The sequence below is a fragment of the Oncorhynchus mykiss genome, chromosome 10 (genome assembly GCF_057628025.1).
Source record: "Oncorhynchus mykiss isolate SJ-2025 chromosome 10, ASM5762802v1, whole genome shotgun sequence".
NCBI lineage: Eukaryota > Metazoa > Chordata > Actinopteri > Salmoniformes > Salmonidae > Oncorhynchus > Oncorhynchus mykiss.
Window position 1 is genome coordinate 64,687,304 of NC_143031.1, and position 60,948 is coordinate 64,748,251.

General features: G+C 42.0%; 1 protein-coding gene across 9 annotated transcripts; it reads left to right on the forward strand.

Moving 5' to 3' along the window:
- Positions 1-4,118: 4,118 nt before the first annotated feature.
- On the forward strand, positions 4,119-60,508 carry LOC110534616 (uncharacterized). Of its 9 annotated transcripts, XM_090187460.1 has the most exons (8): positions 32,180-32,684; positions 33,012-33,142; positions 33,323-33,496; positions 36,353-36,392; positions 53,968-54,086; positions 54,404-54,515; positions 54,736-54,854; positions 58,408-60,508. In XM_090187460.1, the coding sequence occupies exons 1-8, from the start codon at positions 32,408-32,410 to the stop codon at positions 59,344-59,346; spliced, it is 1,911 nt and encodes a 636-aa protein (XP_090043586.1). In that variant the 5' UTR covers positions 32,180-32,407; the 3' UTR covers positions 59,347-60,508. The 9 variants fall into 9 exon arrangements, with proteins under 9 accessions (XP_090043587.1, XP_090043583.1, XP_090043582.1 ...); XM_090187461.1 differs by lacking the exons at positions 32,180-32,684; positions 33,012-33,142; positions 33,323-33,496; ... (2 more) ...; positions 54,404-54,515; positions 54,736-54,854 and adding exons at positions 4,119-4,594; positions 5,194-5,324; positions 7,084-7,248; ... (1 more) ...; positions 39,166-39,277; positions 39,474-39,601; XM_021619562.3 differs by lacking the exons at positions 53,968-54,086; positions 54,404-54,515 and adding an exon at positions 39,166-39,277 and having other exon boundaries at positions 32,173-32,684; positions 36,353-36,505.
- Positions 60,509-60,948: the final 440 nt, after the last annotated feature.

Below are 60,948 nucleotides of genomic sequence, written 5' to 3' on the forward strand. Positions count from 1 at the left end.
TTACCTGAGCATAACCTCAACTAAGGATTTATTAGCAAGCCCTACTATGTTGTTTATGATTTTGTGTCATGGAGGACTGATTGGGCTCATTGATTCGAGTTGAAAAATAAATGTTGCGCTCATGGAATGGCATGCTGTGAGCTACTGAAAATGGCTATTTACATGTGAAAAATGGATGGCATGTGCTGCATTTGCTATAGGCCTAGCGCTGTTTACCTTTTTGTTGGTGACACTTTGATATCTTGATAATATGCAGGGAAAATCCACAGATGAAACAATAACAAATTGTCGCCCGCCTCTGTAATCTGATTACAATATTTTTTGCTGGTAAAATAAAATATTACAGCTACCGTTTTTTTTGTAATCCGTTACTTCCCAACCCTGGTTATATAGCAAATGTGCCTACTCTGGTCTTGGCACATGCGCTCTTGCCAACAAACTCGGAGATACAGTGCGTGTAGGCAACCTTCATTATGAGATTATTATGGATATGACCGATATTATTTGCCAAACGGCAGCCAAGCATCGATCATCATGTCACCAGAATAAGACCCTTGATATTTATCGGAAAGGTGCATCAAGCTCATCACTTTGCACCTTCACCACCCTGTGAAATTCAACATAATGTATTTAATCTGTAACAACATAAACTGCATGCACTGAGTCGTAGTGGGAGGACCACACAACATATCATAGCATGACTCAAAAGTTTACGACGAAGTTATGGTTAATATAGATAGCAATATTTGCGCATGAATGCGTTTCCACCGCCATTTCTTGCATAATACATTTTACCGATACAGAAAGATCCAAACATGTCGAATGAATAAATTGTCTATGTCATTTATATCTATATTTTTTTAAACATCAGCCTGTGGTAACGTTTTGCCTGCGTCAGGTAATTCATCCGCATGAAATGGTTGGATGGAAACGTGGTTAGTTACGGAAATTGTTCTAAACAGGTCTGCTCTGAAGGATACTGATCGTGAGATGTTTTATGTGTAAGGTAATAAATAAACAGTACCGTTTTTCAAAGAACATCCCGCATACCCTTTTCATTTAGCCACACTATTTGAGCTGTGACGCCAACCAATTGAGCGCAATAGTAATGGCGTCTTTTTGTATGCACTAACGGAGGCTAACTCCGCCATGGCTCTTTGGCCAAAGCCTATGGGGAAATTAATGATTTTTTGTTGTTGATAATATCACCGAAAATAAGGTCTGTGGTAAACACAGTTTCAGGAGAATTTATACGTTTTGTTCTATGAGATAATCTTCATCAGCTAACCATACTTTGTGAATTTGGAAGCATTTATATAATCAAAACAACCACATAAAGGCTTCATAATTCATAAAGGTCATGTTAACTGACTGATATTATCTCATTGAACAAAATGTGAAGGATCTCCTAACGAAGAAGAGGTAGAAAATGCTAAATCGTCTGTGGTTTTTAGGACTACAAGCTCGCAAGCTCTACGCCTATAAAATCCTTTCTCTAACCTCCATTCTGCCAGTAAGAACATGCAAGAAAAAGGCTGTGACCTCGGGAATTTCCCTTCAAAATAAAAGTCCTGCAATGAAGATGGTTAAAAAATTATAATAATGGTTGAAATTCGTAACATTTTATGAGAAAATGTTAGCAGACTTAGAATTGTCTTTAATAATATCAAAAAAGGAAAAAAGTGAATCGCCATAATTGCATAAATAATGTCATAGCATTGACATTATTGTTAACAGCATTAAAGGTAATGATTACTAGATAGTTATGTTAATTGCCTGTACCACCTAAAATGTGGGGTCCATTCTACTCAGGAGCACTTCTACTTTCCAAATCCATTGAGTTTACAACACGAGGAACATCACTGCTCATTTTGCAGCCAAAGTCTGGCCTATCAGTTTAAATGCAGTAGGATTTTCATATTGAACATACATATTGCATTGTACTACACTATGAAACAAAGATAAATGACAAAGAATGATAGTAAAAAAAACTTTGGACCACCTTAAATGAAATTTCGGCAAAAAGGCAAACTCAGCTCCATCATTCATTAAATCAGATGGCTCATTCACCACAAAACCTACTGATATTGCAAACTGATTTAATTATTTTTTTTCCATTGGCAAGATTAGCAAAATTAAGCATGACATGCCAGCAAGAAATGCTGACACTACACATCCAAGTATATATGACCAAATTATGAAGGACAACCATTGTAATTTTGAATTATGTAAAGTGAGTGTGGAAGAGGTGAAAATATTATTATTGTTGTCTATCAACAATGACAAGCCACCCAGATCTGACAACTTGGATGGAAAATTACTGAGGATAAAAGCGGACAATATTACCACTCATCTTTGCCATATCTTAAATTGAAGCCTACTAGAAAGTGTGTGCCTTCAGGCCTGGAGGGAAGCTATAGTCATTCCGCTACCTAAGAATAGTAACGCCCCCTTTACTGGCTCACATAGCCGACCAATCAGCCTGTTACCAACCTTTAGTAAACTTTTAGAAAAAATTGCGTTTGACCAGATACAATGCTATTTTACAGTAAACAAATTTACAACAGACTTTCAGCATGCTTATAGGGAAGGACATTCAATAAGCACAGCACTCACAGAAATTACTGATGATTGGCTGAGAGAAAATTATGATAAAGAGATTGTGGGAGCTGTTTTGTTAGATTTCAGTATAGCTTTTTACATTATCGATCATAGTCTGCTGCTGGAAAAACATATGTGTTATGGCCCTACACCCCCTGCTATATTGTGGATAGAGTTACCTTTCTAACAGAACGCAGAGGGTGTTCTTTAATGGAAGCCTCTCAAACATAATCCAGGTAGAATTCCCCTTGGCCCCTTACTTTAAAAAAAATCTTTACTAATGACATACCACTGGCTTTGGGTAAGGCCAGTGTGTCTATGTATGTGGATGACTCAACACTATACACGTCAACTACTACAACGACTGAAATGACTGCAACACTTAACAAAGATCTACAGTTAGTTTCAGAATGGGTGGCAAGGAATAAATTAGTCCTAAATATTTCCAAAACTAAACTGCTTGGAGTAATACTGTCATGGTCAAACCATATTGATACAGCAGTAGCTAAGATGGGGAGAAGTCTGTACATAATAAAGCGCTACTCTGACTTCTTAACAACACTATCAACAAGGCAGGTCCTACAGGCTCTAGTTTTGTTGCACCTGGACTACTGTTCAGTCGTGTGATCAGGTGCCACAAAGAGGGACTCAGGAAAAATGCAATAGTCTCAGAACAGGGCAGCACGGCTGGCCCTTGGATGTACAGAGAGCTAATATTAATAATATGCATGTGTAACAGTATAGACTTTACATCCGTCCCCCTGATCTGGGCGCGAATCAGGGACGCTCTGCACACGTCAACAGTCACCCTCGTTACCCATCGCTCCCCAAAAGCCGCGGCCCTTGCAGAGCAAGGGGAACCACTACTTCAACGTCTCAGAGCAAGTGACGTCACCGATTGAAACGCCACTAGCGCGCACCACCGCTAACTAGCTAGACATTTCACATCGGCTACACATGTAAATCTCTCCTGGCCCAAAGTGGAGGAGATATTGACTTCATCACTACTTGTCTTTGTGAGAGGTTTTGACATGAATGTACTGAGCTGTCTGTTTGAACTACTTGCACACAGCTTGGACAAACATGCATACCCCGCAAGACATTCCACCAGAGGTCTCTTCACAGTCCTCAAGTTCAGAACAGACTATGGGAGGCACACAGTACTACATAGAGCCATGACTCGATGGAACTCTATCCCACATCAAACCATGTGTTTGATGTATTTGATAACATTCCACTCCAGCCGTTAACATGAGCCCGTCCTCCCCAATTAAGGTGCTTCTAACCTCCTGTGGTACAATCCAATAAATGATAGGATTACACACACAAAAAACATTGTTGACCATTTAGGCTTTAAAAAATAAAACAAATAAATTAAATAGAAATACTTTAAATTATTATTTCTATGATAACTAGTATAAAATATATAGATAATTGTGGACATTTTCCATTGTTTTGGCACAATTATTCATTCGCAAAGTGTACGGGACTCTTATTCAGAAGAATTCCAAAAATCCGTGACTCGGAAGTACTTAGTTCTTCTTGCCTGTGTCACAGTTTCTGGACCAGAGTTTTGTATTGCCTTTTGTCGGACTTTTGCCCAAACCCCAGTGTCCGATTACAATTTCCACGTTAGCGTTTTTAAATTCGCGTTGGAGATAGGACTTGGTTGATAGATGTTATTTAGGCAACGCTAGCTAGCTGCTTACAATGGCTAACTGTATGGTTTTCCACACTCAAATAGCCTCCATCATGGAGGTGCTAGCGAATGCAGCCGTGGCAGAGATATGTAAACTCGTAGACGACGACTATGCAGTGTTTCGTTTGGAAATTTCTCAAAGCCAGAAAGAAAACAGGACATTGCGGAGGAAACTACAGCTACTGGAACTGAAGATGGCACGGGAGCGCGCAGAGAGGACAATGCGAGAGCGCGTCCTCGCAAGTCGTCCAAGAAGTGTCAAGATTCTCGACCAGTACAGAGGAATAGCAAGAGGTACATTTAGCAGAAGGCCAAGACTGCCAGGCAGTGTTCCCCTCAGCGCACGTGTGGATTTACATGTGTTAATGTAACAGTACAAATTTAGACCGTCCCCTCGCCCATACCCGGGCGCGAACTAGGGACCTTCTGCACACATCAACAGTCACCCTCGAAGCATCGCTACCCATCGCGCCACAAAACCGCGGCCCTTGCAGAGCAAGGGGAACTACTACTTCAAGGTCTCAGAGCAAGTGACGTCACTGATTGAAACGCTATTTAGCGCCCACGCGCCTAACTAAGCTAGCCGTTTCACATCCGTTACACTAAGTACACGTGGTTGCCCAAAATTGGGTGTTGGTCAGTTTTTGGATTGCATGGAGTAATTCCCCTGATTCCTTTGTTCAAGATAACTAAGACACTATCATATTTTAACCAGATTCTTGATTTACAACATTTCATATTATTTACTAATTGAAAACAATATGATGCATGGAACATAATCAATCGATCTATAAATAGTATATCAAGAAGTTATGAGAAGTGTTACCTTACATACAATGTCAAAACTGTCAATAGTGTACCTAACCACCTCTATTTCCCCCAATCACTCTCAGGTGAAGGACATCTCACTGGAGGCCACAGAAGCTTTGTGAAGCCAGCTGGACACAATACATGGAGAGATGACCAACCAATCACAGTTGATGAAGGGAGTGGAACCTCAACCCAGCACATTATCATAATAGAGGTTAGTATAATAGTATTGCATAAAATGTTTTTGTTACTTTGTAAATCAAATGTGGCCTGTTTATTTCCGAAAGGCTCCTCTTCAGCTATTCACTTGCTTACAGTGGATTTGGAAAGTATTTAGACCCCGTTTCTTCTACATTTTGATACGTTGGTCTTATTCTGAAATTGATGAAATCATTTTTTCCCATCATCAATCTACACACAATACCCCATAATGGCAAAGAAAAAAACAGAATTTTAGATTCTTCTCTCAATGTCTAAAAAATAAACTGAAATATCACATTTACGTAAGTATTCAGACCCTTTACTCAGTACTTTGTTGAAGCACCTTTGGCAGCGATTACAGCTTTGAGTCTTCTTGGGTATGACGCTACAAGCTTGGCACACCTGTATTTGGGGAGTTTCTCCCATTCTTCTCTGCAGATCCTCTCAAGCTCTGTTAGGTTGGATGGGGATCGTTGCTGCACAGCTATTTTCAGGTCTCTCCAGAGATGTTCAATAGGGTTCAAGTCCAGGCTCTGGCTGGGCCACTCAAGGATATTTAGAGACTTGTCCCGAAGCCACTCCTGTGTTGTCTTGGCTGTGTGCTTAGGGTCGTTGTCCTGTTGGAAGGTGAACCTTCGCCCCAGTCTGAGGTCCTGAGCAGGTTTTCATCAATTATCTCAATGTACTTTGCTCCGTTCATCTTTCCCTCAATCCTGACTATTCTCCCAGTTCCTGCCGCTGAGAAACATCCCCACAGCATGATTCTGCCACCAACATGCTTCACCATAGGGATGGTATTAACCAGGTGATGAGCGGTGCCTGGTTTCCTCCAGATGTGATGCTTGGCATTCAGGCCAAAGAGTTCCCATCAGACCTGGGAATCTTGTTTCTCATGATCTGAGAGTCCTTTAGGTGCCTTTTGTCAAACGCCAAGCGGGCGGTCATGCGCCTTTTACTGAGGAGTGGCTTCCGTCTGGCCACTCTACCATAAAGGCCTGATTGGTGGAGTGCTACAGAGATTGTTGTCCTTCTGGAAGGTTCTCCCATCTCCACAGAGGAACTCTGGAGCTCTGTCACAGGGACCACCGGGTTCTTGGTCACCTCCCTGACCAAGGCCCTTCTCTCTCAATTGCACGGTTTGGCTGGGTGGCCAGCTCTAGGAAGAGTCTTGGTGGTTACAAACTTCTTCCATTTAAGAATGATTAAGGCCACTGTGTTCTTGGGGACCTTCAATGCTGCAAAATTGTTTTGGCATCCTTCCCCAGATACGTGCCTTGACAATCCTGTCTCAGCGCTCTACGGACAATTCCTTCAACCTCATTGCTCGGTTTTTGCTCTGGCATGCACTGTCAACTGTGGAACCTTATATAGACAGGTGAGTGCCTTTCCAAATCATGTCCAATCAATTGAATTTACCACAAGTGGACTCCAATTAAGTTGTAGAAACATCTCAAGGATGATCAGTGGAACCAGGATGCACCTGCCCTCAATTGCTTTATAGAAAAATAACATATAATATTAATCAATAATATTTCTGTTTTATTTTTAAAACATTTGCAAACATGTCTAAACCTGTTTTCACTTAGTCATTATGGGGTTTTGTGAGTAGATTGATGAGGAATTTAGAATAAGGCTCTAACAACAAAGTGAAGGTGTCTGAATACTTTTGGAATGCACTGTACCTCTACATCCTCATTTATCTCGTGAGACTTCCCTATGACATTGTTATTCAACTCATGTACCGGTAATAACCTTCTCTTTTCTTGTGTTAGTCTGCCGATGCAGAGGCTGCAAGTCCTGGGGTTAAGCAGGAGATGGCTGAAGGAGAAGAGGACCCACGGCACAGCAGAGACAGCCAGACTGCAGCGGCTGGAACGCCCCCTGTAACCACGGAGGACCCCACCACCGCCCCAGCGCAGCCCAGCAGCATCACGGAGGTCAGTGGAACGTCGAGCACCATCTTCAAGACAGAGACATGCCCCAAGACTTCAATGGTGCTGGGGCGACTGGGCTGTCCTGCTCCCCACTCAGAGTATTTACTTCACGGTAACCTGACGACGGTTCTGTCCCATCAGGACTCCGGTGACGTGTTACAGACTGTCAATGATCCGTCCTGTTCATACGCTACAGAGACACAGATGATACCTGGTGACATGCCTGTGGGCTTAGATACACAGACTAATCCAATGAGAGGGGACTGGAACCAGTACAGTAGTAGTGTATACTCTGAAGGGCGCCTAGGTAAGAAAGGGGAGGGTCTGGTCGTAGATGAGGTGACTGTGAAAGTGGAGGATGACGTTTCTCTGACATGGAATGCAGACCAGACTCACTTAGGAGAAGGACACTCGCAGGGCAACAGCAGTGATTTCTTAGACTACAGGGAAAGCTTAGAGACCAATCTAAATGTTGGGACCCACTCCCCTTTACATGCATTCAGGGATTGCGACCCAGTGTCCACGTCAATGGGGTCTTCTGATTCACACAGCCATGTCCTTTTCGATCAGGTATTGAATTCAAACGACGGGGTCAGAGCCCAGGCTCGGGGAGGGGGAGCAACATCAGGCAAAAGTAAAGAGAAACGGTTCCTCTGCATGTTCTGTAACAAAGGCTTCAGCTGCCCCCAGAAGGTGGAGATCCACCAGAGGGTCCACACAGGGGAGAAACCCTACAGCTGTACCCAATGTCACATTCGCTTCGCCCAGGCTGGTGACCTGAAGAGGCACCAGAGGGTCCACACAGGGGAGAAACCCTTCAGCTGTACCCAGTGTAACATGCGCTTTGCCCATGCTGGCAATCTGAAGAGACACCAGAGGGTCCATACAGGGGAGAAATGATACAGCTGAGCCCAGTGTGAGAAGAGATTCTCCTGCTAGCAGCAGCTGAAGATGCACCTGAAGATCCACACAGGAGAAAGGTGGTTCGCACTGCAGGAAGAGGTTCTTAGAGAGGAGCTACCTCAGGATACACCAGCAGAAAACCATTCCATTTAAAGCAACCATTCCAACTCGATTGCTTCTGACGTTTAGATCAAACCCTGCATTAAAGACAGATTAATTGGAATGTTGCTTCCAGACATTGTAAAATATACACTGAGTGTACAAAACATTAGGAACAACTGCTCTTTCCATGAATCCAGGTGAAACCTACAGTATAATCCCTTACTCATGTCATTGGTTAACTCCACTTAAATCAGTGCAGATGAAGGGCAGGAGACAGGTTAAATAATCTTTTTTGTTAAGCCTTGAGACAATTGAGACATTAATTGTGTATGTGTGCCATTCAGAGGGACAAAATATTTAAGTGCCTTTATACAGGGTATGTAAGTAAGTGCCAGGCACACCGGTTTGAGTGTGTCAAGAACTGCAACGCTGCTGTTTCCCGTGTGTATCAAAAAATGGTCCACCACCTGAAGGACATCCAGCCAACTTGACACAACTCTGGAAGCACTGGAGACCTTTGAGTCAATGCCCCAACGAATTGAGGATGTTCTGATGGCAAAAAGGGGTGTAACTCCATATTAGGAAGGTATTCCTAATGTCTTGCACACTCAGTGTATAAGGCATATATATAAGCCTAACAAAATGTATTTGAACTGTGTAGGCCAGTGGTTCCCAACTCCAGTCCTCGAGTACCCCCAACAGCACACATTTTTGTTGTAGCCCCAGACAAAAAAAACAGCTGATTCAACTCATTAACTATGTTTCCATTACATTTGTCCAGAGGTTTTTCATTGACATTTAGAAAGTGTGCGTAGAAAATAGATGTGGCAGTTGTCTATTGCGGTGCGTTTCCATTGAACTGTCTTGTGTCGATCAAAAACAGCAGACGTAATGAGTACACATCAAAAAAAGGACCTGTCCAAAGTTTGGACACACCTACTCATTCAAGGGTTTTTCTTTATTTTTACTATTTTCTACATTGTAGAATAATAGTGAAGACATAAATGGAATCATGTAGTAACCAAAAAAGTTAAACAAAACAAAATATATTTTAGGTTCTTCAAAGTAGCTACCCATGGCAGCTTTGCTCACTCTGAAATATCACATTTATATAAGTATTCAGACCCTTTACTCAGTACTTTGTTGAAGCAGCTTTGGCAGCGATTACAGCCTCGAGTCGTTTTGGGTTTGACGCTACAAGCTTGGAACACCTGTATTTGGGGAATTTCTCCCATTCTTCTCTGCAGATCCTCTCAAGCTCTGTCGGGTTGGATGGGGAGTGTCGCTGCACAGCTATTTTCAGGTCTCTCCAGAGATGTTAGATCGGGTTCAAGTCCGGGCTCTGGCTGGGCCACTCAAGGACATTCAGAGACTTGTAACGAAGCCACTCCTGCGTTGTCTTGGCTGTGTACTTAGGGTCGTTGTCCTGTTGGAAGGTGAACCTTCGCCCCAGTCTGAGGTCCTGAGCAGGTTTTCATCAAGGATCTCTCTGTACTTTGCTCTGTTCATCTTTCCCTCAATCCTGACTAGTCTCCCAGTCCCTGCCGCTGAAAACATCCCCACAGCATGATGCTGCCACCCCCATGCTTCACCGTAGGGATGGTGCCAGGTTTCCTCCAAACGTGACGCTTGGCATTCAGGCCAAAGAGTTCCATCTTTGTTTCATCAGACCAGAGAATCTTGTTTCTCATGGTCTGAGAGTCCTTTAGGTACCTTTTGGCAAACTCCAAGCGGGCTGTCATGTGCCTTTCACTGAGGAGTGGCTTCCGTCTGGACAATCTACCATAAAGGCCTGATTAGTGGAGTGGTGGAGTGCTGCAGAGATGGTTGTCCTTCTGGAAGGTTCTCCCATCTCCACAGAGGAACTCTGAAACTACTTTAGAGGCCCTTCTCCCTCGATTGCTCAGTTTGAGTCTTGGTGGTTCCAAACTTCTTCCATTTAAGAATGATGGAGCCCAATGTGTTCTTGGGGACCTTCAATGCTGCAGAAATGTTTTTGTAACCTTCTCCAGATTGTTCCTTCAACCTCATTGCTTGGTTTTTGCTCTGACATGCACTGTCAACTGTGGGACCTTATATAGACAGGTGTGTGCCTTTCCAAATCATGTCCAATCAATTGAATTTACCACAGGTGGACACCAATCAAGTTGTAGAAACATCTCAAGGATGATCAATGGAAACAGGATGCACCTGAGCCCAATTTCGAGTCTCATAGCAAAAGGTCTAAATACTTATGTAAATAGAAATAAAAATAATTTTGCAAAAATGTCTAAACCTGTTGTCGGTTTGTCATTATGGGGTATTGTGAGATCTGGTATCGTAAAAAAATATATATTTTAGAATAAGCCTGTAACGTAACGATGTGTAAAAAATAGCAACACCTCCCCCATAAGCATTTATGTCTCTTCTATGGATGTTATATCCTTGTAATTGCTACTGCTGTATCATCAGAGGAATTATCTAAGTGAGTCTCAGAAATTGCTAATATATGAATGCTATCTGATGTTAGCAAGTTATTGATTTCATTAACCTTATTTCAAAGGCTACATATATTGAGTAATTTCTTTCCTGGGTAGCCTCTCAGAGACAGACATAAAATAGAAAAGAACAAAGTAAGAGAAAAAACGAACATTCAGCAGTCCATTAATCAGTGTGTGTGTGTGTGTGTGTGTGTTTGCTGCGGGTGGACAATAAGCTTGTCATAGCGGATGTAAGGAATGTACCCACACGCTTTGGCAGCTTTCATGGCCGGGTCAAGTTATTTTCTCTTCTGGCCCACAGCTTCAAAAAATGTGAAGAATTTTGAAGAGAAAGAAAACCTCTTAGACTTACCCGAAAAGGCTCAAAACTGCCAAAGGGGATTCTAACATGTATTGACTCAGGGGGTTACATACCTATCTAATTATGATATATTAGTGTTTTATTTTTCCTACTGCTAGAATTTTTCTTCTACTTTGACAGAGTATTTTGTGGAGATCGTTGACATTTTTCTCTTCAATTTAATCAATTTTAATCCTACTTTGTAACACAACAAAATGTGGAATAAATCAAGGGGTCTGAATACTTTCTGAAGGCACTGTAAATGAGGTTCCCAAATGCTTATTTCATAACTTCCATTCAACTACTTAATTTCTTTGCCAAGACACTTTTAATGAGAAAATTCATGTAGTTTATCAAGCAGATTTGTAGTTTAGACGTGGTTTTCATATGGTGTATTTAAACTTGTTTATGTTTAATAAACACTAGACTTTCTAAGACTTTCATTGAGACTCTCTTTTGTATATTACATCTGATACCACCCTATTTTGCATATACCCGACAGCGCTTTATAACTAAATATACAGTGAGCTCCATATTGGGACAGTGGCAATTATTTTTATTTTTTTTGGCTCTGTACTTGAGCACTTTCAATTATAAATGATACAATGACTATGAGGTTAAAGTACAGACTGCCCGTTTTAAACTGAGGGTATTTTTTAATCCATATCGGGTGAACCTTTTGGAAATGACAACATTTTTTGTACATAGTCTCCCCATTTTAGGGGACCAAAAGTAATGGCACAAAAAAGTGAGAAGGTTAGAGAAGCACAAATATCATACACCCCCCAAAAATGTGTCACTGTCCCAATATATTTGGAGCTTACTGTAGCTACACATACCCACACACTAACAAACCTACTGTACACGTCAAAATAGTTTAGTCAGGTTTGTCTGATGACTTTTGACTTATCATAGCCAACTTATTTTTACCCACAACATCATATTTATGTTCACCATGATGGGTTTAACAACAATGAAGTCATTCTGTAACTACAGTATTGGACTCAAACGTAGTGGGGATGGGTAAACACTCCATGTTGAAAGTTTCTTTATTATCTGTGTGTACATACCTGAGGGAGTGTGTCTGTATAATCTGTATCACCTGTCTCTTCCAGGAGGAGGAGGGTCCAGAGGTGCTGCTGGTGAAGGAGGAGGGGTGTGAGGAGGGTCTGGGGAGCCCTGAGGGGACCATAGTCATGGAGGACAACCAGACTACACCTCCTCCTGAACCCACAGAGGAACCAGCTGAGCAGCACAGGACCACACACAGTCTCACTGAGGTGTGCCCACTGTGAACTACTGTCTGAATGGTATTAGATCAGGTGGTACCATGCCATAGAATTAGTATTAAACCATTAGTATTGTATTAAATCAGCTAACATGTTTTGAATTGTACTCATAGCAGTCCCTCATTGCCCAATCAGATTGATGCTCCATAGCAGGGTGCTCATATCAGATTTCATTATCCAACATCCTCTCACTCTGTTTCTCTTACAGTCAATAGACATGGAGGATGGGAAGCCTGATCTGCTGCTGGTCAAAGAGGAGACAATAGAAGACGGACCAGAGAGTGTTGATCTGCTGAGTGGACTAAAGATAGGGGAGCAAGGTAAGGGAGAAATACATACACCTGCTTCTATACCTGCATTGCTTGCTGTTTGGGTTTTTTGGCTGGGTTTCTGTATAGCACTTTGAGATATCAACTGATGTAAGAAGGGCTATATAAATACATTTGATTTGATATAGCCTAGATACAGTAATAGATCTTCAATGGAAATAGTGATGCACCTGTCTATAATTGATTTTGTTCATTCATAAAATGAAATCAATACAACTTATGTTTACATATAAAAACACACATTATAATGTATGAACTTGACCAGGTAATAGACTGAAAAAACTCCATATGTAGAATTCTCTGCCATGTTTGTAAAGTCTATTCTCTAACCTCTTCCTGCAGGTGGTTGGCTGGAGGCTAACAGAGGAAACTGGGCGACGATCTTGGATTCTAAGACAGGTGCAGCCAAGGGCCCGGTGGACAACATCACCGAGCAGGCCAGGACCACAGGCGACATAGTGGATGTCAGTGGAAGGGACAGCATCCTCAACTCTGGGCTGGTGAACAACACTGTTAACCACAACCAGAAACAGACAGTCGAACACAAAACAACAACCGATCATAGTCTCCATGACAACAGACTGGCTGAGACCAGGGTGAGGATTAGATTTGGTCTGCGGGGACAGGTAGGTGTCCGCATGCGGCAAGAGAGAACAGACACAGACTTGGCTAGTGATGCTCCATCCTGCTCCTATAGTTGTGATTCAGAGAGACTGATGGTGCCTCAGGTTAACCCTCCAACAGGTGCTGCCTTCAGCCTGCCTTCTATAGGATCTATCAACTGGAACATGGACCGTGCAACAACACAGACACTCCCTGGCATTCGACCTCCTCACACCCCCCTTATGTTAAACCAGACCTCAGACAATTCCAGTGCCTCAACACTAAATAGCTACACAAGCCCATTGACAAATGACATTAGTTGTGACACTATCAGCAGATCTGTTGGCAAAGAGAAGCGCTTCCCGTGTTCGTTCTGTGGGAAAGTCTTCAGTTTCCCCAAACAGGTGGAGATCCACCAGAGGATGCACACGGGGGAGAAACCTTTCGGCTGCCACCTGTGCCGGGCCAGTTTCTCCCACTCGTCCAGCCTGAAGAGGCACCAGAGGGTCCACACAGGGGAGAAACCCTACAGCTGTCCGCAGTGTGAGAAGAGGTTTTCCCACCAGCACCAGCTGAAGAGGCACCTGAAGGTCCACACGGGAGAGAGGCCATTCACCTGTACGCACTGCGGGAAGAGGTTCTCAGAGGGGAGATACCTCAGGACACACCAGCAGAAAATGCACACGGCCCATGTATAGAGTACAGTGACATGTAATGTAGTACTAGTTTGTTTGTAGTTAGTTCTGTTGGTTTTGGATGCAGTAGGGAACTATATGAAGTGAACTGAGGAAAGAATGAGTATGATGAGGCAGAGTAGATGATATGGTGATGGATGGTGTCTGTAAAAATGCTTCACTGATGAAAAGTGACAACCTTGTCCTGTTGTTTGATGCTGTTTTTTATAATGAGGAAATATTAGTGCCTTAATTCATGTTTACCTGACTAAGTACTGAACACATTTATTTTGGTTATTGAACTACAGAAGGTATAGTGGATTTACATCTGATAATGGAATTACATCTTGGGTCCCTGATCTATACTATACAGAAATGTATAATTATGGCTATGAATGTCATTCGCTTCATGGTGATGTATCCTCATTAAGTACACAAAGGTAGAGAAATATGTAATATCTGTATTTTGTGTGCCTGTCACAAATTTCCAATTGGAAATTAGTGTCTAGTTCACAATAATCTGTGATACTGGGTTGGTTTCATGAGCTGAAATAAAAGATCCCAGAAATGTTCCATATATACAAAAATCTTATTTCGCTCTAATGTTTTGCACAAAATTGTTTAAATCATAGCATTTCTCCTTTGTCAAGATAATCCACCCACCTGACAGGTGTGGCTGATTTAAACAGCATGATCATTACACAGGTGCACCTTGTGCTGGGGACAATAAAAGGCCACTCTAAAATGTGCAGTTTTGTCACACAACACAATGCCACAGATGTCTCAAGTTTTGAGGGAGCGTGCAATTGGCATGCAGACTGAAGAAATATCCACCAGAGCTGTTGCCAGAGAATTAAATGTTAATTTCTCTACCATAAGCCATCTCCAACGTTGTTTTAGAAAATTTGGTAGTACATCCAACTGGCCTCACAACCACAGACCACGTGTAACCACTCCAAACCAGGACCTCCACATCCGGCTTCTTCACCTGCGGTATCATCTGAGACCAGCCACCCGGACAGCTGATGAAACTATGGGTTTGCAAAAACAGAAGAATATCTGCACAAACTGTCAGAATCTGTTTTAGGGAAGCTCACCTGCGTGCTCGTCATCCTCGCCAGGGTCTTGACCAGACTGCAGTTTGGCATTGTAACCGATTACAGTGGGCAAATGCTCACCTTTGATGGTCACTGGCACACTGGAGAAGTGTACTCTTTATGGATTAATCCCGGTTTCAACTGTACCCAGGCAGATGGCAGACAGAGTGTATGGCGTTGTGTGGGCGAGCAGGATGCTGATGTCAACGTTGTGAACAGAGTGCCCCATGGTGGTGGTGGGAATATGGATGGAAATTTCAATGCAGAGAGATACCGTGATGAGATTCTGAGGCCCATTGTCGTGCTATTCATCCACCGCCATAACCTCCATGTTTCAGCATGATAATGCATGGCCCCATGTTGCAAGGATCTGGACACAATCTGCTCAATCTGTGCAATATAAATATAAATGTCCCAGTTCTTCCATGGCCTGCATACTCACCAGACATGTCATCAATTGAGCATGTTTGGTATGCCCTGGATCAAAGTGTACAACAGCGTTTTCCAGTAACTTCCCACAGCCATTGAAGAGGAGTGGGACAACATTCCACAGGCCACAATCAACAGCCTGATCAACTCTATGTGAAGAAGATGTCGCACTGCATGAGGCAAATTGTGGTCACACCGGATACTGGCTGTTGTTTTTATTCACTCCCCTACTTTTTTTAAGGTGTCTAACCAACAGATGCATATCTGTATTCCCAGTCATGTGAAATCCATAGATTAGGGCCTAATGCATTTATTTCAATGACGGATTTCCGTTACATATTACATTTCTATTTTTGTTCAGTGTAAATATGTGTTGACATTAGTTGGCAGGAGTTTTTCAACTTTTTACGGTTGCTGTTGTCTAAGATCAATCAAATGTATTTATAAAGCCCTTTTTACATCAGCCGATGTCACAAAGTGAGAGAGCTGATTGTTATGTTCTGTGTTAGTTTGTTGCTCAGACAGAGACTTCTTTGATGTCCGGTGTTAGTTGTTTCTCAGAGTTTTTTTTGTGAAGTAGTTTGTAGCCTGTCCTGCGGAGGTATGTTTATGTTCAAAGGACTGTTTTGATTATTGAAATTGTGTGTATTATTCTGTTTCATTTTTTCCCAGGGGGGGAGGGGAAGGCACCTAGGGAGTGCTTAGGCAAGAGGCCTGCGGATATACATAACCCATAGTATTTACTGTCTATACACACTAGGTAAGACCTGGGCGGACCACCCCCTGTATTTTGGTTAGCGCACCAGGTGGTGCTAAAAGACTAGGTAAGTAGTGGGTAGGCAGGTAAGGTAGGAGTGTCACGCCATGACCTTAGAGAGCCTTTTTTATGTCTCTATTTTGGTTTGGTCAGGGTGTGAGTTGGGGTGGGCATTCTATGTTTTGTGTTCTATGTTTTCTATTTCTGTGTGTTTGGCCGGGCGTGGTTCTCAATCAGAGGCAGCTGCCTATCGTTGTCACTGATTGAGAACCATACTTCGGTAGCCTTTTCTCACCTGTGTTTTGTGGGTAGTTGTTTTCTGTTTTTGTGTCTGCACCAGACAGAACTGTTTCGCGTTCGGTCTTTTTGTTGTTCTATTAATAAATCATGAACACTTGGTCCACTTCTTCAAACAGCCGTTACAAGGAGAGGGGGGCTCTTTAACTTTTACTTTCTTTGCTTTGGTTCTGTCCAGACCCTTTTCCCCAAATTTACAGTGTGAAGGAATAAATAAATTCACAGTAAACGGTAAATTCTCTGCCTTTGTCATCCTTACCCAGTTGGCTTTTCATAGCCGATCATTCAAAGTTAGAGACAGCAGGTGCGGTAGAGAGAGAGTCCAAAACAGCAGGTCCGGGACAAGGTAGCACATCCACTGAACAGGTCAGGGTTCCATAGCCGCAGGCAGAACAGTTAAAACCAGAGCAGCAGCATGACCAGGCGGACTGGGGAACACAAGGATTCATCAGGCCAGGTAGTCCTGAGGCATGGTCCTAGGGCTCAGGTCCTGAGAGAGAGAGAGAGAGAGAAAATACTTAAATTCATACAGGACACCGGATAAGACATGAGAAATACTCCAGATATCACAGACTGACCCTAGCTCCCCAACACATAAACTATTACAGCATAAATACTGGAGGCTGTTTTTGTGTGTATCAAATTTACCAGAGAGAATGAATAAATTAACGACTAATTGAGGAGTTTTGTTTTCATTTGAATAATAATATATTACATATTTCGTTGTAAATACATGGGTCTTATTGATAAAATGTAAATATTTAACTCGCTCCATAATAACTTCACAGAGTCACGCTCATAAACATTTTTGTGTAATAGCTTCATGAATTTAGCCAACAAGTTATTGCAAGGGTATTTTTGATTTAAGTGAATTTCTTTTACTTTATTTGATGAACAAAGTTTGTGGCGGAGTAACCAAGCGTTCTTCCATTCAATTTCAATAATTAATGCATTCCAGAAGAATTTCCTTCCCTCTAGGAGAAATCTTGTTCTTGGTGTTATTAAGTAAACTCTATTAATGTGTTATGACATTACTTATCCAGCAACCTTCTAACTTAAGATTTGCATCTATCTTGACATGTTCTCCAAAGCACAAAATGAGATGTAATTGATTAAGTCCTGAAGGTATTGCTTGGCATACAGAATTAAATGATTTATAATGTTGTCACACCCTTGATTTGGGTGGGCATTCTATGTTCTTTTTTCTGTTTTGTATTTCTTTGTTTTGGCCGGGTATGGTTCTCAATCAGGCACAGCTGACTATCGTTGTCTCTGATTGGGAACCATACTTAGGTAGCTTTTTCCCCACCTATGTTTTGTGGGTAGTTGATTAGTGTTCTTCGCCTGACGGGACTGTTTCGGTTTCGTTTGTTCACCTTGTTATTTTGTTCAATAAAAGTCATGAACACTTACCATGCTGCACTTTGGTCCGATTCCTCCTCATCCGACGACGACACCCATTACAAATGTATTGGGAAGTTCTATGTTTCGAAGAACTTTCTATGAGAGAGTATATTTCCTTCTTTATCAAATAAATCAAGCACAAATATATTTATTTCAAGCCACATAGGAAAGAACAAAGACTTGTTTTTAACAATATCTTTGTTGTTCCACAGAAGTGCCTTGTGTGGGGAGAAGTTGTGGACATAACATAGTTTCCAGGCTAAAAGGGCTTGTTCATGAAATTTGGACAGTTTGATGCGTAATTTTGCTGGAGAATAGTTGCACTTCCACAAAAATTGAAGATCAATTTCATAAAAATATGACAGGGAATGAAGTACCATATAGATTCAGAACTAAGCATACATATTTTCATCCAGTTTAATTTAAAGGTATTGTTGATATCAATGAAATCTAGTACGTCAAGCCCACCATCAGCTCTTTGGTTTGATATTACAGACTTCTTAAGATGCATTGTATATTTTTCCATATAAAGTCTAGGAAAGTCTTGTTGATATCCTTGCTGGTTTGATCAGCTACAAATAGGAAGACCAGGGTAGACAAAACGTGACAGAACTCTGCTTTGGACAATAAAACCCTTCCAATAAATAGAGAGGTCAGCCAGTTGTTAAAGATGGATTTTGTTTTCTTTAATCTCTGAGAGAAATTGAGATATTGACGGACAATATGTTTTTTTTTACAATATGCACCCCTAAATGTTTCACATTATCCTTCACTGGAATATTCTCAACAGATTGGTCATTTGAGTAATGCAGGGACAATATTTCGTATTTAAAGTTAAGTTCCAGACCAGAAGAAGAAGAGAATGATTTGATAATATTAAGTGCAAAAGAAACTTGATCCTTGTCATTTAGAAACAGAGCTGTATCGTCTGTTAATTGAGATATTTGTATCTATTTTCTAAATATTGAAATACCTTTAAATTCCGAGTAGTTTAAAATGCTCATATTTTTTTAAACTTACAAAAATATTGACTTATCTTTCATTTGACATGCTCCTAAGAACTTCACATGTTGGTGCTCGTTTTAGATGGAAATGCCCACATGTTGTTTCAAGCTGGGTAAATGACAAACTGATAACGGTTGCATCCTCCGCCCAGACGCAATGGGCACTCCGCGTCACGCGTCTCGAGGATCGACCTGTGTCGTGCAGGACGCCACTCAAAGGAGTGATCAATGGGGTAGCATTGGGTGTAGAAGTGGATCAAATGAAAAATAATATTTCCGGGTGTTTGTGACGCATGCTGTTTGGTGAGATGTAGACCCGGTAGCAATGGCGAGACAGAATACCCTGTCTGTCTTGTTGAACGTAAGCACAGAGTTTCTACTTGATAAGGTCAGCTAAGGTTATATTCGTTATTCTGTGAGAGCCTATGTTCCTAAACCCTACTGTGCTTTAGGTGCCAAGGATTTGGAGCAGTGTGTAGGAGGGAGATCCCACGATGTGAGAAATGTGCAGGGCATACCCAAGCTGAATTTTTTTCTTGTTGAAATATACTTAAATCATACTTCATCAATGTATTTAAGTATTGAGAAGTATGTTTGTGATAAATATACTTTAATACATTTCAAATATATAATATCTCAATTGGATTTTTGTTGTTGTCCTTAAGTACACTACCGTTCAAAAGTTTGGGGTCACTTAGAAATGTCCTTGTTTTTGAAAGAAAGGCACATTTTTTTGTACATTTAAATAACACCAAATTGATCAGAAATACGGTGTAGACATTGTTAATGTTGTAAATGACTATTGTAGCTGGAAACGGCTGATTTTAGAATAGAATAGTACTCAACTGGCAGCTTCATTAAATAGTACCCGCAAAACACCAGTCTCAACATCAACAGTGAAGAGGTGACTCTGGGATGCTGCCTTCTCAAACTGGCCAATAAAAATATTATATTAAGATGAGCAAAAGAACACATAGACTGGACCTCTGCCTAGAAGGCCAGCATCCCAGAGTCGCCTCTTCACTGTTGACGGTGAGACTGGTGTTTTGCGGGTACTATTTAATGAAGATGCCAGTTGAGGACTTGTGAGGTGTCTGTTTCTCAAACTATACACTCTAATGTACTTGTCCTCTTGCTCAGTTGTGCCCCGGGGCCTCCCACTCCTCTTTCTATTCTGGTTAGAGACAGTTTGCTCTGTTCTGTGAAGGGAGTAGTACACCGCGTTGTACGAGATCTTCAGTTCCTTGCAATTTCTCACATGGAATTCCCTTCATTTCTCAGAACAAGAATAGACTGACGAGTTTCAGAAGAAAGTCCTTTGTTTATGGACATTTTGAGCCTGTAATCGAACCCACAAATGCTGATGCTCCAGATACTCAACTAGCCTAAAGAATGCCAGTTTTATTGCTTCTTTAATCATCACAACGGTTTTTAGCTGTGCTAACATAATTGCATAAAGGGTTTTCTAATGATCAATTAGCTGTTTAAAATGATAAACTTTGGTTAGCTAACCCAACGTGCCATTGGAACACAGGAGTGATGGTTGCTGATAATGGGCCTCTGTACACCTATGTAGATATTCCATAAAAATCTGCAGTTTCCAGCTACAATAGTCATTTACAACATGAACAATGTCTACACTGTATTTGTGATCAATTTGATGTTATTTTAATGGACAAAAAATGTGCCTTTCTTTCAAAAACAAGGACATTTCTAAGTGACCCCAAACTTTTGAATGGTAGTGTAGAATCTTAGTTTATTAGATAAATAGTAAAACAAATATATTTTGAATATACCTTATGTACATTGTATATTTCTCAAAATAGAAGTCTACTAAAATTCTAATTCAGTGTAAATGTAAGTTTGATTTAGTTGGCCAATCAATGTCATTGTATTATTAGTACACTAGCATGAACAATGAAATGGAAGTCCTGTATTTTCTTTACAAATAAAGTGTATTTATAATGTGTTTCAAGTATACTTTTACAAATAGAGTAAAAGCTAACCACATTAGCTATTGTAATTAACCATGTAAAGGTTACCTTTATTGACCAAGGAATCTCCTCAGCCAATGTTACAAGATGATATTTACAAAGCAGTTGTGGCTGGAGTGGCAATTTTCCTCTAACGTTTTTGATAACTGTGCACCAGTGGGATTTCACACTTAAGTTGTTCACATTACAGTGATAAATTATTAATTTGGAAAATGAACATCAAAACATTTGAATAGCATAAATATGAGGAACATATTATAAATCAAAACTTCAGCTGCAGAAAAGGATGCTGGGTAATATTTTTTTAAATGCACATACTTTTAAAAGTATACTTAAATATATATTTTTTTTTTTTTTTTTACTAGATACAATTTTTTTGTTGTTGCAAAAACAGCTCCAAGTGTATTTGGAATGAATATACTAAAGTATTAATAAAGCGTATAAAATTGTGTTTTAATAAGTGTGTTTAAGTATGATGATAGTGAACATATGGGTCTTTCTATAAATAAAGGAGCCAATGTGTGACATCAGGGTCAAAATTTCAAAATGGTTTGACATACATTTAAACAGGATTTTCCTGCAGCAGGGGAGAATCTCAATTGCATTTTCTTCATTTCTCACGTCCTCTCTCCTCGCCTCCTTCTCAAACCCCATTGGATAAGAGGGTGAGAGGTGAGGGACCTCTGACCTTCTCATCCAATGGGTTTTTAGAAGGAGACGAGGACAGAGGATGCAACAAATCAAGGAAATGCAATTGAGGAAGCAAATACATGACAGCTATGATAATTTTTTGACAGTGCCAGACTGACTGAGCTACCATAATACCCATGGCCTGTCCAGAAACCAACCCTAGCCCCTACTTCCCAGAGTCTAGACATTTGTCTGAGAGCAACTGATGGGTGGTGACATGGTGAGAGCTCCACCTTACCCTCTGATAGGCTTGGGGGAATTTTGGCGGTATTGCTAACACTTGTCCAATTCTCCCAGATTTCCACAAGTGTGTAGGGACAAGGGCTAGGGGTTGGTTCTGGACAGGACCTCACAACCCTTCGGGTGTGTGGTGGACTTACAGTCCGACACTTGAGGCATTGGTTGAATATTTAATTCCATTGCTATTCACACACAGATTTGCAGAGGTGTAAGTTGGACACACCCACAGCACCCTACCAGGCTGACCAGACAGGTCTGTGTAGCTGGAGGCCCTGCTGTAAACAGTGAAATTATATATTTACGTCTACTATTCACACCCTTGCCTCAATCCAGCTAGTTAGATGTGCAACCACTGACTAACTATAGCTAGGGCATATCTCTAGTCCAGCAATAGATACTGTTGTTTTGGCTGTAATAGCATCATTTAATAAGGTTACCAATGGTTAGCTCGGTAGCTTTGATATATCAGTCAGCTAAACATTTACAGTAACAGTAGTTCATTAATAAGTCAATACACACTAAATCTTAAGCAGAAACTGAGAAATCATACCTTATCTTGGTACTGTGGCACAGTATGGGCAGCTATTAATCAATTAATTCATAGATAATAGATTAATAGAATGTAGTTAGAAGATTGGAATCAGCGGAGGTTGCACAATAATGTCCCCAAGTAACTAAACAGCTAGACACCAAACATGCTTCAACCAAGTATTATGTGTCATTATTGAAGAACTCAATTTCAGTATCGATTTTAGTTTTAGTAATCAAATTGAAGTTACAATTTCTGTTTAAAGCATTGGATTTTGCAATCACATAAACTGTTGCCCATGACAACTGTTTTCACACTATAACATAGAGGGAGATACGAAAATGGCGCAACAGAGAGGGCTGCCTCGCTTCTAGTCCTTAGGAAACTTTATTATTTCTTACATAGTTAGCCAAGAAAATCTTAAGTGAAGAACTATTAAATATCAGAGCTGCGTCAACTTACCAGCACTACGACCAGGAATACAACTTTGCCGAAGTGGATCCTTTGTTCGAACCACCCAGGGCATTTGACCCAAAACAACACCACCGGAGGAGAGGCAGACAGAGCAGTCTGCTGGTTAGACTTCAGAGGCGCGCACACCACCCACCGCTTCTGAGTATACTACTCGCTAATGTCCAGTCTCTAGATAACGAGGTAGACAAAATTAGAACAAGGGTGGCTTACCAGAGAGACATGAGGGATTTGAACATACTCTGTTTCACGGAAACATGGCTCTCTTGGGATATGCTGTCGGAGTCGGTACAGCCACCTGGATTCTCTGTACGTCGTGCCGACAGGAATAAACATCTCTCCGGAAAGAAGGGCGGGGGTATATGTTTCATGATTAACGACTCATGGTGTAATTGCAACAACATACAGGAACTCAAGTCCTTTTGTTTACCTGACCTATAATTCCTCACAATCAAATGCAGACCTATTATCTCCCAAGAGAATTCTCCTCCGTTATTGTCACAGCCGTGTATAACCCCCCACAAGCCGATACCACATTGGCCCTCAAAAAACTTCACTGGAATTTATGCAAACTGGAAACCATGTATCCTGAGGCTGCATTAGCTGGGGATTTTAACAAAGAAAATTTGAGAACAAGGCTACCTAAATTCTATCAGCATATTGACTGTAGTTTTTGTGCTGGAAAGACACTGGATCAAGGCCCTCCTCCTCCCTCCTTTCAGCAAATCTGACCACGACTCCATTTTGCTCCTCCCTTCCTATAGGCAGAAACTCAAACAGGATGTACCAATACTAAGAAATATTGAATGCAGGTGCTTCTACGACCAATCCACGCTTCAAGATTGTTTTGATCACGCGGACTGGGACATGTTCCGGGTAGGCTCAGAGAATAATGTTGACGTATAGGCTGATTCGGTGAGTGAGTTTATAAGGAAGATGTAGTACCCACTGTGACTATTAAAACCTACCCTAACCAGAAGCCGTGAATGGATGGTGGCATTCGTGCAAAACTGAAAGTGCGAACCACCGCATATAAACATGAAAAGGTGACTTGGAATATTGCCAAATACAAACAGTGTAGTTATTCCCTCCGCAAGGCAATCAAACAAGCGAAATGTCAGTATAGAGACGAAGTGGAGTCGCAATTCAACGGCTCAAATGCGAGATGTTTGTGGCAATCAGACAATCACAACTACAAAAAGAAAACCAGCCATGTCACGGACACCGTGCTTCCAGACAAACTAAACAACTTCTTCGCCCGCTTTGAGGATAATACAGTGCCAACAACGTGGCCACTACCAAGGACTGTGGGCTCTCCTTCTCTGTAGCTGAGGTGAGTAAGACATTTAATCGTGTTAACCCTCGCAAGGCTGCCGGCCCAGACGGCATCCCTAGACTAGTCCTCAGAGCCTCTCTCATCTTTTTAAGTGGGAGAACTTGCACAATTGGTGGCTGACTAAATACTTTTTTGCCCCACTGTAAATGAATCCCTGCATTAAAGACAAAGATTCATTTTCATTGTTATCAGCAAAAAAGACTTTCAGATGCATTTGGAATAACAAGAGTAACAGATTTCAGTGTTGAATATTGCTGGGTAGAATATTGCATCCAGACATTGTGTGATATACACTGAGTGTACAAAACTTTAGGACCACCTATTGAGTTGCACCCACTTTTGCCCTCAGAACAGCCTCAATTCATTGGGGCATGGACTCGAACAGGTGTCGAAAGCATTCCACCCATGTTGACCCCAATGCTTCCCACAGTTGTGTCAAGTTGGCTGGATGTCCTTTGGGTGGTGGACCATTCTTGATACTCACAGGAAACATTTGAGAGTGAAAAACTCAGCAGCGTAGCAGTTCTTGCACCCACTGAATGGCACACATACACAATCCATGTATTTTTTATTTATTTATTTAACCTTTATTTAACCAGGTAGGCAAGTTGAGAACAAGTTCTCATTTACAATTGCGACCTGGCCAAGATAAAGCAAAGCAGTTCGACAGATACAACGACACAGAGTTACACTTGGAGTAAAACAAACATACAGTCAATAATACAGTATAAACAAGTCTATATACGATGTGAGCAAATGAGGTGAGAAGGGAGGTAAAGGCAAAAAAGGCCATGGTGGCAAAGTAAATACAATATAGCAAGTAAAACACTGGAATGGTAGTTTTGCAATGGAAGATGTGCAAAGTAGAAATAAAAATAATGGGGTGCAAATGAGCAAAATAAATAAATAAATTAAATACAGTAGGGAAAGAGGTAGTTGTTGGGCTAAATTATAGGTGGGCTATGTACAGGTGCAGTAATCTGCGACAGTTGGTGCTTAAAGCTAGTGAGGGAGATAAGTGTTTCCAGTTTCAGAGATTTTTGTAGTTCGTTCCAGTCATTGGCAGCAGAGAACTGGAAGGAGAGGCGGCCAAAGAAAGAATTGGTTTTGCGGGTGACTAGAGAGATATACCTGCTGGAGCGTGTGCTACAGGTGGGAGATGCTATGGTGACCAGCGAGCTGAGATAAGGGGGGACTTTACCTAGCAGGGTCTTGTAGATGACATGGAGCCAGTGGGTTTGGCGACGAGTATGAAGCGAGGGCCAGCCAACGAGAGCGTACAGGTCGCAATGGTGGGTAGTATATGGGGCTTTGGTGACAAAACGGATTGCACTGTGATAGACTGTATCCAATTTGTTGAGTAGGGTATTGGAGGCTATTTTGTAAATGACATCGCCAAAGTCGAGGATTGGTAGGATGGTCAGTTTTACAAGGGTATGTTTGGCAGCATGAGTGAAGGATGATTTGTTGCGAAATAGGAAGCCAATTCTAGATTTAACTTTGGATTGGAGATGTTTGATATGGGTCTGGAAGGAGAGTTTACAGTCTAACCAGACACCTAAGTATTTGTAGTTGTCCACGTATTTTAAGTCAGAGCCGTCCAGAGTAGTGATGTTGGACAGGCGGGTAGGTGCAGGTAGCGATCGTTTGAAGAGCATGCATTTAGTTTTACTTGTATTTAAGAGCAATTGGAGGCCACGGAAGGAGAGTTGTATGGCATTGAAGCTTGCCTGGAGGGTTGTTAACACAGTGTCCAAAGAAGGACCAGAAGTATACAGAATGGTGTCGTCTGCGTAGAGGTGGATCAGAGACTCACCAGCAGCAAGAGCGACCTCATTGATGTATACAGAGAAGAGAGTCGGTCCAAGAATTGAACCCTGTGGCACCCCCATAGAGACTGCCAGATGTCCGGACAGCAGACTCTCCGATTTGACACACTGAACTCTATCAGAGAAGCAGTTGGTGAACCAGGCGAGGCAATCATTTGAGAAACCAAGGCTGTCGAGACTGCCGATGAGGATGTGGTGATTGACAGAGTCGAAAGCCTTGGCCAGATCAATGAATACGGCTGCACAGTAATGTTTCTTATCGATGGCGGTTAAGATATCGTTTAGGACCTTGAGCGTGGCTGAGGTGCACCCATGACCAGCTCTGAAACCAGATTGCATAGCAGAGAAGGTATGGTGAGATTCGAAATGGTCGGTAATCTGTTTGTTGACTTGGCTTTCGAAGACCTTAGAAAGGCATGGTAGGATAGATATAGGTCTGTAGCAGTTTGGGTCAAGCGTGTCCCCCCCTTTGAAGAGGGGGATGACCGCAGCTGCTTTCCAATCTTTGGGAATCTCAGACGACATGAAAGAGAGGTTGAACAGGCTAGTAATAGGGGTGGCAACAATTTCGGCAGATAATTTTAGAAAGAAAGGGTCCAGATTGTCTAGCCCGGCTGATTTGTAGGGGTCCAGATTTTGCAGCTCTTTCAGAACATCAGCTGAACGGATTTGGGAGAAGGAGAAATGGGGAAGGCTTGGGCGAGTTGCTGTTGGGGGCGCAGTGCTGTTGACCGGGGTAGGAGTAGCCAGGTGGAAAGCATGGCCAGCCATAGAAAAATGCTTATTGAAATTCTCAATTATGGTGGCTTTATCAGTGGTGACAGTGTTTCCTATCTTCAGTGCAGTGGGCAGCTGGGAGGAGGTGTTCTTATTCTCCATGGACTTTACAGTGTCCCAGAACTTTTTTGAGTTAGTGTTGCAGGAAGCAAATTTCTGCTTGAAAGCTAGCCTTGGCTTTTCTAACTGCCTGTGTATAATGGTTTCTAGCTTCCCTGAACAGCTGCATATCACGGGGGCTGTTCGATGCTAATGCAGAACGCCATAGGATGTTTTTGTGTTGGTTAAGGGCAGTCAGGTCTGGGGAGAACCAAGGGCTATATCTGTTCCTGGTTCTAAATTTCTTGAATGGGGCATTTTTATTTAAGATGGTTAGGAAGGCATTTAAAAAAAATATCCAGGCATCCTCTACTGACGGGATGAGATCAATATCCTTCCAGGATACCCCGGCCAGGTCATTAACCTGCCTTCTCCTGTTCATCTATACTGATTGAAGTGGATTTAACAAGTGACAATAAGGGATCATAGCTTTCACCTGGTCAGTTTATGTCATGGAAAGAGCAGGTGTTCCTAATGTTTTGTACACTCAGTGTATATGCGTTTTTCTAAACTAGGGTACCAAGTCATTAATAATAATTAGCAATTGTTTTCATGTGGATACATTAAGAAATAAAGGGGGAATATAGATACATTCAATATAATCCATGAGTTGAATCAAAACTTATGTTTAAACCCTTTTTCATGCTTGGAGTCTTCACAGATTCGCAACAAATCAAAATGTATTTGTCACGTCCACAAAATACAATACCTTACAGTGAAATGCTTACTTACAAGTCCTCAACCAACAATTCAGTTTTAAGAAAAATACCCCAAAAATTATAAATAAAAGTAACAAATAATTAAGAGCTGCAGTAAAATAACAATAGCGAGTCTATATACAGGGGGAACTGGTACAGAGTGCGGGGGCACCTGTTAGTCGTGTGACATAAAACACCACCTTTCTTTCCTTACATTTATGACACTGTTGTTTGTTTTTATATCATATACTAAGCATTTAACCATTGAATTACACATTTACCTTGATGCTGTGAAATTCCTGGATAGCTGTCTAACTCTTTTGTATGAAGATCTTGGAAGTGTACTGTAACCTCAGAACATTTCAAATCAAATTTTACTGGTCACATACACATGGTCAGCAGATGTTATTGAGAGTGCAGCAAAATGCTTGTGCTTTTAGTTCCGACAGTGCAGCAATATCTAACATGTAGTCTAACAGTTCCACAACAACTACCTAATACACACAAATCTAAGTATGGAATGGAATAAGAGTATATACATATAAATATATGGATGAGCAATGACAGAGCGGCATAGGCAAGATACAATAGATGGTATAAAATACAGTATATACATGAGATAAGTAATGCAAGATATGTAAACATTATTAAAGTTGTGTTATTAAAGTGACTAGTGAACCATTTATTAAAGTGGCCAATGATTTCAGGTCTGTATGTAGGCAGCAGTCTCTCTGTATTAGTGATGGCTATTTAACAGTCTGATGGCCTTGAGATATAACCTGTTTTTCAGTCTCTCGGTCCCAGCTTTGATGCACCTGTACTGACCTCGCCTTCTGGATGGTAGCGGGGTGAACAGGCAGTGGCTCGGGTGGTTGTTGTCCTTGATGATCTTTTTGGCCTTCCTGTGACATCAGTTGTCGTACCAGGTGGTGATACAGCCCAACAGGATGCTCTCAATTGTGCATCTGTAAAAGCTTGTGAGGGTTTTAGGTGACAAGCAGTTTCTTCACCACACAGTCTGTGTGGCCGGACCATTTCAGTTTGTCCGTGATGTGTACGCCGAGCAACTTACAACTTTCCACCTTCTCCACTGCTGTCCCATCGATGTGGATATGGGGGGGGGGGGGGGTACTCCCTCTGCTGTTTCCTGAAGTCCACGATCATCTCCTTTGTTTTATTGATGTTGAGTGAGAGGTTGTTTTCCTGACACCACAGTCCGAGTGCGCTCACCTCCTCCTTGTAGGCTGTCTCGTCATTGTTGGTAATCAAGCCTACTACTAATGTGTCGTCTACAAACTTGATGATTGAGTTGGAGGCTTGCATGGCCACGCAGTCATGGGTGAACAGGGAGTACAGGAGGGGGATGAGCATGCACCCTTGTGGGGCCCCAGTGTTGAGAATCAGCAGATTGGAGATGTTGTTTCATACCTTCACCACCTGGGGACGGCCGTCAGGAAGTCCAGGACCCAATTGCACAAGGCGGGGTTGAGACCCAGGGACTTAAGCTTAATGATGAGCTATAATTTGCAAATAAATTCATTACAAATCCTACAATGTGATTTTCTGGACTTTTTTTCTCATTTTGTCTGTCATATTTGAAGTGTACCTATGATGAAAATTACAGGCCTCTCTCATCTTTTTAACCTCTTGGATCTCTAGGGGCGCTATTTCATTTTTGGATAAAAAACGTTCCCGTTTTAAGCGCAATATTTTGTCACGAAAAGATGCTCGACTATGCATATTATTGACCGTTTTGGAAAGAAAACACTGAAGTTTCAGAATCTGCAAAGACATTGTCTGTAAGTGCCCCAGAACTCATTCTACAGGCGAAACCAAGATGATACGTCAACCAGGAAATGAGCAGAATCTCTGAAGCTCTGTTTTCCATTGTCTCCTTATATGGCTGTGATTGCGCAAGGAATGAGCCTACACTTTCTGTCGTTTCCCCAAGGTGTTTGCAGCATTGTGACGTATTTGTAGGCATATCATTGGAAGATTAACCATAAGAGACTACATTTTCCAAGTGTCCGCCTGGTGTCCCTGCGTCGAAATTGGAGCGCAAAGCCAGGTCCAATTATTTTTCCATTTGAGAGCAAGGAGAAACCAGGCTTCCACGAAGGATATATCATCGAAGAGATATGTGGAAAAACACCTTGAGGATTGATTCTAAACCACGTTTGCCATGTTTCAGTCGACATTATGGAGTTAATTTGGAAAAAAGTTCGCGTTTTGAGGGCTGAATTTTCGTTTTTTTTTTTTTTTTTTTTTTGGTAGCCAAATGTGATGTACAAAACGGAGCTATTTCTAATACACAAAGAATATTTTTGGAAAAACTGAGCATCTGCTATCTAACTGAGAGTCTCCTCATTGAAAACATCAGAAGTTCTTCAAAGGTAAGTTATTTTATTTGAAGGCTTTACTTGTTTTTGTGATAGTTGCCTGCTAAATGCTAACGCTAATGCTAACGCTAAATGCTACGCTAGCTAGCTACTGTTACACAAATGATTGTTTTCCTATGGTTGAAAAGCATATTTTGAAAATCTGAGATGACAGTGTTGTTAACAAAAGGCTAAGCTTGAGAGATAGCATATTTATTTCATTTCATTTGCGATTTTCATGAATAGTTAACGTTGCGTTATGGTAATGAGCTTAGGTCTATAAATAGAATCCCGGATCCGGGTTTGGTAGTCGCAACAGTGGGAGAACTTGCATAATTGGTGGCTAAATACTTTTTTGCCCCACTGTAAATGTCAGAAGCACTCCAGTTGAATGGTTACTTTCTATGTTATAGAGTGGAATGGTTTTTCTGCTGGTGTAAACTGAGGTATCTCCTCTCTGAGGACCTCTTCCCACAGTGTGTACTGGCGGACGGCCTCTCTCCCATGTGGACCCTCTGGTGCCTTTTCAAGTCACCAGCCTGGTCCATGCTCTGACAGATTACGGCTGTTCTGAGGGCAAAGGGGGGTGCAACTCAATATTAGGAAGGTATTCCTAATGTTTTGTACAACCAGTGTAGTATACTTAAAGACAGAAAAACAATGCATTTAAAATGTGTATTAAGTGTAATGATAGTAAACGTAGTATACTTAAGATATACTAGAAAAATACACTACAAATCTTGTATTTGTAGTATACTATGTGAATTTGTAGTATATTTAAGTAAAATATACTTTTTTCTCACTTGGATAGTCAGAGGGAGTGTACAGTTGGGATAGAGAAAGCACTGTGTGTGTGGGCGCCCATGCAGCTGGGGATCCGAAGTGCCCTGTGAGAGAGAGACAGGTTGAGATTGCCAGAGTTTGAGTGGGGCAGAAAGTGTCCTATGCCGAGGCAGTGAAGAGTAGCCGTTAGCCCAAGGGTGAGGGATTAGACTGGGAGCCCCTCAGTGAGTAGGCCTGAATAGAGCGATCCAGAGAGGATGAGTTTTAGTAAGGTAGGGTTTCTTACGTTTATTGCTATGGTGGCTGTTTGAATCAATTTGCAGTGGAAATTAAGAATGGACATCTGTCCAAAGAAATGGAAAAATAAGAAAAATTGGCTAGGGTTGATAATTCCCCATCGTATCTTGGTAGAAGTATGTTTTCTAGAACGATGTACACCCAACTCTGTAAACCCATTGAAGATATCCAAAGTGGTGGAGAAAGCTTTGGGTAAAGTTCAAACTGAGCAGGTCACCTAATAAAAGGAGTCATTTCTGGAGGTGCATAATACGTTGATATTGATATGCTAAAGTAAATTCCTGGAGTGGTTGATGTATGCTAGATGAATTGTGTGGTTAACGGCAAGAAGGAGAAGGGTTTGTCTGCCCTTGTGTTTTTTTTAATGTGGAGTCCCTCCTGACCCGAGTGCAGCTGGGATATGTGTATTATCCTGTCAGAGCCTTTATATCCAGGCCTTTGCAGTGTAACAGTTGTAAAATGTTTGGACATGTAGAAAGTGTCTGCAGACGGAAGGAGCCGAGATGTGGGACGTGTGGGGGAAACCACTTTGATGGAGACTGTACAGCAGAAGAGATATGCAAAGGAATAAAGTATTGTAACTGTGGTAGAGAACATGAGGCGACATCCTTGGAATGCCCAAATAGGGTGAAAGAGATGGAGGTGGCCAAAATCAGGGAATTCACTCCTATGCGGAGACGGTAAGAAGGGTAGACATAGTAGGAGGTCCGTGTGTTGTCAGGTAGGCCTCTGCAGGTTGCAGAGTTGGCCTCCCACCAGCAGGATCCAGATATGCTGTATGTAAAGAAGGTGGACTTTGAGTTTTATGGCAATTGTAATCTATGGCACAGCTAATGTGGAGGGAAAGTCCAGGAAGATAGGCATTATTGTGGACGTGGCAAAGTGGTTCCTGGGACTAAAAGATTTGTCAGCGGAGGAGTTCCATGAGGTGCTGTCAAGAGCAGTAATACCATCTCAGGACCCAGAGCCTGGGGAGGGAGTTAATGGAAGTTTGAAGTACTGAAGAAGTGAGAGATAATAACAAAACTGATCTCCCACTCTCACAATATGGAGTTTCCTTTTTTCATCCCCTTACAGTTGGTGGCGCTAATGCACCATAAATTTTGGATGCCAACCGCCGTAAAGAAGAAGTAAACGGAAGTGAACAACAGTGACAATGAACAATTTCTACGTTAGCGTTTTTATTGTTGTTATTTAGACGTTTAACACCCTGGATTTCAAAATATGACTAATTTAACTGCACAGCATCACATACTCACACTAGAAAGTGTATAATTCGTGTTGGAGACGACTTAGTTGATAGATGTTATCTAGGTAACGCTAGCTGCTAACAATGGCTAACTGTATGGTGTTTCACACTCAAATAGCCTCCATCATGGAGGTGCTAGCGAATGCAGCCGTGGCAGAGATATGTAAACTCGTAGACGACGACTATGCAGTGTTTCGTTTGGAAATAACTCAAAGCCAGAAAGAAAACAGGGCATTGCGGAGGAAACTACTGGAACTGAAGGTGTCACGGGAGCGCGCTGAGAGGACAATACCAGAGCGCGTCCTCGCCAGTCGTCCCAGCAGTGTCAAGATCCTCGACCGATACAGAGGAATGGCAAGAGGTACATTTTGCCGAATGCAGAGGATGCGCGGCCTGTCGCCCCGTTCCCCTCTGGACATGTGTTCAGATGTGTTACCCAGAATTTAGTCTTGGTCAGTTTTTGGATAGTATGCAATAATTCCCCTGATTACTTAGCTATCTTGGCGCAATTGATTTACTGCACATCCTATTTACTCAATGAAAACAATGTGTTGCATGGAACATAATACATCAATCAATAAATAGTATTTCAAGAAGTTATGATAAATGTTACCTTAGTGTACAATATACAGTTGAGCATTGACAGTACTTAACCTAACCACCTCTTTTCACCCAATCACTCTCTCAGGTGAAGGACATCGCACTGGAGGCTACAGAAGCTTTGTAAAGCCTATGGGACACCATACATGGAGAGATGACCAACCAATCACTGTTGATGAGGGGAGTGGAACCTCAACCCAGCACGTTATCATGATAGAGGTTAGTGTAATAGTATTACATCAAAATTACAGTACATCAAATGTGGCCAGTTTATTTCAGCAATGCTCCCCTCAGCTATTCACTTGCTAATATGTACATCCTCATTTATATGCCATAGGGAAGTTTGTGAGACTTCCCTATGACATTGTTATTCAATAACCTCCTCTCTTCTTGTGTCAGCCTGCAGATGCAGAGGCTGCAGGTACTGGAGTCAAGCTGGAGAGGTCTGAAGGAGAGGAGGACCCACGACACAGCACAGATATCCAGACTGGAGCAGCTGGAGTGCCTCCTGTAGCTATGGAGGACCCCACCCTCGCCTCAGTGCAGCCCAGGACCCGATGCAGCATCACGGAGGTCAGTGGAATCCAGAACGCCGTTCTCAAGTCAGAGACAGACACCGAGACTTTAACGGGGCTGGGACAACTGGGCTGTCCTCCTGCTCCCCGCTCAGAGTATTTACTTTACGGTAACCTGAGGACAGTTTTATCCAATCGGGACTCAGGTGATGCATTACAGGCTGACAATGATCCAACCTGTTCATACGTTACAGAGACACAGATGATATCTGGTGACATGCCTGTGGGCTTAGATACACAGACTAATCCAATGAGAGGGGACTGGAACCAGTACAGCAGTAGTGTATACTCTGAAGGGTTCCTAGATAAGAAAGGGGAGGGTCTAGTCGTAGATGAGGTGATTGTGAAAGTTGAGCGCGACTCTCCTCAGACATGGAATGCAGATGAGACTCACTTAAAAGAAGGACACTCGCAGGGCAACACCAGCGACTTTTTAGATTACAGGGAAAGCTTGGAGACACAACTAAATGTTGCGACCCACTCCCCTTCACATGCGTTCAGAGATCGCGACCCAGTGTCCACGTCGATGGGGCCTTCTGATTCACACGGCCGCGTCTTTTTTGATCAGGTATTGAACTCAAACGACAGGACTAGAGCCCAGGCTCAGACAGGGGATGCTACATCAGGCAATAGTAAAGAGAAACGGTTCCTCTGCATGTTCTGTAACAAAGCTTTCAGCTGCCCACATAATGTTGAGATCCACCAGAGGGTCCACACAGGGGTAAAACCCTTCAGCTGTACACGGTGTCATATGCGCTTTGCCCAGGCTGGCAACCTGAAGAGGCACCAGAGGGTCCACACAGGGGTGAAACCCTTCAGCTGTACACAGTGTCACATGCGCTTCGCCGAGGCTGGTGACCTGAAGAGGCACGAGAGGGTCCACACAGGGGAGAAACCCTACAGCTGCCCCCAGTGTGAGAAGAGGTTTTCCCGCCAGCACCAGCTGAAGATGCACCTGAAGGTCCACACGGGAGAAACGCTGTTTGCCTGTACGCACTGCGGGAAGAGGTTCTCAGAGAGGAGCTACCTCAGGATACACCAGCAGAAAAATCATTCCAGTCTATAACATTCAAATAAACCATTTCACGCGTAGCTTCTTACGTTTAGATCAAACCCTGAATTAAAGACACATGTATACATTTTCATTGTTATCAGCAGAAAAGATCCACAGAGACATTTGGAACAACAGTATCAGATTTCAGTGTTGAATATTGCTGGGTAGAATATTGCATCCAGACATTGTGTGTTATAAGCCTAAAGTCTGTTACATATTATGTTTGTACTCTGTAGGGTACATGTTTACAAATGCCTGGATTACTTCCATTCACCTACTGAATTTTTTTCCAAGACACTTTTAACAAGAAAAGAAATGCAGTTCAACAAGTTAATGCCAGATTTTTAGTTGGGTCATGCTTATGTGTGGTTTTCATATGGTGTATGTACCACTTGTTTATGTTTAATAAACACAAAATGGGACTTTTCATTCCAAGACTTTCATTGAGATTATCTTTAATATACATCACATCTGATCCCAACAGTGCTTCATAACCAATATACACTTACTAAATATACTTACTAGGCCCATTATTTAACGTGTGACATGTTCATCGCTGTACATTTTTCGGATACTGTTAATTGCGTTTCCGAGAGCCTCTAGCCGAGAGCCTCTAGCCAAAATCATGTGAAAGTTATACCCAATATTACTGGAGCTATGTTTTTTTTCTGCCGCAGATTGGCGCGCATGTCACAGGCCATTTTAAACTACTCGCAAGCTGCTGTTTTTTTGGTTTGATAACAAACACCATTGTTTAGCAAGCTAGTCATGTTACTTAGCAACCTGATAACTCGACCACTGACTAGGCTATGCACACATTTGGATGGCACAGGAAGAACTGAAAAGGAATTGACTTCAAAGGTAGGCTGCATATTCAAGAGTGGGGAGTGTGTGAGAGAGAGGATGTGTGTTTCAAGTTTCACGGTTTTATTGTGTGCACTAGTACAGTGAAATGCCTTTTTCTTTCTCTTTCCCAACAAAGCAGTAATCAATATCATAGTCAATAGTGTGGGAGTAAGTGTGGGAGGGAGAGTGCGTAGGACTATGTGTGTAAAGTTATCTGAACAGTACAGATGGTTACAATGTTTTCATCAGTTTAAAAGCTCTCTGTTCTTTGTATCCATAGAGACAGTTATTTTTTTCCTAGAATACCTGAAGCTTTAACAGTACTTAACTGTGTGTGTCTGTACTGTTTACAAGTGTTACACTTCAAGAACATTGATAAGAGGGAGTAGGCCTACTCAAACATTGGGAGCATTAATAGCTGTAGCAATGTTAGTGACGTGTTGTTCATGGTGGAAATGCTACTAAAAGATTTTGACGTAGATCATTTTGTGTTTCCGTTCCTTACAATGAAAGCATAGTATGCCTGTACCTCAATGCACTACTTTTTAAATGGAAAACTCTTGAGCAGATTAATCAAATTTGAGCAGATTAATCAAATTTGAGCAGATTAATCAAATTTGAGCAGATTAATCGCTATTAACTAATGCCGTTAACTTGATTATTGTCATCGTTTGACAGCACTAATACCTACACACTAACAAACACCTACTGTACACGTCACAATAGTTTAGTCAGGTTTGTCTGACTTTTGACTTAGCATAGCTGACTTATATTTATCCACAACGTCATATTTATGTCCACCATGATGGGTTTAACAACAATGAAATCATTCTGTGACTACAGTATAGGACTCAAACGTAGTGGGGATGGGTAAACAATCCATGCTGAAAGCGTGTTTATTATCTGTGTGTGCGTGTACCTTAAAGAGTAATCCGTATCACCACTCTCTTCCAGGAGGAGGAGGGTCCAGAGGTGCTGCTGGTGAAGGAGGAGGGTCTGGGGAACCCTGGGTGTACCATGTTCATGGAGGACAACCAGACTACACCTCCTCCTGAACCCACAGAGGAACCAGCTGAGCAGCACAGGACCACACACAGTCTCACTGAGGTGAGCCAACTGTGAACTGGGTCGTTCCACGAAATGAGTGCCTTTTTAAACATATTTTTAAGTAGAAATTGTGCACCAATATTACATTTTAAAAGCCTGTTATGGAGCCTCCCAAGTGGCACAGCAGTCTAAGGCACTGCATCGCAGTGTTGAGGCATCACTACAGCCTGGGGTTGGATCCCAGGCTGTGTCACATCTGGCCGTGATTAGGAGTCCCATAGGGCAGCGCACAATTGGCCCAGTGTCATCTGGGTTTGGCCGGGTGGCTTTACTTGGCTCTGCCGACGTAGCTAAAATTGATACATTATTTTTTCGCTCATCAATAGGCACATAATACCCCATAATGACAAAGTGAAAACAGGTTGTTATAAATGTTAGCAAATTTTAAAAAGCAACAAAAAAAATACCTTATTTACATAAGTATTCAGACCTTTTGCTATGAGACTCGAAATTGAGCTCAGGTGCATCGTGTTTCCATTGATCATTCTTGAGATGTTTCTACAACTTGAATGGCGTCCACCTGTGGTAAATTCAAATTGATTGGACATGATTTGGAACGTAACATACCTGTCTACAGTGCATTCGGAAAGTATTCAGAACCCTTGACTTTTTCCACGTTTTGTTACGTTACAGCCTTGTTCTAAAATCGCTGAACGTTTTTTTCCCCCCTCATCAATCTACACACAACACCCCATAATGACAATGCAAATTAGTATTTTTGAAATTTTTGCAAATGTATTAAAATTTCAGAGCGGAAATATCACATTTACATAAGTATTCAGACCCTTTACTCAGTACTTTGTTGAAGCACCTTTGGGTATGACGCTACAAGCTTGGCACACCTGTATTTGGGGAGTTTCTCCCATTATTTTCTGCAGATCCTCTCAACCTTGTCAGTTGGATGGGGACTGTCGCTGCATAGCTGTTTTCAGGTCTCCCCAGAGATGGTAGATCGGGTTAAAGTCCAGGCTCTGACTGGGCCATTCAAGGACATTCAGAGACTTGTCCCGAAACCACTCCTGCGTTGTCTTGGCTGTGTCCTTAGGGTCGTTTTCCTGTTGGAAGGTGAACCTTCGCCCCAGTCTGAGGTCCTGAGCGCTCTGGAGCAGGTTTTCATCAAGGATCTCCCTGTACTTTGCGCCATTCATCATTCCCTCGATCCTGACTAGTCTCCCAGTCCCTGCCTCTGAAAAACATCCCCACAGTATGATGCTGTCACCACCGTGCTTCACTGTTGGGATGGTGCCAGGTTTCCTCCAGATGTGACGCTTGGCATTCAGGCCAAAGAGTTCAATCTTGGTTTCATCAGATCAGAAGATATGTTTTCTCATAATCATAATTTCCACCACCAAATCAGTGTCTACATATGTGAAAACAGACCGTTTATATGATCTGTGGTTAAAAAGATAAGGTCCTAAAAAATGCTTCTCTGTGATGGATTAAAAGTAAAAAACATTCATTTTCAAAACCTGCACCAAGTTTCTAGCACAAGGGAGGGTATTTTCTTGCTCCCAACATCACCGCGAATCTCAGTGTTTGAATATCACTTTTTTTATGTCATCGGGTAGAATGTTTTTACTTTATATTTTTTTCTACTTAACTTTAGAAATGTGCCGTTTTCACATACGTAATGGGTTTCCATGGTCGAGCAGCTGCAAACAAGCTTAAGATCACCATGCGCAATGCCAAGCGTCGGCTGGAGTGGTGTAAAGCTCGCCGCCATTAGACTCTGGAGCAGTGGAAACGTGTTCTCTTGTGTGATGAATCACGCTTCACCATCTGGCAGTTCGACGGACGAATCTAGGTTTGGCGGACGCCAGGAGAACTCTACTTGTCCCATTGCATAGTGCCAACTGTAAAGTTTGATGGATGAGAAATAATGGTCTGGGGCTGTTTTTCATGGTTTGGGCTAGGCCCCTTAGTTCCAATGAAGGTGAATCTTAATGCTATAGCATACAATGACATTCTAGACCATTCTGTGCTTCCACCTTTTTTGAAAACAGTTTGGGGAAAGCCCTTTCTTGTTTCAGCATGACAATGCCCCCATGCACAAAGCGAGGTCCATACAGAAATGGTTTATCAAGTTCGGTGTGGAAGAGCTTGACAGGCCTGCACAGAGCCCTGACCTCAACCGCATCTAACACCTTTGAGATGAATTGGAACGCCGACTGTAAGCCAGGCCTAATCGCCCAACATCAGTGCCCGACCTCACTAATGCTCTTGTGGCTGAATGGAAGCAAGTCCCTGCAGCAATGTTCTAACATCTAGTGGAAAACCTTATCAGAAGAGCGGCTGTTATAGTAGCAAAGGGGGGACCAACTCCATATTGATGTCCATGATTTTGGAAAGGGATGTTCTACGAGCAGGTGTCCACATACACTAAAAGTATGTTGACACTGGTATTTTGCTGGAGATAATGAAAGTGAGGTTGAAAAGTGGTGGTGTGGCCCTTTAAGTGTGAGACCATGCCTTTGAATTATCAAAACATTTAAGGGTCAAGTAATCAAATCAACGAATATGTTTGCATATTATCAAATCAACTAACATGTTTGCATAGTACTCATAGCAATCCCTCATTGCCCAATCAGAAGATGCTCCATAGCAGGGTGCTCATATCATATTTCTTGATCCAACATCCTCTCCTTCTGTATCTCTTACAGTCAGTAGACATGGAGGATGGGAAGCCTGATCTGCTGCTAGTCAAAGAGGAGACAGTAGAGGATGGACCAGAGAACATTGACCTACTGAGTGGACTAAAGATGGGGGAGCAAGGTAAAGGAGACATGCATATTTACATTTTAGTCATTTAGTAGACACACTTATCCAGAGCAACTTACAGGAGCAATTTAGGGTTAAGTACCAGACATTATAATCTATAAACTTGACCAGGTAATTGACAACAACAAAAATCCATATGTAGAGTTCTCTGCCATGTTTGTAAAGTCTATTTTGTAACCTCTTCCTGCAGGTGGTTGGCTGGAGGCTAACAGAGGAGACTGGGCGACCATTTTGGATTCCAAGGCCCAGACCGGTGCAGCCAAGGGCCCAGGGGACAACATCACTGAGCAGGCCAGGACCAGAGGTGACATAGTGGAGGTCAGTGGATGGGACAGCGTCCTCAACTCTGGACTGGGGAACAACATTGTTGACCACTACCAGAAACAGACAGTCAAACACAAAACAACATCTCTTAGTCTCCATGACAACAGACTGGCTGAGACCAGGGCGAGGCATAGATTTGGTCCACAGGGACTGGGAGGTATCCATATGCGGCGGGAGAGAACAGAAACAAACTCTGCTAGTGATACTCCATCCTGCTCCTATAGTTGTGATTCAGAGACACAGTTGTCACCTCAGGTTAACCCCCTAACAGGTGCTGCCTTCAGCCTGCCTTCTTTAGGATCTCTCAACTGGAACATGGACCCTGCGACAACACAGACACTCCCTGGCCTTCGTCCTCCTCACACTCTCCTAATGTTAAACCAGACCTCAGACCATGCCAGTGCTTCAACAGTAAATGGCTACACAAGCCTTTTGACAAATGACAGTAGTAGTGATGCTATCTGTAGATCTGGTGGCAAAGAGAAGCGCTTCCCATGTTCATTCTGTGGGAAAGCCTTCAGTTTCTGCAAACAGGTGGAGATCCACCAAAGGATGCACACGGGGGAGAAACCATTCGGCTGCCACCTGTGCCAGGCCAGTTTTTCACAATCATCCAGCCTGAAGAGGCATCAGAGAGTCCACACAGGGGAGAAACCCTACAGCTGCCCCCAGTGCGAGAAGAGGTTCTCCCGCCAGCACCAGCTGAAGATGCACCTGAAGGTCCACACGGGAGAAAGGCCATTCGACTGCACTCACTGTGGGAAGAGGTTCTCGGAGAGGAGATACCTCAAGATGCATCAGCAGAAAAACCATTCCACTATAACATAGAAAGTAACCATTCCACTCGATAGCTTCTGATGCTAAGATCAAACCCTGCTTTAAAGGTAGACACAGAAAGATGACATATATGCATAAAATAACAGCAGTTGTGGCTTAATCGTTGAAGTGCAAGGCCCAGACATTGTGTGGTATACAATTGAAGTCAGAAGCTTACATACACCTTAGCCAAATACATTTAAACTCAGTTTTTCACAATTTCTGAAATTTAATCCTAGTAAAAATTCCCTGTCTTAGGTCAGTTAGGATCACCACTTTCTTATAAAAATGTAATGTCCGAATAATACTAGAGAGAATTATTTATTTCATCACGTCTTGTGATGGCCACTCCAATACCTTGACTTTGTTGTCCTTAAGCCATTTTGCCACAACTTTGGAAGTTTGCTTGGGGTCATTGTCCATTTGGAAGACCCATTTGCGACCAAGTTTTAATTTCCTGACTGATGTCTTGAGATGTTGCTTCAATATATCCACATCATTTTCCTCCCTCATGAGGCCATCTATTTTGTGAAGTGCACCCGACCCTCCTGCAGCAAAGCACCCCACAACATGATGCTGCCACCTCGTGCTTCATGGTTGGGATGGTGTTCTTCAGCTTGCAAGCCTCCCCCTTTTTCCTTCAAACATAACGATGGTCATTATGGCCAAACAGTTCTATTTTTGTTTCATCACACCAGAGGACATTTCTCCAAAAAGTACGATCTTTGTCCCCATGTGCAGTGGCAAACCGTAGTCTGGATTTTTTATGGCGGTTTTGGAGCAGTGGCTTCTTCCTTGCTGAGCGGCCTTTCAGGTTATGTCGATATAGGACTCGTTTTACTGTGGATATAGATACTTTTGTACCTGTTTACTCCAGCATCTTCACAAGGTCCTTTGCTGTTGTTTTGGTATTGATTTGCATTTTTCGCACCAAAGTACGTTCATCTCTAGGAGACAGACCGCGTCTCCTTCCTGAGCGGTATGACGGCTGCGTGGTTCCATGGTGTTTATACTTGCATACTATTGTTTGTACAGATGAACGTGGTACCTTCAGGCGTTTGGAAATTGCTCCCAAGGATGAACCAGACTTGTGGAGGTCTACAATCTTTTTTTCTGAGGTCTTGGCTGATTTCTTTTGATTTTCCCATGATGTCAAGCAAAGAGGCACTGAGTTTGAAGGTAGGCCTTGAAATACATCCACAGGTACACCTCCAATTGACTCAAATGATGTCAATTAGCCTATCAGAAGCTTCTAAAGCCATGACATAATTTTCTTGATTTTTCCAAGCTGTTTAAAGGCACAGTCAACTTGGTGTATGTAAACTTCTGACCCACTGGAATTGTGATACGTGAAATAATCTGTCTAAACAATTGTTGGAAAAATTACATGTGTCATGCACAAAGTAGATGTCCTAACCGACTTGCCAAAACCTTAGTTTGCTAACAAGAAATTTGTGGAGTGGTTGAAAAACGTGTTTTAATGACTCCAACCTAAGTGAATGTAAACTTCCGACTTCAACTGTATAAGGCATATAATACAATATTGTGTTACAGCCTGAATTTAAAATGTATTACATTTATATTTTTGTCACAGGTTATACAATAGCCCATAATGTCAAAGTGGAATTATGTTTTTCCAAAAGGTTTACAAATGAATTACAAATGATAAGCTGAAATGTCTTGAGTCAATAAGTACTCAACCCATTAGTTATGGCAAGCCTAAATAAGTTCAGGAATACAAATGTGCTTAACAAGTCACATAATAAGTGTTATGGACTTGTGTGCAATAACAGTGTTTAACTTGATTTGTGAGTGACATCGCTGTACCCCACACATAAAATTATCCCTCAGTCAAGCAGTGAACTTTAGACACAGATTAAACCACAAAGACCAGGGAGGTTTTTCAATGCCTCGCAAAGAAGGGCACTTATTGGTAGATGGGTAAAAATAGCAGACATGTATCAATACACCCAGTCACTAAAAAGATACAAGCAGCCTTCCTAACTCAGTTGCTGGAGAGCAAGGAAACCGCTCAGGAATTTCACCATGAGGCCAATAGTGACTTTAAAACAGTTACAGACAATAATGGCTGTGATAGGAGAACACTGACACAACAACATTGTAGTTACTCCACAATACTAACTTAATTGACAGAGTGAAAACAAGGAAGTCTGCACAGAATAAACATATTCCAAACACACATCCTGTTTGCAACAAGGCACTAATGTAATACTGCAAGAAATGTGGCAAAGCAATTCACTTTTTGTCCTGAATAAATACAAAGTGTTATGTTTGGGGCAAATCCAATACAACACATTAATGAGTACCACTCCATATTTTCAAGCATAGTGGTGGCTGCATCATGGTATGCTTTTAATTGATAAGGACTGGGGAATTTTTCAGGATAAAAAAATAAATGGAATGGAGCTAAGCACAGGCAAAATCCTAGAGGAAAACCTGCTTCAGTCTGCTTTCCACCAGACACTGGGAAATTAAAAAGTGCCAAAAGTGCTTCTACGAAGTATTGGCTCAGGGGTGTGAATACTTATGTAAATGTGATATTTCTAAAAACATGTTTTCACTTTGTCGTTCTGGGTTATATTATTCCGAGATTTAATTATTATTTTTTTTAATCCATTTTGAATTCGAGCTGTAACACAATAAAATGTGGAATGAGTCAAAGGGTATGAATACTTTCTGAAAGCCCTGTATATTAGCCTAAAAAGTCTATCACATATTGTGTTTGTCCTGTATAGGCAATATGACGTTCACAAATGCCTATTTCATTACTTCCATTTAACTGCTTAATGTTTTTTCCCCCAAGACACTTTTCATGAGTATACTTATCAAGTTCATGCAGATTTTTTTGTTGACGTGTGTATGTGGTGTTTTTATCTGGTGAATTTAAAACTTGCTTGTTTAATAAACAAAAAATGTGACATTCATTCTAAGATTTTCATTGACTCTCTTTTGTATACATCACATCTGATCTCACCCTGTTCTGTATACACCCGACAGCACTTTATAACCAATATACACTTACTAAATATACCTACACATAGTACATATACCTACACATACCCACACACTAACAAACACCTACTTGTACACGTCAAAATAGTTTAGTTAAGTTTGTCTGATGACTTTTGACTTTGCATAGCTGACTTGTTTTTTTACGCACATCATATTTATGTCCACCATGATGGGTTTAACAACAATGAAGTCATTCTGTAACTACAGTAAAGGACTTAAACGTAGTGGGGATGGGTAAACACTCCATGTCAGGGTTTTTTTCTTGATTATCTTATTAAAATATATTGTTCCATTTATCTTTAGTTTTAGTCATGTACGTTTACACTGAAAATGTTTTTTCATCCATTTTTATATTTATTTTTTTACTGTTTGGACATAGGCTGTGCAGAAAAAAACCCTGCATGTTGAAATGGGGTTTTATCTGTGTGTGCATGTGTACATACCTAAAGGAGTATACTGTATGTATGTGTAATCTGTGTTACATCTCTATTGCAGGAGGAGGAGGAGAAGAAGGGGTATGAGCAGGGTCTGGAGAACCCTGAGGGGACAATGGTCATGGAGGACAACCAGACTACACCTCCTGAAACCACAGAAAAACCAGCTGAGCAGCACAGGACCACACACAGTCTCACTGAGGTGAGCCCACTGTGAACTACTGTCTGAATGATATTAGGTCAGGGCCCGTATCCACAAAGCCTCTCAGAGTAGGAGCGCTGATCTACGATCAGATCAGTTTTGCTTTTTAGATCATAATGAATAAGACTGTGTAGACATGCACTGATCTTTGAGCAGGACTTCTACTCTGAGACTCTTTGTGGATACGGGGCACAGGTCTTGATACATTTTGTCTTAAGTGTGGGACCATGCCTTTTGAATTATCAAACCATTAAAGAGTGTCAAGTAATCAAAGGGTCGTTACATTTGATTTCAATCCCTTTTTAACTGCACCCATTTTGATTTGAATGACACTTTTCCATACATATTTGCCCATGGTATAAGGGTCAGAAAGTTACTTTTTTACCAGAATGTCAAAACGTTCAGGAGATAGGTGCTCAAAGTTTTGCATACCCCACCATACCATGAGACGGCCATATCTTTGTTTAAACTTAAACACAAAGATTGTTTTGGTCCTCAGATGCTTAAGTGGTACCTACTTCATCAATTTCAGTCAGAAAATAGAAAATGACATATAATTTGAAAGCTACAGCACTTGTCTTTTTGGAAATCGAGCTAATCTTACTGCTGGCAATGTCATAAGAATGTCCCCCCCCCCCCCCCCATGTCACCAAAAGGCCAAGTGACCAAAAGTGCAGAAATGTATGCATGGAAAGGGTGGTCATCGTAATGCAATGCATTTATTTTTCTTTACACATTTAATGTGACATTACCTTGAATGTAGCCTTGTTGCGAACCGGGCTTCCTTAAAACGAGAAGCCTGGGGATGTTCCATGGCAGAAATCAGCCTAAAGAGGAGCGAGAACCCGGCCTAAATCAGTGACGCCTCGCAACACATCAAACCAATAAAATGCTTTGCTTGGGCGGAGCTCCTAAGGTGCTCACCAGATTAGTGCCGTAGGAGCAACTTAAAGGACTAAAAACCAGCACCGGTGACAAAACGTGTTTGCAGCACGCTGGTTTTCACTGCATTTTTCTGTTACTCAAGATGCTGCAGGAGGGGAGAAATAGTCTAGAATTTTGACATTTCTGGTATTTCTGGTATGATATTTGTCTGTGCTGGCTAGCATGAGGCACACGAAGTAGCTAGCCACAGGGTTGTTTTGAGAAAAGTCAGCTTAGGTATAACTACACTGAACAAAAATATAAAAGCAACATGTAATGTTCTGGTCCCATGTTTCATGAGCTGAAATAAAAGATCCCAGAAATGTTATACAGTGGGGAGAACAAGTATTTGATACACTGCCAATTTTGCAGGTTTTCCCTACTTACAAAGCATGTAGAGGTCTGTAATTTTTATCATAGGTACACTTCAACTGTGAGAGACGGAATCTAAAACAAAAATCCAGAAAATCATATTGTATGATTTTTAAGTAATTAATTTGCATTTTATTGCATGACATAAGTATTTGATCAACTACCAACCAGTAAGAATTCCGGCTCTCACAGACCTGTTAGTTGTTCTTTAAGAAGCCCTCCTGTTCTCCACCCATTACCTGTATTAACTGCACCTGTTTGAACTCGTTACCTGTATAAAAGACACCTGTCCACACACTCAATCAAACAGACTCCAACCTCTCCACAATGGCCAAGACCAGAGAGCTGTGTAAGGACATCAGGGGTAAAATTGTAGACCTGCACAAGGCTGGGATGGGCTACAGGACAATAGGCAAGCAGCTTGGTGAGAAGGCAACAACTGTTGACGCAATTATTAGAAAATGGAAGAAGTTCAAGATGACGGTCAATCACCCTCGGTCTGGGGCTCCATGCAAGATCTCACCTCGTGGGGCATCAATGATCATGAGGAAGGTGAGGGATCAGCCCAGAACTACATGGCAGGACCTGGTCAATGACCTGAAGAGAGCTGGGACCACAGTCTCAAAGAAAACCATTAGTAACACACTACGCCGTCATGGATAAAAATCTTGCAGCGCACGCAAGGTCCCCCTGCTCAAGCCAGCGCATGTCCAGGACCGTCTGAAGTTTGCCAATGACCATCTGGATGATCCAGAGCAGGAATGGGAGAAGGTCATGTGGTCTGAGGAGACAAAAATAGAGCTTTTTGGTCTAAACTCCACTCGCCATGTTTGGAGGATGAAGAAGGATGAGTACAACCCCAAGAACACCATCCCAACCGTGAAGCATGGAGGTGGAAACATCATTCTTTGGGGATGCTTTTCTGCAAAGGGGACAGGACGACTGCACCGTATTGAGGGGAGGATGGATGGGGCCAGGTATCTCGAGATCTTGGCCAATAGCCTCCTTCCCTCAGTAAGAGCATTGAAGATGGGTGGTGGCTGGGTCTTCCAGCATGACAATGACCCAAAACTCACAGCCAGGGCAACTAAGGAGTGGCTCTGTAAGAAGCATCTCAAGGTCCTGGAGTGGCCTAGCCAGTCTCCAGACCTGAACCCAATAGAAAATCTTTGGAGGGAGCTGAAAGTTCGTATTGCCCAGCGACAGCCCCGAAACCTGAAGGATCTGGAGAAGGTCTGTATGGAGGAGTGGGCCAAAATCCCAGTTGAGTGTGTGCAAACCTGGTCAAGAACTACAGGAAACGTATGATCTCTGTAATTGCAAAAAAAGGGTTTCTGTACCAAATATTAAGTTCTGCTTTTCTGATGTATCAAATACGTATGTCATGCAATAAAATGCTAATTAATTACTTAAAAATCATACAATGTGGTTTTCTGGATTTTTGTTTTAGATTCCATCTCTCACAGTTGAAGTGTACCTATGATAAAAATTACAGACCTCTACATGCTTTGTAAGTAGGAAAACCTGCAAAATCGACAGTGTATCAAATACTTGTTCTCCTCACTGTATATGCACCAAAAGCTTATTTCTCTCAAAGTTTGTGCACAAATATGTTTATATCGCTGTAAGTGGCCATTTTATCCTTTGTCAAGATAATCCATCCACCTGACAGGTGTGGCATATCAAGAAGCTGATTAAACAGCATGATCATTATACTGGTGCACCTTGAGCTGGGGACAATAAAAGGCCACTCTAAAATGTGCAGTTTTGACTTCTCAAGTTGAGGAAGCGTGCAATTGCCATGCTGAATGCAGGAATGTCCACCAGAGCTTTTTCCAGAGAATTTAATGTTATTTTCTCTACATTGTTTTAGCGATTTTGGCATTACGTCCAATCGGTCTTACAACCGCAGACTATGTGTAACCACGCCAGCCCAGGACATCCACATCCGGCTTCTTTACCTGCAGGATCGTCGGAGGGCGGGGTGCTAAGGAGTACTTCTGTCTGTAATATAGCCCTTTTGTGGGGAAAAACTCATCCTGATTGGCTGGGCCTGGCTCCACAGTGGGTGACCCTTGCTTCCACGTGGGTGGGCCTATGCCCTCCCAGGCCCACCCATGGCTGCGCCCCTGCCCAGTCATGTGAAATCCATAGATTAAGGCCTAATTTATTTATTTCAATTCACTGATTTCCTTATAGGAACTGTAACTCAGCAAAATCTTTGAAATTGTTGCATGTTGCGGTCATATTTTGTTCAGTATAGCTAGCTACCATTAGCTACTAGCTAGTTCAATTTCTCTCACGATTTTTCTTCTTCTTTGAGGTTTATGAGCAGACTACACTCAAAGTGTATTGCCGCCATCTAATGTAGTATGCCCAAAAAAACGAAATATGTTTTAGATTAACAAATTCATACTAACTACAAAAAACCACCTTGACCTCCTTCACCCTTACAGGGCACTCCAAGAACTCTGGATAATGATCCCCACCACAATTGCAACACTGACCTTCAATATACTCCTTCCGTCTGCAAACATTTTTGACATGGCCAAATCTTTTACAGTTTTTGCTTTGTAGTGGCTTATGGACAAATACTCTAGCTGCATACTTTTCGTAACCTAACTTTACATGCATAGGAATGTGCTCTTTATCAAAAAACAATGGAACCAACTGAGTATCTTCCTTTTCCCCATTCACCATGTGCTTCAGGGGACGGGCACCAACCACATCTTGGATTCTCTTTAATTATTCAGTATCTACCTCCATGGAGACCCCGGCTATGACTCCTTTAACTGGTGCTCTACTCCGCAGTTCAAAGCATAATTCTCTCACGATTATAAAGCCAACAACATTTGTATTAAAACAGCATATTATTGACCTAAAAGGTTAGCTGTGAGCCCAGTATTTAGCTTATCCAGAATCAGTTTTAGGCCTACATAGACAGTACATGGTTGCTCTAACTCAACTCTGGACCTCGAAGCCAGTTCCACTGCTTTTTTTTTTTTACCTTGTTCCCCTTTAATCAGGGACTGATTTAGACCTGGGACACCAGGTGGATGCAATTAATTATCAGGTAGAACAGAAAACCAGCAGGCTCCGGACCTCGTAGGGTAAGAGTTGAATACCCCTGGTCTATATACTATGGGAACAACTACAACCTTTTTGCAAGCATCATTGCTAAAATGAATAAAATCAAATTAACCTCATATGTTACCTGCAATTCTCATCTCCTGTAGCCCAATCGTCATCTCCTTATTTTCGTACTGTACCTTCTATTACAAGGTGTCGTGACGTGACTATCATTAATGGGAGGACTGTTTCAAAATCAAATCAATTAACTGTTTAGTTATTACGGGATTAAATGAATCATGTAACAATTAACTCATTAGCAATCTTGGGGCACCATGGAAAAGTTTGTTTAATGAGTTACCGTTTCCCGAATTAACTGAAGAATATCAGAATATCGTTATCATATTCACATTCTGAACGTTGTTGACTTCAAATCTACACGAATCCTAGTTTACATGAAACTTTACATGACAAACAATTCTCATTTAGAAGGCTAAAATCACATTTCATCTTCTCACAAATAGTTTCATATTTAATCATATAAGATATTTACAACATTTTGATGTAACTCTGACATATCCATTGTGATATCTCTTAAAGTTACAATGTTTCCGTTATAACATCTTTAATGATATCACCAAACAAGAAATTATCTGACATGATTGTTCTTTAAGTCCCTCCTGAACATTTCCCACATTCTTTGTGTAGAAATATTGTTTTAATATCCAACCTTTTGATGTTAAAGTTTTGGGGCAGAGTCTCTCTCTACACACAAACAATTTTGACTTATCCATACTGCAGTGCACGAGAGAGGAAGTTTACGACCGGTCGTTAAAGTCCTAGAACCGGACCCACTTCCTCCCTTCCCCTCTGGTGGGAGAGAGAGAGTGGCTTTTGTCTGGCCACTCTACCATAATGGCCTGCAATTCCTTCGACCTCATGGCTTGGTTTTTGCTTTGACATGCACTGTCAACTGTGGGATTTAGTTATTGTCGACTTTTCTATTTAGTTATTTTTTACTTTTACTCAAGTATGACAATTGGGTACTTTTTCCACCACTGGCAGTATCATATTTCAAAGAACAGCGCGCATAGCTTTTTAATTTAACCACACCCTTTGAGCTTGGACATCAACCAATAACATCCTTTATCTTCAGTGTAAATGAGGCCCTCCGTTTGGTGTGATGCAGACTCGGTGGAGGGAGCGAGACTGAAGTGAGCTCGTCTTTACCTTTTCCCCTCCCCAGTGTTTACCCGATAAAGTCATGTTAGAATATGTAACTTATCCGTTGAGAGCTTTTGTTTTGAACCCCCTACTATGTTTTAGTTGTCAAACTCATGGTAATGTGTAGGAAGAATATTCCAAGATGTGAGAAGTGTGCAGGAGGGCATGGGACAAAGGGGTGTGTTTCAGTGGAAAAAGCTGTGTCAATTGTGGGGGTGCCCATATTGCTGGGGATCAGAAGTGTCTGGTGCGAGAGAGAGAGTTTGAGGTTGCCGGGGTTCAAGTAGTGAAGAAAATGTCATGCCGAGGCAGTGAGGAAAGTAGATGATGGTGGGAAAAGGGTGAAGGAGCCTGAGCGGATCAATGTGAGAAGTAGCCCAGTACAGAGTGATCCAAACAGTTTGTGCTTTAAGGTTGGCTTCTTGGTGGTTTTTGCTTTGGTCATTAATTGCACCGCACAGATGGAACATATATTCCAGAAGATTGATTTGGTGGTAGTAGTAGCAGATACGTTTTTGGGTGTTTGAGATTTTAGTGCAGAAGAACTACAGGGAGTTTTGAGAGAATGGGCTCCATCCTCCCAAGCCGACAGTCTGGTGTAGGACTTTTTAGGACCAAAGTAGTGGGAAGGGGTAGTAGGTCTGTTGGGGACAGTGGCGTGTATGTGGAGGAGTAGGTTTGATGGGTATAGTGGCGTGTATGTAGGGTAAGATGGTGGTGCAATTCAATTCCCCCAATCTACTTATCCATTTCTGTGAACAAAATGTGAAATTCACACTACGACCTGTAAAAGGCAGTAATACGCAACTAAGGGTCTATTCTGCCGGAAAACCACACAAAGAAGACTGTAAACGGAAGTGAACACAAGAACAATTTCCACGTTTGCGTTTTTGTTGTTATTTAGATGTTTATTAACACCCTGGAATTCAAAATATGAATACTTTAACTGCATAGCATCACATACTTACGACATGTAGTCTTTAATTCGCGTTGGCGACAGGACTTGGTTGATAAGTGTTCTCTTGGTAACGCTAGCTGCTAACGTTAGCTCACAATGGCTAACTGTATGGTTTTTCACACTCAAATAGCCTCCATTATGGAGGTTCTAGCGAATGCAGCCGTGTCAGAGATCTGTAAACTCGTAGATGACGACTATGCAGTGTTTCGTTTGGAAATAACTCAAAGCCAGAAAGAAAACAGGGCATTGCGGAGGAGACTACAGCTACTGGAGCTGAAGGTGTCACGGGAGCGCGTCCTCGCCATTCGACCCAGTAGTGTAAAAATCCTCGACAAATACAGAGGAATGGCAAGAGGTACATTTTGCATAAGGCAGGCGTTGTCGCCCCGTTCCCAGCTGCACATGTGTCATCGGTGTTACCCAGAATTGGGTCTTGGTCCGTTTTTTGGATAGTATGCAATAACTCCCCAGATTATTTGGCAGAGAAACAATATATTCTAACCTGATTATTAATTTACAGCATTTACTATGATTTACTCAGTGAAAACAATGTAATACATGGATCATAATACATAGATGGTAAAAAATGTTTTGTCACACACTAGATAGGTGCAGTGGAATGTGTTGTTTTACAGGGTCTGCCATAGTAGTGCCTTGCTCATGGGTATATCAACAGATTATTTATTCTTTAACCCTGTGGCTTCGGGTGTTTGAACCAGTGACCATCTGGTTTCTGTCCCGACGCTCTAAACGCTAGGCTACCTACCTACTATGTCACAAACTTATGAGATGAATTACCTAACCTCCTTGCCATTTCTAGACAGTGTCAATAATGTACAATATACCGTTGAACGTTCACAGTAGCTAATCTAACCACCTCTTTCCCCCCAATAACTCTCTCAGGTGAAGGACATCTCACTGGAGGCCACAGGAGCTTTGTGAAGCCAGCGGAACACAATACATGGAGAGATGACCAACCAATCACTGTTGATGAGGGGAGTGGAACCTCAACCCAGCATGTTATTGTGATAGAGGTGAGTGTTATAGTGTTGCATAAAAAATGTGTTTTTTGTAACTCGAATGTGGCCTGTTTAGCGCACCCGAGTGGCGCAGCTGTCTAAGGCACTGCACCTCATTGCAAGAGGCATCACTACAGTCCTTAGTTCGAATCCAGGCTGTATCACATCTGACATGTGATTGGGAGTCCCATAGGGCGGTGCATAATTGGTCCAGGTTTGGCCGGGGTAGGCTGTCATTGTAAATAATAATTTATTCTTAACTTAATTATTCACTTGCTTAAATGTACATCCTAATTCATCTGCCATAGAGGCATTATCTTCCCTACTATCTTGTTATCCAACTCATGTACCAGTAATAACCTCCTCTCTTTTTGTGTCAGTCTGCAGATGCAGAGGCTGCAGGTCCTGGGGTCAAGCTGGAGAGGTCTGAAGGAGAGGAGGACCCACGGCACAGCAGAGACTTCCAGACTCGTGCGGCTAGAGAGCCCCCTGTAGCCATAGAGGTCCCCACCACTGCCCCAGTGCGGCCCAGGACCCGACGAAGCATCACGGAGGTCAGTGGAACGCCGAACGCCGTCCTCAAGTCAGACACGAAGACTTTATTGGGGCTGGGGCGACTGGGCTGTCCTCCTGCTCCCTGCACAGAGTATTTACTTTACGGTAGCCCGAGGACGGTTCTGTCCCGTAAGGACTCTGGCGTGTTACAGACTCACAATGATCCGTCCTGTTCATACGCTACAGAGACACAGATGATATCTGGTGACATGCCTGTGGGCTTAGATACACAGACTAATCCAATGAGAGGGGACTGGAACCAGTACAGCAATAGTGTATACTCTGAAGGGTCCCTAGATAAGAAAGGGGAGGGTCTGGTTGTAGATGAGGTCACTGTGAAAGTGGAGAGCGACCCTCCTCTGACATGGAATGCAGACAAGACTCACTTAGGAGAAGGACACTTGCAGGGCAACACCAGTGACTTCTTAGACTACAGTGAAAGCTTAGAGACAAATCTAAATGTTGCGACCCACTCCCCTTTACACCGAGTGACCATGTCGATGGCACCTTCCAATTCACAAGGCCATGTTCTTTTCGATCAGGTATCGAACTCAAACGACCAAAAGGCCAAGGCGCGGGAAGGGGTAGCAACAACGGGTGGTAAAGAGAAGCGGTTCCTCTGCATGTTCTGTAACAAAGGCTTCAACTGCTCCCAGAAGGTGGAGATCCATCAGAGGGTCCACACGGGGGTGAAACCCTTCACCTGTAACCAGTGTCACATGCGCTTTGCCCATGCGGGCAACCTGAAGAGGCACCAGAGGGTCCACACAGGGGTGAAACCCTTCAGCTGTACCCAGTGTCACATGTGCTTCGCCCAGGCTGGTGACCTGAAAAGGCACCAGAGGGTCCACACAGGGGAGAAACCCTACAGCTGTACCCAGTGTCCCATGCGCTTCGCCCAGGCAGGTGACCTGAAAAGGCACCTGAAGGTCCACACGTGAGAAAGGCCATTTCCCTGTACGCACTCCAGGAAGAGGTTCTCCGAAAGGAGCTACATCAGGATACACCAGCAGAAAAAACAGTTCACTCCATAGCTTCTGATGTTTACTTCAAACCCTGCAGTAAAGACAAATATTAATTTTCATTGTTGTCAACAGAAAAGATCTACAGATGCATTTGGAGTAACGACAGTAATCAATTTCAGTGTTGAATATTCCTGAGTAGAATATTGCATCCAGACATTGTGTGATATATAAGCCTAAAAAGTCTATTTCATATTGTGTTTGTACTGTGTAGGATATATGATGTTCACAAGTTATGTTTCATTACTTCCATCCACTAATACATTTTTTCCCAAGACACTTTTAATAAAAAATGAAGTTCATGCAGATTTATATGTGTGGTATTCATATGGTGTATTTGACACTTGTTTATGTTCAATAAATGGGACTTTTAATTCTAAGACTTTAATTAAGAACGCGCTTTATAACCAATATATACTTTAAAAAATATATATATACCTACACATATCCACACTCTAACAAACACCTAATGTAAATGTCAAAATAGTTTAGTCTGATGATGACATCATAGCTCACTTATGGATGGGAAGCCTGTTTACCCACAACATATTTTATGTCCACCATGATGGGTTTAACAACAATGAAGTCATTCTGTGACTACAGTATAGGACTCAAACGTAGTGGGGATGGGTAAACACTCCATGTTGAAAGTGTGTTATTATCTGTGTGTTTGTGTACCTGAGGGGAGGGAGTGTATGTCTGTAATCTGTATCACCTGTCTTTTCCAGGAAGAGGAGGGTCTGGGGAACCCTGAGGGGACCATGGTCATGGAGGACAACCAGACTACACCACCTCCTGAACCCACAGAGGACCCTGCTGAGCAACACAGGACCACACACAGTATCACTGAGGTGAGCCCACTGTAAACTATTGTCTGCATGGTATTAGGTCAGGGCTCATATCCACAGTGTCTCAGAGTAGGAGTGCGATCTAGGATCAATTTTGTCTACATACTCTTAATGAATAAGAATATGTAGACAGGTGGGGACCTGATCCTCGATCTGAGACTTTGTGGATACGGGCCCAGGTCTTGATACATTTTGTCTTAAGTGTGGGACAATGTCTTACTCATAGCAATCCCTCATTGCCAAATCAGAAGATGCTCCATAGCAGGGTGCTCATATCAGATTTCTTGATCCAACATCCTCTCACTCTGTTTCTCTTACAGTCAGTAGACATGGAAGATGGGAAGCCTGATCTGCTGCTGGTCAAAGAGGAGACAATAGAAGACAGACCAGACAGCATTGATCTGCTGAGTGGAGTAAAGATGGGGGAGCAAGGTAAGGGAGAAATACATATAGCCTACATACAGTAATATATCTTCAATGAGAAAATTGATGTCCCTGACAAATTTTTTTGTCTTAATTTTCTTCATTCATTCATTAAATGAAACTTATGTTTAGATACACATTATGTATGAACTTGACAAGGTAATTGACAAAAAACTCCATATGTAGAGTTCTCTGCCATGTTTTTTGTCTATCTTCTAACCTCCTACAGGTGGTTGGCTGGAGGCTAACAGAGATTGGGCGGCCGTCTTGGATTCCCAGACCGGTGCAGCCAAAGGCCCAGGGGACAACATCACTAAGCAGGCCAGGACCAGAGGTGACATAGTGGAGGTCAGTGGATGGAACAGCGTCCTCAATTCTGGGCTGGGGAACAACACTGTTAACTTCTCTAGGTTAGGGGGCCTCATTTGGAATTTTGGATGAAAAGCGTGCCCAAATTAAACTGCCTTCTACTCAGGCCCAGAAGATAGAATATGCATATAATTAGTAGATCTGGATAGAAAAAACTAAAGTTTCCAAACCTGTTAAAATAATGTCTGTGAGTATAACAGAACTGATTTGGCAGGCGAAAACCTGAGAAAAATACATTCAGGAAGTAGGATTTTTATTGTTGTTGTAGTTTTCTATTCAATGTCATTACAGTATCCATTGACTTATGACTCAAATTGCAGTTCCTATGCCTTCCACTAGATGTCAACAGTCTTTAGAAATTGTTTCAGGCTTGTATTCTGAAAAATGAGGGAGTAAGAGCAGTCTGAATGAGTGGACCCTGCCGTGTCACAGAGCTTTTTCATGCTAGCGAGCAACCGAGAGAGTGCCTTTCTTGTTTACCTTTACATTGACAACGTTATTGTCCGGTTGAAATATTATCGATTATTTAGGCTAAAAACAACCTGAGGATTGAATATAAACATCGTTTGACATGTTTCTTTGAACTTTACGGATACAATTAGGATTTTTTTGTCTGCCTGTTGTGACTGCGTTTGAGCCTGTGGATTACTGAAAAAAATGCGCGAACAAAACGGAGGTTTTCGGATATAAAGAGAGACTTTATCAAACAAAAGGAACATTTATTGAATACATTAATGTCTTCTGAGTGCAACCATATGAAGATCATCAAAGGTAAGTGATTCATTTTATCTCTATTTCTGACTTGTGTAACTCTTCTACTTGGCTGGTTACTGTTTGTAATGATTTGTCTGCTGGGCTATGTTCTCAAATAATTGTAAGGTATGCTTTCTCCGTAAAGCATTTTTTGAAACCTGACACTGTGGTTGGACTCACAAGAAGTTAATCTTTAAACCTATGTAAAATAGTTTTATATTTTCTGAAATTTTATAATGAGTATTTCTGTATTTAAATTTGGTGCTCTGCAATCTCACTGGATGTTGGCCAGGTGGGACGCTAGCGTCCCACATACCCTAGAGAGGTTAACCAGAAACAGACAGTTGATCACAAAACAACATCCGAACTTGGTCTCCATGACAACAGACTGGCTGAGACCAGGGAAAGGCGTAGATTCGATCCGGGACAGGGAGGTTGCGGGAGAGAACAGCCGCTGCTAGCGCTGCTCCTATAGTTGTGACTCAGAGAGACTGATGGCGCCTCAGGTTAACCCCCTAACACAGTGGTCACTAACCTCTTCTGAGTAAAGATCACTTTCTGAGTCAAAATGCAAGCTTATACAACATGGACCTATTAAAAATAGTACTGTAGCAATGAGTTTTGTGCAGTAGGCTATAGGCCCTGTTGGCTTTGCTTGACTTTCCATGCCAATGCATTGTTGTTTGGACAATTTGTAAAACTTATATTTCAAAAAATGAGATAGGCCATATGATCAGTTGTATTACTTGTGAGGCATAGCTTGTGAGGCATAGCTGAGTGAGCGTATATTTAAATAATTCATTTTATTTTACTGGGCTGAGGGTGCCTGCATCTGATGGTCAGTCTCAGCTGAGGGAGAGAGCGGCAGATAGGCATCTCAATGTCCCTCCACTCTCTCTTTCCGCTGCTGTCACTGACCAAAAAGGTCTGGAGTCGCACCCCATTATTTCTGCCTCATGCACATGTTGTTACTCCGATGAACAGAGAAAGTGAAATATTCTTCAATATATAAAAAAAACAAGCCGCTAATAATACCAACAAAGCAAGCCAATCAATACACTTTCCTACTCATTCATTACAACTACAGTGCTGGTTGTAGTGCCAGTGGAAGTAGGAAGAATGTGCATTGTATTGCTTATAAACGTGTTGAATACAAAGTGTTGACAGTGCTGAGTAAGAACTTAAACATGAGCTCACTCATAAAAACAGCAGCTCTTTGCTATTCGTTGACAGTCTCTCTCTAGTCATGATTTTAAACGTTTTAAAGTCTCACAGCATCAACTTTGCTGTAGCTTTCATTTAAGCTTTATACATTACTGCAGACACCATAATCTGAGCTGTCCGATTGGCCGGAGGTAGGCCTATAGTGGACTTGATTTGCTCTACGGGCCTGCCAGGAAGGCAGTTTAAACTATTTCATGTGTCTGAAGGTACAATGGGAACACAGCTGAATCAGTTACACCTGCCAACAGTGCGAGACAAATAAAAATAAATAGGAACGCAAGGCTTTATCTTTTTTTTTTCTTTACAGAAATATTTGTCGATCGACCGGTTGGTGACCACTGCCCTAACAGGTGCTGCCTTCAGCCTGCCTTTATATAGGATCTATCAACTGGAACATGGACCCTGACCTTCGTCCTCCTCACACTCTCCTTATGTTAAACCAGACATCAGACAATGCCAGTGCCTCAACACTAAATGGCTACACAAGCCCATTAACAAATTACAGTAGTAGTAACGCTATCAGTAGATCCGGTGGCAAAGAGAAGCACTTCCTATGTTCGTTGTGTGGGAAAGCCTTCAGTTTCCCCCAACAAGTGGAGATCCACCAGAGGATGCACATGGGGGAGAATCTGTTTGGTTGCCACCTGTGCCAGGCAAGTTACTCTCACTCGTCCAAGCTGAAAAGGCACCAGAGGGTCCACACAGGTGAGAAACCCTATAGCTGCCCCCAGTGTGAGAAGAGGTTCTCCCACCAGTACCAGCTGAAGATGAGCCTAAAGATGCAGACGGGAGAGAGGCCATTCGCCTGTACGCACTGCAGGAAGAGGTTCTCAGAGAGAAGCTACTTGAGTCTTTGTAGTTAATTCTGTTGGTTTTGGATGTGGTGGGGAACTAGATGAGGTGAACTGAGGAAAGAATGAGTATGATGAGGCAGATCGATTATATGGTGATGGTTGGAGTTATGGTGTCTGTAAAAATACTTCACTGATGAAAAGTGACAACTATGTCCCTTTAGATGTTATAGTGAGGTAAGGATAGTGCCTTAATTCATGTTTACTTGACATGAAGTACTGTAGCTGTGTGCGCAATGTTGAACCCTTTCAAAAGTATTCTAAAATGTATTTTTTTAAAGCGGGGGTACCAGATTTACAAAAAAGTCAAGCGTTACCATAGTGAGAAAAGTTATTCTACTTGTCACATCACTTTGCGCATTAAAAGTACTGTACCTCAAAGTTATGTGAGTGTATGACTTTTGTTGAAATGAAATACAAAATCAACTCTGTGCTGACTGACTTGGTTATTTTTGTATCACTGCAGGGACTGAGTTTCCCTTCTCTCAGTGGAACCAAAACATTATACTTAATTCTTGCATGAACACATATGGACATTTTTTATAATAAACTCCAATGGCTCCATATTGTTAGGTACTTGAATCACAGTGTTAGAAATGGGCTTGACTGTGGTTAACATTTAATAATATCATGTTTCTGTTTGTATAGCGAAGAGTTTCTTCTAGAATCCTTTACATGTTCTTCTGTTCAATATGTGTTTACAGTCTGCAGTCCATGATGATCTGCTGATATCCGGTGTTGCTGGTGGGAGAGACTGGACCTCTGAGGCAGCTGGTCACAAACCCTGGCCCTGGATCAGAACCCTGGATCAGGAGCCATCACGCTTTCTTCCCGATTCGGAACTAGGACCGAAACACGAGGGACAAAGACTCCACCACCACATAGAACACAACCAGTGGACAGATGGACTGAACCACCTCAGTCCTGGTCGTCATCAGAGAGACGGAGGCTCCAGTCAGGGATCCAGTCTGCAGCCCAGACCCTTCTCTTCACATTCTCAGTGCAGGGATGGAGCAGGGCCTGGGGCTGATAGAGATAGACCCTCCTGTTCCTATGATACAAACACCACAGTATCCATTATGAACAGAGCAGGTCACCCTGGGCTTCAGCCTTCAGAGAGAGTAGTGGGAGACCCATCTGGTGGTAGTCTATCAGCAAGTCTGTCTTCTCCTTCAGGGTCTCAACTAATGCCTGGTGACTGGGTTCATAGAAGGTCTGGACCTGGGTCTAGCCTTCCTCAGTTACCTCAGGTTTACCCCACCAATACAGACACGGTCAGGATGGGCGTTCACCCCAAGAGGTACCTAGCCTATAACACAGAACACAATCCCAACAACACCCAAACAATGGCTAGAGGTCAAGGAGGGAGCTCAAAGACTAACCACCTGACGGTGGTGGCTCCTGCTTCTACCTCTGGTGTTATTGGCTCACAACGTGGGAGGCCAAGTGTTAGGTCGGATGCAGACAAGCCGCATGCATGCCCCACATGTGGGAAGCGTTTCACTGAGGCAAACTATGTGAAGAGGCACCAGACCGTTCACACCAAGGAGAGGCCCTTCAAGTGCAAACTGTGTTACAAGAGCTTCGCCTTCCTGAGTAACCTTATCAGACATAGGAGTGTCCACAATGGGAAGAAATTGTAGCATTGTGGCTTGAGATGTCCACAGGGCATATCTGGGAACCATTTTTTAGTTGACATAATATAATTATCGTGTGAAGTGTCTTGGAGCAAGAGGTTAATTAATCACATACCCCTCAACCCTTTGTTAACTGTGTAAATACCTGTTTTTAGAGAGAAAGTAAACCTAGGCTAGTACAAGGACAGTTTAATATTTACCTTACTGAGGTGATGTAGATGGGATAAAGTTGTTCTATTATTTTCTACTCTATTCTTGCTAACATGCTGTTCTTTCTAAACAAGTCTGCTCTCAGCTTGAAATATACTGATCATAGGAGATTTGATGTGAGATGTACTAAGCAGTACCGTATTTCAAAGAACAGTGCGCACACCTTTTTTGTTTAACCACCCCCTTTGAGCTATGACGCCAACCAAAAAAAGACCCTCTTCTTCAGTGTAAACGGAATCGCTGTGTGTATTAACTGTAGGGGTAGTCATGTTGCTGGAGATCAGAAGTGTCCAATGAGAGAATGGCAGGTTGAGGTTGCCAGAGTTGGTGTAGTACAGAAGGTGTCGTATGCTAAGGTAGTGAAGAGAGTAGTAGAGGAAGATCCAGGGCGAGGGATCCTAATAGGTTCCCTATGAGTAGGCCGAAGTTAATAGAGAATCCATAGAGAGTAATAGGAATAACGTGCGCTTCAAGTTAGCTTGGCTTCTTAGCGTTCATTGAAATGGGATCTAAATCACAGAAAATATATTTTGTGACAGCTGCAGAGAAGAACTTTACGTGATTTTACTGCAGACGATTTACAAGGTGTGTTGAACGATAGTGTCCCATCCTCCCAGGCAGCCGGCCTGGTATAGGATCAGATGGGGCCAAAGTGGTGGAATAGTGAAGTTTTAGGTTATTTATTTATTTTTGTTTTATTTATAAATATGAAGTTTAATTTTTTTTTAAATGATGAAACAGTAACATACAAAAAAACAGAACAGCCAGAGGGATTACACAAATAAATAATAATACAAATCCACATTGTATCAAATCAAATACAAAACATGTACCGAATACATTGACATTTTGTTTGGCATACATTTGAATGATTCTAAATATTTTTCCAAATCAGATTTTTCTTTATAAATGTTGAATTTGTATGAACAATATTCAAAATAAAATAGAGATTTATGACATACTGACATTCAATTGTGGAATCAGTCTAGTAAAATAATATGTCAAACTTAGATATTTCAATGGTTGTATGCATTTTGTTGCCAAGATATAGTTTTACATCAGTCCAGAACACCTATGTAAACAATTACTGAAAAAGTGTTCAATATATTCAGTTTATTGTTCACAGAAACTGCATTCACTGGTAACATTAGGTATATATTTAGAAATCAAGCTATTACACAGGTAGAATCTATGGATAATCATAAAGGAGATCACCTTTACTTTATTGGTCACCATAAATGTGTGTGCAGTGAGCCAAGCACGGCGCCAGTTTACATCAAACGATGAAGCCCAACAAAATATAGCAAGAAGGAATAGATTTCCTGTAGAAAATATCCCTTAATAAACGATTGTTGAATTTCTTATCTAGTGAACTTATGCCATTCACCTGGATATCAC

Excerpts from the sequence above, each read along its gene's own strand:
- LOC110534616 (XM_090187457.1), top strand. The coding sequence starts at position 4,312 with ATGGCTAACTGTATGGTTTTCCACACTCAAATAGCCTCCATCATGGAG. Across the intron at positions 7,816-12,185 it reads GCCATGTCCTTTTCGATCAG|GAGGAGGAGGGTCCAGAGGT; the intron begins GTATTGAATTCA and ends TGTCTCTTCCAG. Across the intron at positions 12,680-13,030 it reads ACTAAAGATAGGGGAGCAAG|GTGGTTGGCTGGAGGCTAAC; the intron begins GTAAGGGAGAAA and ends CTCTTCCTGCAG.